The following is a 72,089-nucleotide window of genomic DNA, read 5'->3' on the forward strand; positions in this document are numbered from 1 at the left end:
AAGGAAGTCGTCTGGACTTACTATCAAAAAATCTGCAGAAATAAGAGATGTTTATTCATCAGATGAAATGTAGACACAGATGATGGTATGGACATGGATGAGGATTCTTTTGTTGTTGAGTCTGTTTACTTCCTGCGATGGAAGAACTGTTGGAGTATGGACATCAGTTGCACCATCTTTTCATCGACTTTAAGGCCGCCTATCATAGCCTATCATAGGGGTAGCCGGGGTACGCGGCAATGAGAGAATTCGGTATCCCAACGAAGTTGACCAATGTGCGAGGCCAGATAAAAACATCAGGATGACTCTCGACACCATTTAACATCAATAACGGTCTAAGAGAAAGAAATGCCCTATCATACACCCTTTTTAACCTGGCCCTGTAAAAAGTTCCGTGGTGCTGAGGTAAATGCGAGAAGCACCATCCTCTTTAAGTCCACCCAACTACTGGCTTATGCTGACAATATCGACATCATGGGAAAAACGACCCGATACGTACAAACTGCCTTCAACCAGATTGAGCAGGCGGCCCGAGATCCTGGGTTATACATCAATGAAGAGAAGACGAAATAACAACGTCAACATCAGAAACGAACAAATCAACAACATCAAATCGTACTGGGCAAATGAGGCCAATAAAGATTAGAGCCTTCAACTTTCAAAACGTTCATAATTTCTCCTATCTAGGGTCGAAAATCACAATCGATAACAGCTACGATGATCAAATCCGCGCACGGTTATTGGCAGCCAACATAGCCTATTTAAGCTTATAAAAACTGTTCCACTCGAAACATCTCACCATAAGGTCAAAGCTCTTACTGTACAAGCCAATGACCTCGCTAGTACTCATGTATTCCTCGGAGATTTAGGTTATTAGAAAAGAAAAATTGCGAAACTCTTAGCCGCGTTCGAGAATTCTCCGAAGAATTTTTGGCCCCTCACAAGAGGATGAATGATCCTGTAGCTTATATGAGGAAGAAATCTCTAATCGATAACATGACCCTCTAGTTGTGGATAAAATCCAACTCAATAGGCTCATTTAACCCGTATGGATGAGGATGATTCAACCCGAAAAGTCTATAAGGGCAATATCTATGGTAGAAAATGAAGACGAGACAGACCCTGCTTGAGATGGAGCATTGGCGTAGACTTGGACAGGGTAATCGCAGGCAGCTTTTAGGGATATCGAATTGGTGGACCTAATTGGTGGACTCCCCTATTAAGGCAGGTGTAAACCGGATACCAATTGTAGCGCCGTTGATGATGATCATCATATTGAAAATCCTACTATTATTAACAAAGTTGTAGCAGGTCAAAGTTGCTCTTTTCGCGTCAAAGTTGCTCTTTTCGCGTCAAATTGCTACTCTACAAGTGATAAGATGTCAGGACCACAGCGAATTGAATACATTCAACGTATATACACTGCAAGCTATATAGTGTATGTGGTATCATCGTGTAACCAAATATTCTTACATAAAAAGTCAACAAAAGCTTTCATACATAAAACGCCGAAGTTCCGGTTTCCAACTTGTTGAATAATCACTGGTGAGGAATGCATCTGAGGTCTAGCTCTAAGATTTGAAAACTTATTATTAGTCACTATTCTAAGAAGATTCAATAAAACAAATAAATCGTTAAAAAAAATTAATATCTCCGTGTCGTTACCTGACAATACTTTACCATGCAATTTAATATTTTACGAGTATTGTATCTGCTAGATTCTGCTTTTCCATACGAAACTCATGCGAGCTGGTTATTATCGTGCGCAGATTCTCATTCCGTTTTCAGTAAATCTCTCATTATGAAGCATAACTATGATATAATTTCATCACTTTAGCTGCATTAGCTTAGGTATGATTCGCATGATAGAAAAGTTACACAATCAAGTTTATGTTTTTATCAGACAAGTCGTTTCGCTCAAGAATGATTCTCGTACTCTTCGGTGTAACTAAATAGGGTATGTGTAGGAGAGAGAGTTTATCTGTATTTAGAGGAAGTGAATAACATACTTCCTCATTTAGATGGAATTTGCAACTTATCCAAATACAGTTCTTTCTTGTATTCAGTGCCAATAAGATGAAATACTTAACGCTAGTGGCTGTGTTTTACGTTCATACATTATTAGTGGCTGGAGTTACAGGTAAACAACATTTAAGACCTCATTACAGTATCGTACATACGCTACAAAGTTGTTACAACAACCTAAACATTAAGAAAATAATGTATCTCTAATTATAATCGTTCTATCAGTTTCCGTGAGTTATTTTTGAAAGCACTTATCCATCAGTGGGAGGCGATTTTGCCGTCTGTATTTCTCTCATCATTAAATCCAGTTTTTGTTTCTCTCCAATGACGCATTCATCTAATTTTTGTTTTATTATCTAAGATGTAGCCCACTATTCTTGCTGTTGCGTAATTTTATATTCGGACTAATATTAATCTTAACTGGGCAAATTGGAGACATTAATTTCTCAAAAGTGGGGAACAAGCTCCCGCTTCTAGTAAAAGGTTGATATAAATTTTGGAATCATTTAGGATAACATGAAGAGGTGTGGGGGCTCCAGGTTTGCCCCATCATACCTTTCCTTAGAACTTTTGCAAATCGCACAATTCAGAACGGAATCAGAGACCATTAACCATTGAATTCAATATTAACTGGATTCTACCGTGTTCTTCAGCCTCGACAGAATGAAAAATAGTATGTATGTTCGTATGTTAATCAGCTGGGTCCACCGCCGCACGAATCGGGGAAAAGGAAGATTCCAAATGAATTTACAAACATTTTGTTCATCGAATATTTATTTTTAATTTATCGATATTTATTGATTCAACATCTGATTGATTCCAATGCACTGAACTTCTTCTTTTTCTTTAGCCTTTCTCCCGCTCAAAAGCGGGGTCGGACCTTCTTGATTGATTGCGGCATTTTGCTCTGTCAAGGGCCTGATCTGGATGCAGTCGTGAGGCTTTCAGATCACCATCCACCGTATGAAGCCACCGTTGTTTCGGACGGCCTTTTCGCTGTTATCCGTCGATTTCGATGTTCAGACCAACCATGGCAAGTTAATCCTCCTTAGCGGGAATTACATGACCATCCAAAACGCTTTTCCCGCAATTTTTCCACGATCGGTGTACCCCCATATCGATCGCGGATATCCACATTTCGAATGTGATGAAGACGTGTCACGCCACTAGTCAACGCAACATCTTCGTTTCCATTACCGCAAAATGCCGTTCATTGTCATTTATATCCGGCCAACACTCAGAACTATAGAGAGCGATAGGACAGACGATATTGCGGTAGATTTTAGAGGTGAGACGTTCGCTGATCCAATTTCATAACGCAGTTCTTCGTTGGCTGATAACATTGAAGCTAGATATTTAAACCGATCAGTTCTGGTCAGGTTACTGATATTGACAGTGATGGTGCTTGTTTCACGGTGATCGATCGTCAAAAATTCAGTTTTATTCAAATTCAATCTGAGACCGAGTTGCATGATGCGATCCTTCTATTTTGGGACAAGTTTTTTGAGATTATTTTTGCTATTAGACGCTATGAAAACATCATTATTGTATAGGGCACTGGACGTCGGATGTCCCGTGTGACGGTGTCAATAACAAGAACAAGAGGAGTGGTGAGAGATCACTTCCTTGATGAACATTGACAGAGACACGAAACGGTTTTGATACACTCGCCACACTTCGCACTTTACTTTTCGGATCGCGGTAGACGAATCTAACCAGCGCACGAGTTCTTCTGACACTAAGCGTTGTCGTAAACATGCCAGATGAATTTATATGCCATATGGTCGAAAGCTTTTTCTGAATCCAGAAATACAATGTACCATAAAGTGGGCGGTGCTTTTCAGGATTTTTCTCAGTGAGTAACCGCGCACCGTGTACTGCGTCAGTAGTTTCGCAGTTCTTGACAAACCCGGTTTAATTCATAGTTATTTGAACGATTTCGGAAATACAGTTGTCACGAATGCGTTAAAAATCTTCATGGTATGGGATAAAACAAACCCTTATTAAAATTGATTCAATGTCCGCCTGTTTGTTCGTGTGTCTGTCTGCCTGTCACGCACTTTTCTCAGAAATGGCTACACCGATTGACACGAAATTTGATGAAAAGGTTCAAAATGTGAATGCTCTCACATATAATAAGCTACTTCTCTCTACGTTGAGTTTAAGAGGGGGGGGGGCATATTCATACATGCAAAAAGGGGTGTAAATTTTTTCCTCACCGAATATAGTCATGTTCGGTGTCAAATGGAAGGTCTCAATTAGTACTTCTCCAAGCCAGTCTTAGTTTTGACAGTGCGCAATATCAATTGCTGATTTCTTTAACGGATCCACTCTCAGAATTTATTTAAATCACAAAGTTGCCTCTATACGGCTTCCGGGCCGCAAAATACTCTCTATATCGATATCTACTCAAATTAAATAAAAATAGTATATTACTATATTTTTAGGAAATTGAATACAAACCTCCCTGAAGTTTATCCCTGAGTTGTAAAAATATTCAGTAATATAGAATCCACAAGTTTCATCCAAATCGTACCATTACTGATAAAGTCACAGCAGCTCAAAGTTGTCTACTCAGTGTAAATATACTCCAACACAAAATACTAGATATATAATATCACACTAAATTGAGCAGTTTGATATGCTAAATACTTTACGGGCTACGTACAAATGGAATAGTTCTGCACTAAAATATACTTACATAAGAAACAAACAAAACCTTCCATACTTGAAACGCCAAGCTTTTGGTTTCCGACTTGTTTCCAAATTGCAATTGTGGGGCTTTTTTGCCAGTCAGAAGGCTTTCTACCTGCGTCAATTACTCGATTGAAAAATTCACTGAGATTCTCTTCGCTTTCCAGAACTCAGGACGATATCGCCATTTTCTATTGCTTTCCCCGAATTCATTCGTTTTATTTGTTCCTCGACTCCAATGGCGCTGACAGTTATGTTTCTGTGGCTTCATGCAACTACTTCTCTCGTGGGCCTAATCCCACGGCCTTTTTAAGACATGGATTGATTTTGTGACCACAATCGGAGCCCCGCTGAGACGGGCACAACGGTAGCAGTCTACATTGAACGCATGACTTAGCATTCATACTAGCGGATGTAAGACCTACCTAAATCTCTCCCTAACTAGGGAGTATGGTACCTGTGCTGGTCTCCGTTCGCTTAAACGTAACCATAACCCCCATGAAGGGATTCTCCTGAAACATGTGAATTCAGGAACTATCCCGGTTCCATGGTACCCTCGTAAGATCTTGTGACCTACCGCCACTTTAGATAAATCCCCGTGCAGGCTCGGGACTGATCGCCCTAATTAGGCCTTTGGACCATTCGCTTTCAATAATAGCCAGCAAAGCGTTGTAATAAGAGAGAGAGAGTAGAGGGAAATGGATGCCGCAATAACCGCAGTCGACAGAGGACCTGAAGATGAAGCATCAACAACCCTGACCCTGACCAATGTGCGAGGCCAGATAAAAATAGCAGGATAACTCTCAAGACCATTCGACATCAACGATGGTCTACGACAAGGGGATGCCCTATCATGTGTCCTCTTGAAAAAGAGATCCGTGATGCCGAGGTAAATGCAAGAGGTACGATCCTCTTTAAGTCCAGCCAACTACTGGCCTATGTTCACGATATCGACATCATGGGAAGAACCACCCGAGACGTACAAACTGCCTTCATCCAGATCGAGGAGGTGGCAATAGGTGCGAGATCTTGGGCTGCACATCAATGAAGGCAAGACAAAGTATATGGTGGTAACGTCAGCACCGAAGACGAATCAACCAACAACATCAAACCGCACTGGTCAAATACAAACACGAACAAGAATAAGGATAGGAGAATACAACTTTGAGACCGTTGATAATTTCTCCTAACTAGGGTCGAAAATCACAACGGATAACAACTACGATGGTGAAATCAGCGCACGGTTGTTGTCAGCCAACAGAGCCTATACCAGCTTACAAAAACTGTTCCGCTCGAAACGTCTCACCATAGGGTCAAAGCTCTTACTGTACAAGACAATCATCTTGCCAGTCTTCATGTATTCCTCGGAGACTTGGGTTCTTAGCAAGAAGAATTGTGAACTCTTGGCGGCGTTCGAGAGAAGAATCTTCTGAAGAATTTTTGGCCCCCTACATGAGAATGGACGATTCCGTAGCCCACATAACGACGAAATCTATGAGCGATACCATGACCGTCCGGTTGTGGATAAAATCCGGCTCAATAGGTTACTTAATCCGTATGGATGAGGATGATCCTACCCGGAAAGTCTATAAGGGCAATATCTATGGTAAAAAAAGAAGACGAGGCAGACCCTGCCTGCTCCATCTTAGGCAGGGTCTGACGGTCAGGACGCCAGACAGCTTTTAGGGATATCGAATTGGTGGACCTCGGCGCAAAACCGGGATGTCTAGAGTTCCTTATTAAGGCAGGCCTAGACCGGATACCGGTTGTTGCGCCGTTGATGATGATGAAAGCGTTGTAATATAACGTCTCTCGGCGTCACCACTATGGAGGCTCTCCTCCACCTTTTGGTTTCGGTTTCGTCGACAAGATTGCCCCGTCTTCCTCACCGCCACCCCTGAGCACCTGTGATAGGTGGAATTGCTGCGAATGTCGGCAATGCTTGCGAAAGTGGAGGGTCAACTAATTCTTCAGTTGAAATCTGCTCGAAATATTCTCGCCACCAATCCATCGCGGCTCGTCGATAGGTAAGCAAAGTACCGTTCTTGTCTTGAAAGCAACAGAAGTGTTTAATATCCTATGTGCTTTGTTGTCAGCTTTTGATAAACCAATACATATCTTTCTCACCATCTCAAATGTCCAGTTTAAAGAACTTTGTATGGGACCGCTCGGGCACCAGCGATTGCTTTCTTCGCTACCTTTTCTTCGTAGCCAATTTGCCAACTGGCCAGCGTTTCTCTCCACGGGCTTTGATTTGAATATCGTCATGCCTAGCTTAGTGACCCCAAGGGTTGCAAAGGCCGCTTTGTGGATCGTGTCTTTAATTTCGTTCCACGATTGTTCCACATTCGTAATGGTCGGTAACCGCATAATTGAAATTATTTCTTCTGTCTTCTCACGAAATTGCTACCATTTAATGTGCGGCGAGCTAGTGGTGGTATGATTCACAAGACGCCAATCAACGGCTGATGCTGAGAAGCTATGGTCTCATAGAGAACGACTTTCCAGTCAGTGATGGTGGTAAAATGTCGCTGTATTATGAGAATATAGTCGAATGGCCTTTAACTGTTCCCATTGTAAAATGGAGGATGATGAGCCAATCGTTTGATCCAATCGGTTATCAAGTCGTTCGGAATATTTAGTGGCATCACGGAAACCCTCAGAGATGGCAATGCCAACACCATATTGACTGTGCGGGCTACTAATATAGAGAAGCTTGTAGTCACTATTACCGCGTTCGTGTTCTATGTCTCAGCTTTTGGCACCAGCTTGTCGAATTTCTTGTGGAAAGCAGATATCATTGCACCTTCTCCGGAGGGATGTTGCGAGTTCCTCCGTCTTTCATTTTTTCAATCGGCTGACACTAAGCTGTTATAATATCATAGTCTACTGACTAAGGGGTTGGGATGAGAAGCTAACCTTCTTTTGTACTTCGTCACCTAGAATGAGATCTCTTCTCTCACTATCGCAATTTGTGAGGTTCCTGGGAATGTTTTCGTTTCTCATATAACAAAGGGAACTGGTGATCATCCGTAGTATCCTGGATTGGGCTCTCTGTAGCAACTAAATGTTAGATGTGTACGTTGAACACAACAGCTGAATTCTGTAAGTCCAAATTGGCGTGATGACAGCTTTGTAGAGCAGGCGTAGTCGAGTTCCAGCTTAAATTTTTTGTTTAGAAGCCAATATATATTTTTTAAAAAAATTGCAGGGTCCTAAGTCTGCATCCACTTGATGTCGGACCGGACCAAATGGGGAGCAACTTACTCCCCACCCCTTACCACGAATTATATTCAGGGTAAATCCGCCCATAGTGTAGATGCAGATTTAGGATCCCTCAGCTCTTTAAAAAAAATATGTTCAGTTCTGGCTTTGGTCCAAAATCCAAAAAGACCGTTGAACAATAATTTTTATCCTCCAGTGAATTCCTTATCTCACAAAGGATGCTGTAAACTTGTTCGATAGCACCATGTTTCTCCTGAAAGCCAAAATTGGTGCTGAGGAATTATTTTGTTTACCACAAGATGTTGTGATATTTTTGTAAGTAACAGTTTTTCGAACACTTTTGAGAGGGTAGGTAGCAGACTTAAAGACCTGCATGATGCAAACTGCGTTTGGTCCTTACCACATTTAGGAATCATTGTATCTTCTGAAACCTTCCAAGCCTTGGCAATGTTACTTTCCGTTCATTTCACATTACATTGACCCTGGCCCTGAACTTCAAATTCAAGTTGCTCAGCGAGAACCAAAAGCAATTCAAACTTTTGCATGGCGAAATGCATGCATATCCGTTCTAGCCCAGGTCAACCGTTGCGTCTATGTGCAAAACAAATACAAAATAAATAATAGTAAAAATGTTTTTATTATGAAAAACTGAATTGTTTATCAGCTAAAATAGTGACCCCGATTTTCCAAAGACCCCCGCGGAGTTGCTGACTAGTTTCATCCTAGACCGAGTTATAGGGGCCCGGTCAGCAAGAAGCTGTGCTCCAGCAGAAAAAGCAGCTCTACATCGCAGCGATGCAGCAAGTGATCCAACAGCAGCTACATACATCGACAACAACCTGCTATGCGAGTGCTGCAACCGCACCTTTTTAAGTAAAGAAGAGGGTTGATCATTCCGGCAAGACCACCGAGGAGAACCCCGACATTTGCTCCACTCTCGGACAAGCGACAACTTGTACGCAATTACCTCGTACGGGTGTACCGCTAATGCTCATAGCATTTGGAGTTATATTGACAGGAGGAATCAGTTCTGTGCAGTCTTCTGCATTTTTCGGTGGTCATTCCGTTAGTGTAGTCTTATGTTGGACAATTCATATGCCATCTGCTTTTGCTACTGGCGGATGGCCTGGTATGCAACCGAAACTGAAAACTTCCAACGGAGCTGAGAACCGAGAATTGCGACAAACGATGGCCTCCAGGAATTCCACCGTGTTTGGTCGTATCGACGTTCATGATTGTACTTCAGCAAGAAATAAGACAACCCATCAGCTACATCTCAACTATTGCTGCAACAACCCCACTTTTTATTATACTGAAAATTTTCTACATTTATATATTTAAAGTGTATTTTTAATTAAAGAAAAATTAAACGCAAAGTTACAAGAGTCAATACTGGCTCTTTTTTCACGGTCTAGGTTCTCTTGTCCACTCTTTTTCAGGTTCTTTTAGTGTTTCTCCGCTAGTAATATCACGCGAGAGGAAAGATCTGCCGCCCTAATCATCGTCTTTGTTAAGGAGTATTGGCAGCGAAGTGTAGCACCACCCCGCCTTACAGTATGCGTCATCCTTGTCTAGTAGACACAGGCGTGCAAGTATCGGTCCTCCCCGTCGCCAAACCCAACAAACTATATCCTCAGCAGCTAAAATTATCGGCAGCAAACTCTACGCCCATCGTAACTTATGGCGATTGGCAAGTAGTGGTAAGTCTTGGCTTGCGTACGACCTTTTAGTGGCGCTTCATTTCGGTTCACATCAGTGTCTCTATATTAGGCGCAGACCTACTGAGTCACTGTTGACTGTTGGTAAATATGCAACACCCGTCCCTGATAGATCCCACAATACACTCTCTTCGATCGTCAGGGAAAATTTCAATCTGTTCGAACAACAACACACTTTCTATCATTTTTGAGGACATTGCCGATCCAAGAGTGCACGACCTCCAAAAATATCACAACATTACTACCGAATGGAGTTTCTTTCAGCGGTTAAACAATCTCCAATCTTCACGAAGGTACGTCCTCTTCCACCCCAGAAGCTTGCTGTTGCGCGGAAAGAGTTTGAACAACTACTTAACCAGGCCTTTCAACAGTAATTAGTCATCTCCACTTCATGTGGTTCCAAAAGCCTAACGGCAGATGGCGACCTTGTAGAAATAATAGACGCCTGAAAGTTAAGACGATTCCTGAACGTTACCCCATTCCACTCATCCTAGACTTTGCACATTATTTGGCAAACTGTCGCCACCAAATCGCTGTAACTCCCGAAGAATTCCAAAGACCGTAATTGCACACCTTCCAGACTTTTCGAGTTCACAGGGGATAACTTTTGGCCTCCGGTGCAAACCTTCCAGTGATTCATCCACTGTATACAGTAAAACTTGGACTTCCGTTTCGTGTACTTGGATGACGTTCTAGTCGCTTCTTCCACCGTCTGAGCATCTGGTACAATTCGAGTGCACTTTTCAACACCTCCTTGCAAATGGCTATTTCTCAACGTTGGCAAATGCAAATTTCTCTAACAGTAGGCAAAGTTTCTAGGTTATTTCATCACCCACGACGGCATTCAAACCGGCCCAGACAAGTTGCAAGCGATCGCAAGCTTTCCGCTACCAAAGACAATCAAAGATCATAGAAGGTTCTTGCGCATGGTAAACTTCTACGGTCGTTTCCTACCCAAAGCCACTTACCACCAGGATTTGCGAGTGATTGTGTGGCGAAACCACCAAGCAACAGCTGGTAGACGCTACTCCTTAGACATTCCCTTAACAAGCACCTTTAGCTGTGTCTGTCGACGCCTCAGACAGCGGTAGGCGCTGCTCTTCACCAGAGGGTGAACCAAAGCTGGTAACCGTTGGATTTCTTCTCAAAACAGTTGAATCTCGCTCAACGGAATTACAGGGCCTATGGTACAGAATTACTAGCCGTGTATCTGAGTATTAAGCACTTCCGATATTCCCTTCAAGGCTCACGGACGGTAAGCCTCTGACTTTTGCCTTACGGTAAAAGCCAGACAACTTCGACACTTAGCCTACATCAGCTAGTTCACTTCAACATGTAAAGACAACTTGGTCGCTGACGCTTTGTCCCGGATTTTTGAAATCAGCATCCCAGCCATAGTAAATTTTTCGGCAATCGCTGTGGTCCAGAAGTATGACGAAGTTTTTTAGAGCCTGCAATCGGACTTCAAATACAAGTTCAAGGAGTTCCCTATCTTCGGCTCTCATTCCACTATCTACTGCAAGATCTCTGAAAAGGCACCTAGGCCATATTTTTCGGTCCCTTTTCGTAAAGAAATTTTTCGCTCGGTGTACGATCTGGAGAACCCTGGCATTCGGACAGCCGGTTGGTCTCTAACAAGTATTTCTGGTCGTCCATAAACAAGGACGTGACCTCTTGGGCGAGAGCAACAAGTGTAAAGTCACTAGACATGCTAGAAATGAAGTAGGTGTATTCCCTAGGTTGACAAGGCTTTGCGAGACTCGCGCGGCTGCAAGTGTTCCCTCACAATCATTGATCGGTTTACGCGGTGGCCTGTGGCAATACAGCACAGTCATGTGTGGAGCTCATGGCTGATGGTACCAGGAAAAGGCGAACGGCATACCGTCCATATTGGAAAGCCGCGTACACTACGTATTTATTGCTCCTAGATTTGTGGCTTAAATATTTGTACGTGTAGCTTATGGTGTCATTTCTCCTAGGCCAAAAGAAGAGCGTCATTTTCTACTATTTTTTATTCCAAATTTTTTCTGCAGTATTGGACCAAACTATAAATAATGTCCTAGAACTCCCGGCTGATGAACTCCAGGGCCCCATCGGACGAAAGCGTAACAACTATGCTTGGTTCAGGACCAACTGGACGAAACGTCAAAATGGGCTTGAAGCCAATTGATGACTAACCTGTGGCAAAGGTGTTTATGCGAGTATCCGGAGCGAAGTGGTACGAGATACTCTTCGGGACTTCTTATTGCTATGTACCAAAAGGATCTGAAGTTTTCGGCGCAACACACTAATGAACGAGTATATTTCCCCTTGATCCCTTACCTTTAGTTCAATTCATAGTAGAAGAAAAAACATGCAAAACTTTCACTGCTTATGGACCAGCAGGGACTAAACAATTAAATTAATCTCACAGAAGATGATACCACTCTCTCTATATGTTTCAGCTCATTTCCTACACTCCATGAATTTCCCATCTAGGATATACCAAGGCTTTATTGGTTATTCATAAGTTAACAGATATACTCGTACTACTCGTTGATGGCACAGTTCTTCTACATTGTTCGCACGTCTAAGCCTGCTCACTGAACCTGCTATATAATTCCATTGTTTGCCAAATAATTTAATTTTTTTCAAAACTTCGTTATTTCATAATAAACTACATAATTTTCGTTAAATTATGTTAGATAAGATTTTCTGCTACTATGGATCGTGGGCCTATTACCGCAACATCGGCAAAGTTGCAACCACCGACCTCAATACTACGTTATGCACCCACATAATATACACCTTCATAGGGATTACCAAAAATGCTGAGGTAAAGCTGCTTGACGCTTGGCTAGATGTTACTATGGGTGGAATTAAAAACACAGTCGCACTTAAAGAAAGAAATGCAAATTTAAAAGTCCTTTTTGCAATTGGAGGCTGGAACGAAGGTGCGGGGGCATTTTCCTTAATCGCAGCAGACGCTGATCTTAGAAAATCGTTTGGTCGTAATGCTGTAAACTTTATCAAAGAGCACAATCTGGATGGAATGGATGTTGATTGGAGATATCCAGGAGACAACAAAGGCCGACCAGAAGATAAGGTGGGACAAATTATCCCCTAACGCATGTAGTGATATTATTTTGATTATTTTGATTATTTGCAATTTGTGTGTAGCAAAATTTCGTCTTGCTTCTCGAAGAACTTCGGAATGTATTTGACGAGCACGGATACATTCTGTCTGCGGCATTGAGTGGTACCCGAGAGCAAAGGGAAATATCATACGACGTAACAAATATCAACAGACACCTACATTTCATGAATATTATGATATACGATTTGCATGGAAGTTGGGAAGGAAAAACTGGACCGCACGCGCCATTTACAGCAAGTTCTGATGATATTTCTCATTTAAATGTTGTAAGTATGTAACAATCAGGAGCGAAAAACACTAATCTTCGATACATCAAGAACCAAAGTTCTAATGGATTTTAAAAGATCTATGAATATTTGCATGTAACAACTTTTCGAAGTCTGACGCTCTCTTCCGATAGATTTCCATAATTGACGAATGGATTCAGGCTGGAGCTTCAGCCAGCAAACTACTATTAGGGATTCCTTTCTACGGTAGGTCATTTACGTTAAAGGATGTAAACAACCACGGAATGGATGCACCGACAACAGGGGCAGGTAATGCAGGGGTGGCTACTCGAGAATCCGGGTCGCTTTCATATGCAGAGGTAAGGTTGAGATCCAAATCGTTTCTAAAATTAAATCATTGTCCTATGACTTCCTTATAGATATGTTCCAACATCAAAAACTCAGGATGGAAGGAAGAGTATGATAAGTCACGGCATGCATACTACTCCTACCATGGAAATCAGTGGGTGGGATATGATAATATTCACTCTGTCAGAGAAAAGGTCAGCTATGCCATTACAAAAGGACTAGCAGGAGTTATGGTTCGAACTATAGATCAAGATGATGTTAAAAATGAATGCGGTGGAGGGACGTGGACATTGCTTACAGCAATCAAAAAACGACTTCAATTGGTACAACCACAAATGTATGGTTAAATTCCAAAAATAAATTTATCTGTATCTTACATACTTGAATGATATTTTTTGTTTTTTGAAAATTCTAACTTACCCCTTGTTTGCGTAAATGATTGTAACACGAAGCACTATAGCGCATGTGGACCTTGGTTTGCAGAATAGATCTCAACTGAAGAGGTAGGAAGAGCACTTCACAACGATTGAAAATGACATCTTCCCTTCGTGGATTATATGGCAAGCTTGAGTAACAAATGGATGCAGGCGGATAAGACGTGTACAGAAAGGCAACTTATTCCTAGAGCTTAAAGTTAGTGAAGATGTACGGACAAAAATTTAACTGTCACAAGAAGATGCAGCATCTTCTTGTGACAGTCGGTGGAAATGAGCTGGGTTTCGGTGGTGATCGAATGCAGGTCCCTGGGTGAAGTCACCACGAAGTCCAACATCTGCTGCTTTAAGTGCTCCCAGTTCATCTACATAGCGAAAGCTTGCACTAGCTTGCAAGATAGATTCAATTTGTACCGCAAATATGGAGAACAAGGCCATTTTGCAAAGGCATGTAACGGAGAGCCCAATGCGTGTTCTGCGTGAAAACGAAAAAGAGCGACAGTGCCCTTATTGCAGGAAGTAGTAAATGCCCAGTGTTCTGAAAAGCTTCCATAAATATGGAGATTGAAATGAAAACATCCAGAGGGCGGTTTCACATGTGCCAAGATAGAAGGAATATACATCTATAGTTGTTAGGCAGTACCGAGCTTCACACATCACAATGCTGGAGAAATTATCCTCCGATGCTAGCCATCACCATCGCAAAGTAACAACTGGCAAATTCAACATATGGACAGAAGAATGAGGAAGCAGAAAAACAAACGCAAGGGGACGAATACTGCTGAAGACATTCTCGCGCTTGAATGTGGTTCTTGTCAACCCTAGAGGAGTTAACATATTTGAGAGAGGAAGAATTAAAGTCGGTAGTGAACCACCTTCGCCAATCATATCCTAATCAAGGACTTGCAGTGGCGTATCAGCAAAGACTACACACCCAGCGAGCATCAGACCTCACAAAGGAATATTATCATCATCATCAACGGCGCAACAACTGGTATCCGGTATAGGCTTGCCTTAATAACGAGCTCCTGCTACGCCGGTTTTGCGCCGTGGTGCACCAATTCAAGATATCGTTATATATCGGCGTGTTATATCGGCCACAAAATCGATTCTGCTCTCGAACCTAGTTAAGAGCTTGTAATTTTCCTGACTAAGAAACCGAGTTTCCGAAGAATACATGAGGACTGGGAAGATCATTGCCTTGTGCAGGAAGAGCTTTGACTTTATGGTGAGACGTTTCCAGTGAATTTCATTGTCGTAGCTGTTATCGGCTGTGATTTTCGACTCTAGATAGGAGAAATTATCAACGTTTCAAGTAGTTTTAGTTTCCTATCTTTATTTTTCTCGGTTAACCAGTGCGAGTTGATGCTGTTGCTTCTTTGGTTTTTTGGTGCTGACATTGCACCACGTACTTCGTCTGGCCTTCATTAATGTGCAGCCCAAGATCAGATTGTCTTAGGCCATTGTTGATGTCGAATGGCCTCGAGAGTGGTCCTGCTGTTGTATTTTTCTGGCCTGGCACATTGGTGAGGGTCGCCTAGTTAGACTTATCAATTTCGTTGGGATATCGAATTGTCTCATGGCCGTGTACAGTTTTACCCTGGCTATGCTATCATAAGCTGTCTTGATGTCAATGAAAAAATGGTGCAACTGCCATATTCTAACAGTTTTTCGCGAAAATCTGATTTTTTGCTGATTTGCCTGGAGTGAAGCCTCTTTGGTATGGGCCAATGATGTTCTGGGCGTATCCGGTCTAGTGGGGAATATCTTGTAAATGGTACTCAGCAACGTGAAAGCTCTACAATCGCCGCAATGTGTGATATCCCCCGTTTCATGTATGGAATAGATAATGTCTCTTTGCCAGTTGTTAGGCATTGATTCGCGGTCCCCTACTTTAAGCATCAGTTGATGAACCGCTTCATGAAGTTGGTCGCCTCCATATTTAACGAGTTCGACTACATTTTCATCCGCTTCTGGCGACTCATGGGTTTTAAGTCGATAAGTTTCAGGGACTGTTTCGTCTTTGTGGTGTTGGCATCAGTTGTCCGTCGTCTTCAGTCAACAGGGCCTCCACCTAGCTGATTTTGTGATTGTTGAGCAGTTCATCAAAATATTCCACTTGTCGCTCCAATATGCCCATGCGGTCAGAAATCATCATCTCTCGTTCTCTGGGCAGGATGAACAACGACGTGTGCAAGGTTCTATTCTGCTGACTTGTTGGTCGCATGTCCGTCAGTCTTTCCGATTTTTTGTGACTCTATGTGTAAATATGTTTGTAGCGGTATCAATGATAAGGTTCTTCAGGTAGTTGTGAATATCATCTGTCAATGCTTCATCTCCAGGACCAAAGACGTGCGATTTGAGTGACATTCGAACCTTTATCAAGACTAAAAGGTGGCGGCGTTCAATCAACACGAAGTCAATTTGGTTGAAAGTGGTACCCTGTCGAGAGGTCCTCGTTTATTTGTGGACCGCTCTCCGCGAAAACCGGGTACTACCAACAATGTTTTCTTGCGGTGGGTTATCACTGAATAACCCGTAATCCGTTATTAGTGGTATTGTTACGAAAGCAATGGGAGACAACATATCGCCTGAATACCGACTCCGTTCCTACTTGACTGTTAAAATTCCTAAGTATGATTTTGATATCGTACCTGGAAGAGGTTACGAAGGCTCGTTCCACTGGCTCGTAGAAAGGATTCTTCTCCGGCGCGAGTGCTAATGAGGCTTATATTTCGAAGTTTGCTTAGCAAGAGCAGCGCATCGCCTTTCGCTTACATTTTAAAGCCGATAATAGCAGGTTTTTTTGGGGTTGACTAAGAAATCTACTCTGGTTTTCAATGCAGAGTTGTCAGTCCTATCCAACCTTCAACCTGAAGTAAAATTTGGTACAATTTGTACGGTTTCCAGGCGCGAAAGACCCTAATTCAATTAGCAATTTTTCGTTAAGAGGGAACTTTTTACGATCACCACGTGGAGATGAAGGTAGAGTTTGGTAGTATGCTCAACCGTGGATACCAATCCACGTTTTCACCCTGGTACCTACACTAGTCGAAGAAGTCGAAGACGAAATCCCAATTTCGAAAAACGGTCTATAAGCTGGGAGACCCTCCCAGCGCAGAAGAAACTGACCCAAGTTTGGGAAGCTACACGTGCAATACAAAACGCGGTGAAAAATGCAAGTAGCTATCATGAAGAGCAAACCCGAACATTTCAAGTGGAAGCTGACTGTGATCCACGAAGTGACGCATACAGGTCGGTGATGTCATCAACAAAAGGCAAACGCAAACGCACTGATACCTCCACATAAAGACGGATATGTCTAGTCAAAAACCATTGGAATGAGTAATATATAAAGACCACTTGCTATTGCAGAAAATGAAGGAGACCTTTCGGATAAACAATCCGGATTTCGTAATGGGAGATTAACCGCCAACGCAATCAATATAATAACATTCCTAGCTCAAGCTGCCATACAAGAAGTCAAATGCTGCGTGGTAGTAACCCTAGACGTAAAAAGTGCGTTCACACTGCAAAATGAAAAAAAAATCATCATCAGCTCGATCAAGCCTCGGACTAGATTTGTGCGCATTATTGTCGAATTTATCCTTGGAGGAAGTACTGTACTGCGACTCGGACGATGGACTGAAAATATTCCCGACAATTTGCTGTGTACCACAAGGTTCTGCCCTAGTTCTCTTACTGTGGGTATTTATGTAATGTGGAATATTGACACTACACCTTCCAGACAACAAAGCGCCTAGACGAAATCAAGTTCTACTCAAATGAAACGATGTCAGAGCTCAGTTTCTGGTTGAAAAATTGCTGGCTATCATCTGCTGAACATGAAACAGAAGTAGTTCGAATCACCTAGAGAAGAAAGAGCACAACCGTGAAAATTAAAGTTGGAGAACAAATAGTTTACTCTCAACCGTCACTTAAATATCATACTTGGGCATAATGATCGACAGAAGGTCAATGCAAAAAAAACACATTGAGTTTTCAGGAACTAATGCGCCATTCCTCGCTGTAACGATCTGGAAGATACTACCGAACATTGATGGACCAAGACAAAGCCAACGTCTTTTTATTCCAAGGGTAGTTAGTTCCGTGTTACTCTAGGCAGCTTCAGTTTGGATAACTATTCTGGAAAACAAATGCATTCCGGGTATGCAGGTATGGACCGGACAACATCAGGAGAAGCAGCACATGTTCTAACAGGGACGCTCCCCATAGAGATTGAAGGCCGGTGCCTCTACGACAAAACATATGTATTCGCCGAGGTCCAACAATTCGATATGCCTGAAAGCTGTCTGGCGTCCTGACCTACGCCATCACTACATCTCAGGCGGGGTCTGCCTCGCGTCTTTTTCTACAATAGATATTGCTCTTATAGACTTTTCGAGTGGGATCATCCTCATCCATACGGATTAAGTGAACCGCCAACCGCAACCTGTTGAACCGGATTTTATCCACGACCAGACGGTCGTGGTACCGCTCATAGATTTCGTCGTTATGTAGGCTACGGAATCGTCCATCCTCATCTTGAAGGCCAAACATTCTTTGGAGGATTCTTCTCTCGAGCACGGGCAAGAATTCGCAATTTTTGTTACTAAGAACCCAGGTCTCTGAGGAATACATGAGAACTGGCAAGATCATAGTTTTATACAGTAAGAGCTTTGACCCTATGGTGAGACGTTTTGAGCGGAACAGTTTTTGTAAGCTGAAATAGGCTCTGTTGAAAGCCAACAGCCGTGCGCGAATTTCATCGTAGTCGTAGCTGTTATCGGTTCTGATTTTCGACCCTAAATAGGAAAAATTATCTACGCTCTTAAAGTTGTGGTTTCCTATCTTTATCTTTCCCGCTTGACCAGTGCAGTTTGATGTTGTTGGTTAATTGGTTTTTGGTGTTGACGTTGCCACCATATATATTGTCTTGCCTTCATTGATGTGCAGCCCAAGATCTCGCGCTAATCGCCGCCTACTCGATCTGGATGAAGGCAGTTTGTACGTCTCTTGTATTTTGATGCAAGTTATGGGAGCCAACGTATCGCTTGAATACGGGCTCCGTCCCTACTTGGCTGTTAAAATCGCCAAGTATGATTTTGATATCATATGTGGGACAGGTTTTGAGGGTTCGTTCTACTGCCTCGTAGAAGGTAACTTCCGCCGACTCTGCAGTCTCCTCTGTAAAGACGTGAACGTTTATGGGGCTTATATTTCTAAATTTGCCTTGCAAACGCAAAGTGCATAGCCTTTCTCTTATGTTTTCAAAGCCGATAACAGCAGGTTTCATTTTTTGGCTGATTAAGAAACCTACTCCGAGCACATGGTTTATTGAATGGCCACTATAATATATGGTGTAGCGGCTCTTCTCCAGGAAACCGGTCCCTGTCCAACGCATGTCCTGCAACGCTGTTACATCAGCCTTATATTGGGACAGGGTATCGGCTAGCTCCATCTCTGTACAGGGAGCGCACGTTCCATGAGAAAATGCTCAAATCATTGTCCGTTGTCGTTGCCAGGTTCGTCGATGAGCTATCAGTCCAGTCCGGGGCTCCTGCTGTGGCTTCGTAACAATCTGTTTTCCTTGTAGGGTTATCAGTCCTACCCAACCCCCAACCTGGAGGACCAGTACAATTTTTCCCGTTTTTAGGCACCACGAGAGACTTGCCTTCATTCTTCTTCGTTTTCAGCTTTTCGTTAAGAATGAGCTCCAAGCGGTCACCACGTGGAGGTGGGGATAGGGTTAGGTAGTAAAGCAGTTGGTGTTGGTTCAGCAGGCGTTTCCCGGGTTTTATGCTCCAACGTGGGTACCAATCCACGTTTCGCCCTGGGACTTATACTACCCTTTGACCACCGTATTTCATTGCCCCAGATTTACCGCGCACCGGATAAAATTGAAGGGGTTCGCGGATAGGCTGAACACCACAAAATTTTGTGGAGTTCATACCTGAGTCAACAGAGAAACCAAGTTATAATGGAGCTGAAAAATATTAGTCAATAGCTTAACCAGGAAGAATTGCGACGAAACCGAGAAAGAGAGAAAATGATAACGAGCCGCAGCTAGTAAATGATTTAGGCCCATGATGAAATACTTTGTAGCAGTTCCGTGAGGAAAGTAGAAGGAGAAGAAGGTGGTTTTAGTAATTAGGAGTCTGACATAACTATATCACAGGAGCCAGAAGTAGCTTTTGAACCTTTCCAACGATGAAAACAAAAAAAATAATATTACAGATTTCAAACTACAAAGCGGAGTTCCACAGGGTTGTATTTTATCATCGCCCTTTTCTTCTCGTTGTCGATGCCTTTCTCCATGCCAAGATATATGTTACGGGCACCATTAAACTACCATCTCTCTCTAATGATATACCAATTACTGAAACCCTCAAGGTCCTGCGGTACGTTGCAACCGCATTCGGGATTATCAAAGGGCTTTCGGTAAAAAACAGACATCTCATTATTCTTCTCAAATGGGAATTTTATAAAAATATCAAAAAATCAGGTTGGCAAAGCGACCTTTCCCTGACAGACTTTTGGAACATTACATTAAAGTGGTCCTTGAAAGACAGGTAATTGGGAGGCACTAAAAGTGGATAAAATACCAAATTTCTGCTAAAGCGGAACATGCACAGAATATTAGCAACCAATTTGAATAAGTTAATTGCTGATCAAAACTTATTTCCACGATTCTTCATCAAATGAATAACTTACGTAATTCTAGAAAACAGGGGCGCCTCTAGAACTTCAAAATGTCGATCAATTACTTATCTTCCCATCGTCGACAAGGTTCTTACTTCCATTCTTCAAGAGAATACCTCAAAACATGTTAATGTTACTAAATTGAAAGCTGAGGAGGAAAAAAGTACAAAAGGTTTAAAAGGCTGTAAAGGACAGCTCATAATCAAAATAATAGTTGTGAAGCAAGCTACCCACATTGGTTTCTAGTATGCGAACTCTCTTTCTTGGGCACGTTCAGTTCTAAAGAAGGCCCTTAAAGTGGTGCCGGGCTAGAGAGGCTGGACATTTTTCCCGCAGTAACCTCCTAACCTAGTCATGGATTCCAATTCAAAACCATAAACAAGGAAACTGAAGATAGATGATAAAGAGACAGTAATTTTAGCCGCAACATTGGAGGGCCGCATTCAGCAAAGAGGCAATAGCCATCAAGGGTAGTACTGACAGGTCAGTCGTAGCGTTGCTGTGCTCAAATCATCAACAGAGCCCTCCAAGAACGAGAGCTAGGGGTTTCCAGCTTGGAACTGGGCATGGCGAGTCCAAATAGGGGTCCTTAAAAAACAAGAGCTGCCAAGAATGTCGACCACAAGCGAAGAAGCCGAATTCCATTGGAATCCACCTCAAGAGCCAGTACCAGAAGGCCATACATGTTTTAAGCAAGATTACCAAGAATAATGAGGTCGAGCAAAATAAAAAGCACCTCACTAAATACCAGGCGATTGTGGAAGAATACAATAAGAACCGTCTGGAAACCAATAAAAGCTGTAGCCTGCCACCTTCAAGGGCAATCGATCTCAAAATGTAGTTGAACAACAAAACAAGAAGAGCAGAGTGTGCAAAGGCTAAGACGCCAAGCAACCTCTGCAAACAACCAAATAGTAACGGCCAGACGACGAGACATCAGCGTCGAAATTGTTTAGCGACGTGACCAGGAGCCACTTATGTAGTATACGACGAGATTCCTAGGCACCAGTGATTCCCACTTGGTTGTCGAGGATTCACATGGATTGGTAAAAGCTCGTCCAATTTTCCAGTCTTCAAAACCCACGAGATCTTCGTAGAAGAGTGGGGCAACGGATAAATTAACTTCTGGAGGCACTCGAAAAAGTGTTCCACTCCGAGAAGCGGACGAAGGACTGAAGAACCCCGATGCAAGCAGATCTTGTTGAGGTTTGATTTTAATATTAACACAAACCTATTGGTGTGTAACGAGACAGCACACGAACCGTCCATTACCCCACCTCGGAGACGGCTTTAAAAAATCCTTGATATCATCTACTAACCGACAATGGGATGGTTAGAATGAACAATTGAACAGAGGGACTAGAGATCTTTCTCTGATCATAGTTGGATTTCGCAGAAATCCCAAGAGAATCAACTGGAGGAAGTTTGGCAAGTTATTAAAAACCAATTCTCCGATGCGTAAGTTGAATATATTGGCACAGCAAGCGAAGTAGAATCAAAAACCGAGGTTCTGGAAAAGTCATTAGAAACCATCTTCCAAATCTCGTACCATGCAAAATACAGATATTTCCACGGTGATGGAGTAAAACCTCCCCAAGGAAGCTGACCAGTGAGGTCGTGAAGATTTACTACACACAAAAATACTGGCAGCCCTACAAGGACTGCCTGAAGCAGTTCAAACCGCTTGGGACGCATTCTTGGCTGGACTATTGCAGGAACAATGAAAGAACCAGTGAATCTACGATACTTCTGGGCGAAATTTTCTGGTGATACCCTGAAGCAATATACCTTAATTGTCTTCCTGGCTATGTCTAAAGCGACCAGTCAACAACGATAGAGTCGAAGCCATAAAGGAAGCTCTAACCAGGATACGCAGAAGTGGAGTGAAGGTGGCGGCATATGCTGGCGACTTGGTGATATTGGCAGCAAGAATGTTTCTTTCCGTTATGAATGAAATTAGTGAGGGAGTATTGAGAAAAGCGTGCTTGCGGGGTGCCAGATGCTACTATTCACCACTAAGCCAAGGGTAGTGAAATTTCACTTCCTGAAACTAAATAAGCAAAGATTGGCTCCAATGTAAAGCATGTGGATGTGATCCCGCACACTCAGTTAAATATGAAACTGAACACGGAACTGAAGGTTGAGAAGGTATGCGCATCTGCAGGTGCTACTGAGCTCTGCAGTTCTGGGTGGTAGATGCCCTCAATGTACTCATACACCTCCTTCTTTTGGACCTCCACATTAAATACGGTATATCGTGCAGTGCTGCCAAGCTACGTGAGTCCAGATAGACGAAATACCTCAGGAACTCTGGGCATTCCCAATGGACTAACGCAAGTCGAGGTTCGCGATGAATTTTGTTGTTGACGTTCTAACCGGCGCAAAGTAGAGGGAGCAAAAAGAGCAGATGATGCAACAACAAACGTAATATACCCATTCTGATCGGTAGCCAATCAAAGAGGGAGGAAAAACCATCATGCATTTCCTTTGCGATTAGTCAGATCTAACTAAAGCCAGGCTGCTGACACTAGGCAAACAAGTCCTAGAGAACCTCAAAGAAACCTCTAGTTACTGGGTGGAATAGCCGCTATCCTTCATGAATACTACACGCTGGCTCTGAAGATCTAAGCCGGGTGGACTTTGCTCCCCTGGCTTTTACCATAGCAGTCATGATCTTAGGAGTTTGTGGTATCAATATGGCACATCACAGCGCTAATTTAGCTCCTCGGGGCACAACACACCGACAAAGAAGGATAGGATAGGACAAAGAAGGCCGTAGGGATGCAAAACTGTCCGTTGACAACATAGTCTAGCAAACTATGCCACCCATCTGCCCCTGCAGATTTGAACCACGCCGTCACTGCCTGAAGTGCTTACGACAATCGGGAATGCATGTAGCAGTGCATAGTCATTTTCCATAGTCTCAGTTTACCCATTAGAAAACGTGATTAGAAAACAATTACTCACTCTGATAACATTAATTAAAATATTATTAATCTTTTAACAAGTGCGGAAACATGGTTGCCCCCATTGCCTCCAACATCCTCCTTGAGAAAAATACTACATTCTTATATTTATTTTTTATATTTACGAGTATATGATTCATATCTCAACAGAAGAAGAGGAAATAAATAATACTCGGAATTTTCTATGTGACAAGTGCAAATGCGACTTTAGACAGTAACTACTTGAAAGTGGTATTGATAAGATGAAGTACTTCGCGTTGCTAGCTATACTTTGTGTTAACGCTATATTAGTGGCCGAGACTACAGGTAAAGAAGGGTCATTAAAGTGTTCTAGGTGGATCAGACCACATTAAGCGATTTGTGCTAAAAAAAGTATATGTGTGCTCGTGGAATACAATCCCTACCCTCATAGTGTAGATTTCTTAGTCCTCATGGCGATATAAATATTATATGAATGTTGGAACATTTTGATTATAAAAACTCTTCCAAAGCTGTCGGATTATTTTTCCAAATATTTTTCTGGTGCGGCATCTAGCAGACGTCATTATCATCATCAGCGACGCAATATCCGGAACCGTTCTACGCCTGCCTCAGTAAGGAACTCCAGATAATTTGATATCCCTAAAAGCTGACTGGCATTCTGGTCTAAACCATTGCTCCATCTAAGGCAGGGCCTGCCATGCCTTCTTTTTTTACTATAGATAGAGCCTATACAGACTTTCTAAGCTGAAACATCCTCACCCATACTGATTAAGTGCCCCATCCACCGCAACCTATTGAGCCGGATTTTCTCCACAAACAAACAATCGTGGTATCGCTGATAAATTTTATTTTTATGTAACTCACGGGATCGTCCATTCTCCTGTAAGGGGCCAAAAAACGGGACAAATTGTACCAACGGTTCGGGTTGGGTAGGGCTGACAACCCAATGCATTTTTACAAAGCCACAAGAGGGACCCCGGACTGGATGGATCTTACAACAACGGATCCAAACACAAGACATCATCCCACTATCATATGTTATAAGACGCAAAAGTCAATAAGTTGGTTTCAAAGAAACTTAAGGCCTAATCAATTACGTAGCACACGAAATCTGTTTTCATCTCCAGCCTACCATTTAAAATTGTGAACCAAACTCTGAGAACTCGAATAACAATGGTGAACGGGTTTAGCTCCACACTGGTATTGAGATAACTGAAATTGTTAAGGGCACAAAAACCGAGGTTCGGTTTAAACTTGCGTTATTGAGGGGCTTCAAACATCCCCCCAATTCATTATACAAAGAGCTGTTTGACATCCTGTAATATGGTATTGCTCTGTCTAAGGAAGAGTCCATCGTTTTTTCTAATGTGGATATTGGCTCTTACAGATTACTCGAGATGGATAATTTTTGTCTACTTCGATTAGATGACCCCCTCACCATAGCTTGTTGAGCCAGATTTTATTCAAAGCCATGCTTTGGTCTCCCAAACGGGACAAAGAACTCATAATTTTGCTTGCAAAGATCCCAAACCTACGAAGAATACAAGAAGACTAGCAAGAGCACTATTTCACACAAAAGGAACTCTGTCGAGAAACATTAAAATTGGACAAATTAATATGCAGCAAAGCCTCCTCCTACCTGCTGGCAGCGAGGCTGACAAAGTTGCAGGGCTGTCCTTAAACTTTTTGGTGCAAGAGTCAGTGGTTCGATTTAATAAAATCTGTGGCATTGAATCAGTTAAGAGAGGTAGGATCTTTTACGAAGAGAAATCCGACCGAGAGCTTGTGTCCCAATATCAAAACTGTTTGAGGTAACTATGCTAAGAGTGTTAAGTTGTGTTCTCAGGAACTAGTTACGATCATCTTACAATATCAGATGGCGAGATGAAAAACATCATAGTTGCCCCTCATGACTTACCCTATGATTCTTTGTGCCCTCTACCGAAGCAAAAGCTAAGGGATCTGATAGCGTATGCAGAATCAAGTAGTCTCGAATTCTTAATAATTTGCGATGCGAACGCTCGTCATATTTGTGGTGGAAGTAGGAAATGCAATTAAAGAGGAAAAAGTAATCGACCTAACAATCTCCACTTCAAAGGTGTTAGAATTGATTAGAGACCAGCGGGTGCTAGAAGCAGTCTTAATGTCAGATCTTCGGTACCTAGAATTCAGTGTGGTAATTATAATACTAACACCGAATACAAGGAATACGCGTTGGACAAAATTCAATAAAATTCACGGCAATAGGGTATAGCTTCCTTGGTAACTAAGGACTCCTTCGGAGATAGAAAATATGATGGGAACTCGCGCGCTTTTAGAGTGCTATGATGAGGTCCGTCCTATCTCCCAAGGCAAAAGCGATAAAACGTTCCCCTGCTGGGACTGAAAACTACAAAAACCCGGGAAATCGACCAAACGACTTCAAAATCGTTCTTCTAACAGCAATGGGGTCGAATGCTGACTAAAGTGCCGGAAACCACAGTGCGAGTACAAGAGGCTCGCTGAATATCCATAGCGAGAAACGTTTAGAGCATGCTGCGAGGAAGCGGAAGGCGAAAGTAGGCTTCAAGGCTGTATAGAGTCCTTAAAATGAATAAGTCGGCCAAGTTGGACTCTCTTACTAAACCGGATAATACTTTCATGAACGCCGGACTGGAATAAGTACAGACTGTCATGCAAATACACCATCCAGGAGAACAAGTGAAAAATTGATAGCTGTCATATTGCCCTTTGAACAGTTCAAAGCACCTGGCATGGAGGATATCTATCCAGCGATACTAAAGGAAAGATACTCCTGAAGTTAAATCGACTGCTAGGAAATATTTTTCTAGCAAGTCTTGCTTTAGGCTATGAGCCTACTTCTTGGCAGAACGTAAAGGTAGCCTTCACACATCGTGGTAAGGATTCAAGGTGGCACATACTAAAAGAAAGCCAATATATCTACCAGCGTGGAGAGTCCTGTGAGCCTTTTCATCTTTCTTTGGTTTCAAAAATACAGGATGTAACTCTGAAATATCAGTACGCACAGCGTTAAATGTATTACACAATTTGCAGCTCTTGTATAGATATAGTAAAAGCACAGTACAAACAGAGCATGTATGATGCGTTTATAGACGCATCTGTCATCAGATTTTTGTTGCTGATAAGCTCCAGTTGCAGTGGGTAGCAGTATATCCACTAGCGGAAATCTTGTCTATATGATTGAATCCGGTCTGAGCGCTCAGAGGTTATGCTTCCCGCTGGCCTCAAACCCACACGAAAACATTGTTACTTTAACCTTATGGTGAATTATAATATTTCTAGCGAAACCACTTCTGTAAGTTTTCGAGATAGCTCCGGAAATTTTTTTTCTTTCAATTTGCCAGACGAGCTAGTAAATATTTATCTGATATCATGACATTGAAAGGTGATAGTAATCAATCGTCATGTAATCTTCCAGTACGCTTTTATAGTAATATTTCTTTGGAGTAGAAGTCTCCTCCAACCAGGATTCTCCTTTCCTTATTTTAGAACTCATTATCTCTCGAAGAATATGCATAGGTTCGCTCGAGATACAGTAAACGCACCGAGCTAAACTCACCTCGGCAGCCATTGCCTGCACGGGTATCTCAACTTCAACTAGTAGCGATTTCAGATTTGTCCAAATAGAGTGATGTAATGCCCTATCTCTATATGGCTCGCAGAAGATCAACATATCAGTTCTTCTCTCTCTGTCCCATATGTTCGTTAACAGGTTCACCGATATATGCATTTTGCTTGCAGAATGTGAATTTTGAACCATGCTTTCTTCCTATATACCGTGTTTCTTCCAGAGAGCGAGAGAAATTCTTCCGACGAACAACTCTTGGCTTTATGTCTACGCTCTTCACATTTGTACCTCAAAATGATCTGTCCTTCTTTCCGCATGCCTATATCACCGACTTTCCAGATGACTCTTTTACCCACAACACACTACGGAAATTGGGGTAAGTTTCGCCGATTACCACCATGTCTATATTCGACTCTCGAATGGTTTGTGGGAACAAGTCTTGAGCTTCCCCGCAATGGTTGAGGTTGGTTTGTATCAACATCATTTATCCCTACCACTCAGTTCTATATGCCACATGTAACCCGTGGGTCGTTCACTCCCTGTTTCCCTTCCACAATACACATCGTGGATCTCCAGTACTGTCTTTGGTGAAATAGCCTAATTCTCCATACTTCCTGCACCTCGCCTGCTCCCTAAGTAGGGACACGACCTAGCTTATTCTTACCTTGTCCGAGGTGATCAGCATAACCGCTGAATCCACCGGTAAACTGACGATAGTGGTCTCTGTACCCCATACATCTTCGTTACCCGCTTTATCGCACTTTCTAAGTTTGAATTTCCTTCTTCCGTCTTCTAGGTCTTTCCACCTCATTTCCGTTTCTTGCTTTCGAGCTTTCGCTTCCACTTCTTCACCTAGCGCCTTTTCTAGCTGGCCGCGAAAACTATCCACTCTCTACTCGCCGGATTTGTTTAACTCCAACTTCAGAACTCCTTTCTGCGTACGAATGATAACGCTCCACTACTGCCCAAGTCTATAAATTCCAGATCGGCTTTGACTTTCCGAAGAATATCTTATAAATTCTTAGAAATAACGACTATTTATGAGCCAATCTAATTTTTCTCCTTTTGTCCCTTTTTTCTGTCCATTGTTTGAGTTTACGAACTGATTCTTCCTGGTTTATCAATGTTGACGCCGCAATCGAAAAACTACCAAATTTTCGAGAATTTTCGCAGGCTCAGCTTTCTTCGGTGAAAAGGCTTTTTTTTCTTGACCGGAAGGGGTTCCGTCCCTACCCCGTTTTTCCGTGTTCTCGCCTACCTTATGTTGCGTGTTACCTACGTTTCTCGGGTGACTGTCCTACATGACGCTTGGACGCTTTAGTATAGCATAATCCAATGTCCCGCATTAGTGCCCTAATATTTTGGTAGATGTTCCGCCTCTCCGTAATGAACTCACAGACTTGAATTATGCATTTTCCCAGTGAAATAAATGCTTTCCAGTTTGTTGCCAACCACGTTCTTGAACAGCAGCAGCATTCATATTATTTCGCAGATTATCCGTATTCATTTCCAAGTCCAACGACGAATTTTGAATAGCGAGGGATACTAGATACATTCATTGTATCTAGTATATACGCCCTATGTGCCTCCCTCTTTCACCTATAAAGAATTGCGAGTTTGTTGGAACCCTTTACCTACTTTCCTTCTTCTGCGGTCGTTTTGCTGACGTTGCCGTGAAACGAGTTTTTTCCCACATCCGTTATTCTCGTAAACCTATCCAATCTTTTCCTTCTTCAATTAATTTTGCTGACCTCACTGAACTCCCCACAACAATCCTATGACCCTTACGCTTCTTCTAAGTGCACTCTGCTCCAAATTTCCCACCATTCCTTTTCTTACCCCTTCCTTAGTTGAATTCATCATTGGTAATTTTGACTCCAATGTTGCACCTAGTCCGCTAACTTATTCCTTAATTGTAAAAAATAGATTTCCCTCCCTTTGCGTATAATCTTCTCCAAAAGCCCCGAAGAATGCCACTTTATTCATCTTTGAAAAGAGGCCCTTATTATTCCTATTCTCCTTAAATTATCTGACTCTGTTTCATCTTCGCTGGACTATGCTCTGTTGCAGTCCACCTTAGATACTTTGGTCCATTGGTGCTTTGTTAACAAGCTGGCCTTGCATGTCAGCTAAAGCTAGTGGATGTGCTATTTGCTTATCTTTTTCCGACTCTCTTAATGGACAGCCCGTTTCACTACTGACTTCCTTTCAAAGCCTGGGCGTAATCTTCGATGCGTACTTCATTTCAATTTCGACCTTGTTAACATTATCAATCAAACTTTCAAAATATCTATTTTTACTCTACGTTCTTCCTCCGACGCCCGCTACAACTACAGCTCGGGTCCTTTGGATTTGTCCCTAGTTTGATGCGTAAGTTAAGCCACTTACTTGCTCCTCCTTCAGAGGACCGTATATGATTATATATATATCGTCAAATAAATAAATAAATAATTTCCACTTCACTATTATCTCTTATAGCATTAGATGCCAAAGTAGCCAAGTTTCCCACTACGGAGACACTGCGGTATCTGGATATTGACGGCCGGGAGGCCGTTTGCCCATTTCCAAAAAACTCTGTGCTGCGTTCCCGAAGTTTTACATCTTAAAAGACCCCTTCCTAGTCTTCCACATTTGTTTTGATTTCTGAGAATGCTTCCCATCGCCAATTTTTATTCACAGGTAGGCGTTTAATCCCAGCTACTCGTCCTGCACATAAACATTCCCATGCGCGCATATCTTCTGTTTCGTACACGTCCATAACTTATCTGCCGAACATTCCCTTATCCACAAGAAGGCACGCGCGTAATGAGAGATTTGGCAGCTCCACACAACTCTGAGGCGCGTAGGAATTAAATGGTCATTCAAATTATAACAGCTCTTAGACCCACCCACCAGGATGGATTTGGGACCGTCTCTATTGACGTTAAGTCAAATATTGTCCTTGCTCCCCTAACGGTTCGCTTCAAGATAACCCTGCTGCATACATAGCTCATATTAATATCATTCCTTTCCAAATTAACAACATATTCATTTTTTAGATAAAATTATCTGCTATTATGCTTCATGGGCCCATTACTACCCAGGCATCGGAAAATTAGCTGCTGCTGACCTGAACGCCACACTATGCACCCACATAGTTTACTCCTTCATGGGAATCACCAAAGATGGAGAAGTGAAAATTATAGATCCTTCTTTAGATATTGATTCGGAAGCTATAAAAAACACTGTGGCTTTGAAGAAAGTCAATCCAAACTTAAAAGTTCTGGTTGCTGTCGGAGGATGGAATCGAGGCGCTGGAGCATTTTCCCAGATTGCCGAAAATCCTGACCTTCGCAGAAGGTTTATTCAAAACAGTATAGACTTTGTACAAGAACACAAACTGGATGGAATGGACATCGATTGGAGGTACCCAGCTGGGAAGGAAGGGCTACCAAAGGATAAAGTAAGGATTGTTCTTACACATTTGATAGATTTCAAAGGAAAATCTAATGGTAATTCCATATTTTCTATCTTCAGGAAAATTTTGTGATTCTTCTCCAAGAATTTCGAAGCGAATTTGATAAGAAAGGATACATTTTGATAGCTTCAGTAAGTGGTACTCGAGACCAAAGGCAAACATCATATGACGTACCCGGTTTGAACAAGCATCTGCACTATATAAATGTGATGGCATATGATCTGCATGGTAGTTGGGAAGAGAAAACTGGAGCTCACGCACCTTTCGCCGGCACTTCTGGATACATCCCCGGTTTGAGTGTTGTGAGTATCAAGGACATTTAATACGAATCAATATAAAATATTTGAAATTTAACTTCAAAACAAAAGATAATTTTTTCAAATATTAATTTCGTAATTTACTATTTGTTCTACTCGAACAATAATTAGACGTCTATTATCGAACAATGGATACAAGCAGGCGCCTCACCCGGTAAACTAATATTGGGAGTTCCGTTTTATGGAAGGACCTTTACACTGACAGAAACAAGCAACAGTGAACAAGGTGCACCGTCAATAGGACCTGGACGTCCAGGACCACTTACACGTGAAGCCGGAGTACTTTCATATGCGGAGGTAGATAAAAAGTATTTAAACACTGAGACCGTCTTCTTAGTTATTATAATTTCTCTTAGATTTGCAATAATATAAAAAATTCTGGATGGGTGGAAAAATACGACGATGTAGACGAAATGCCCTACTCCTTTCACGAAGACCAATGGGTAGGATATGATAACGTGCGTTCCTTGGGAAAAAAGATAGACTATGCAATATCAACAGGCCTAGGAGGAATTGCTGTTCGGACTATTGATCAAGATGACGTTAAAAATGTGTGCGGGGGAGGACCGTGGACCCTATTAACATCAATAAATAAACGACTTGAATCAGTAAATTCTCAACTAAATATAGATCCTAGGTCTGGTATATAAATTGGTGTTAAAACCGCCATTCAGCAATAAATTATCTTTTGGACCAATTAAACAACTTTTTTCGAAAATGCGTCCTCGCCCTAAAAAATTTTGATTGCTCTTCTTTAGGGGAGCTATTATGATCTCGTCTTTTAACAGGGTGGTCTAGTTTCCGCAAAGCAGGCGTTGGTGACACCATTGACGGCATTTCCACTTTGAGTCGCCGTGTTTATGACTAAAGGGAATGCCTGCACAAATTCAGGGCTTTACAAAGACACCAATGCATAAGCTAGATTAGAACCATAGAAATCCAGCTGCTAGCAGCGCCGACCAATCAAACTGCATGGATTGGGAACCGGAGAAACATTGTAATTGTTGATAGCTAGAACGACTTCGCGACGAGTTTTCTTCGTTAGAACTTTCTTTCGAAACGAAAACAGGATCCTTGATTCTGCCTTTGCGCTGTATTTCTTGACAAACGGCCGAGTAATCTGTTCCAAAAAATGACTTTTATTCTTGGCTGAAACGCTTCCAAAGAGGATACCGAATTACCAACAATTCATGACGTTAATTAAGGAGACAAAAATTAAATAGGCGTCGGAGGAATATTGAATCAAAAGATTTTAGCTTTCTTTTCGTAATCTTCCCTGGATATTCATTTTAGTTTGTTTGCTCTCTGTTTCTTAATCAGTTCTATTTTCTCCGTACTTTTTAACTGATAACTTCTGTGCCAGATGCAAAACGCTTTCAAAAATTAGAATCCTGCAGTGAAGTACAGACAGTCTAAATTCAATAACCGTAGAACTTATATTTTACATTTGTTAAAGTTTTTAGATGTTTAACTTTCTTTACTTCGTGTCACCGTATGCTCGTTAGAGGCAGAAGTTAGACTCGCTTCATGTGTTTCTCTTCTGCCCCTAACTCATGGCACACTTTTCTCGCCGGTCCTCCACTCCCGTGGCGAGCTCCGCAAAGTGGATAGATCCGCGCCATCTATTCGTTCGTATTCACAACATTCGAAATAAATTTCAAATGCTGCGAATCCTGCCGCGCCACATCACTCCGCCCCCAGATGAAACCTAGGGGTTTCGGCGACTGATCCCGGAACTTCGTTCGCCGTCAATCCACAAAACGGACACGACGCTGCTTCGGGGCGGACACGGGTTTCAGCCTGGACAGAGAGACCGCCCTCCTGCGTCCACCGATCTCGAGCTGGAAGAAATGTTCTCCCCGCTCGAGAACGCGGTACGGGCCCTCATATGGAGGCTGCAGCGGCTTCCGGACGGCATCCGTCCTGATCAGCACGTGCGTGCATGTGTCCAGTTCCTTGGGCGAACAAGCAGGTATGGACGAGTGTCGAGTGGGTGGTGGCGCTTTGATGCGTCGGAGATTGTTCCTCAGCAGACGCACCAACCCCGACTCCGTGAGACCCGATCTCTTGTCGAAGACCGGATCGCTTGGGAGTCTTGGGTTCTCCCCGTATACCAGCTCTGCGGGGCTGGCAGCAAATTCCTCTCGTCGGGTTGTACGCAGGCCGAGTAGGACGAGAGGCAAGACTTGGGACCAGGACGGATCGTCACGTGCCATAATGGCGGCTTTCAGCGTCCGGTGCCAACGTTCTAGCATCCCATTGGATTGCGGGTGGTATGCAGTAGTCCGCTGGCGTTTAAAACCAAGGAGTTTGCCTAACTCAGAGAAAAGGGTGGACTCAAATTGCATTCCCTGGTCAGTGATGACCACTGCAGGGACGCCAAAGCGAGGTATCCACTCTCGACAGAGGGCTTCGGCACATGATTGCGCCGTAATGTCTTTCAGAGGTATTGCCTCAGGCCACCGCGTAAACCTGTCGATGATTGTGAGACAATACCTATAACCGTGCGAGTCTCGCAAAGGCCCTACTATGTCGAGGTGTATCGTGTGGAAACGCTTGGTAGTGCGGGGGAATGAGCCCACTTCTTTCCTTACATGCCTGGAGACTTTACACTTTTGGCATGCGATGCACTCTCTGGCCCAGGAATTGATATCCTTGTTCATGGAGGGCCAGAAGTATTTTCCGGTGACTAACCGGTTTGTTGTCCTGATGCCGGGATGCGCCAAGTCGTGAACTGCGTGGAACACTTCCTTGCGAAATGTGGCCGGAATGTATGGCCGAGGTCCCTTTTCCGAGTCTTCGCAGCAGAGAGAGAGGTTTGAGCCGAAGATGGGCAACTCCCGAAATTTGTATTTGGGGTTGGATTTGAGACTCTGAAATGCTGCGTCATCCTCCTGCGCCTTGGCAATAGCCGAGAAATCGAGTGAGGCGGGGATGTTAACCTCGGAGACACGAGACAAAGCGTCAGCAACTATGTTGTGCTTGCCGGACACGTTCTGGATGTCTGACGTAAACTGGCTTATAAAGCTCAGATGACGAAGCTGACGAGGGGACGCTTTGTCGGGCTTCTGTTTCAAAGCATACGTGAGAGGCTTATGGTCCGTGAACACTGTGAACGGCCTGCCTTCTAGGGAGAAACGGAAGTATTTGATGCTCAAATACGCGGCGAGCAGTTCGCGATCGTAGGTACTTTAGTTCCGTTGAGCGGAATTCAACTGCTTCGAGAAGAAGCTCAACGGCTGCCAAACTTGATCCACCTTTTGGTGAAGGGCAGCACCTACTGCGATGTCAGAGGCATCAACAAAAACGGCTAGGGGTGCATCTTGCAGAGGGAATGCCAAGAGTGTAGCGTCAGCAAGTTGTTGACGGGATTTGTCAAACGCGCAGATAGCCTCTTCAGACCACACGATCTCTCGTGTGTCCTTAGTTTTGGGGCCAGACAAGTACGCGTTGAAAATGGACTGGAGATGGGCGGCCTTGGGCAGGAAACGACGGTAGAAGTTCAGCATGCCCAAGAACCTCCTCAACTCCCTCACTGTCTTTGGACGCGGGAAGCTTGTTATCGCTTGCACCTTGTCTGGGTCGGGCTGTATTCCTTCAGGGGAAATGAAATGGCCGAGGAATCTCACCTGTTGTTGAAGGAATTTGCATTTCTCAACGTTTAGGACTAAACCGGCCTCAAGGAGACGTTGAAAAATGCACTCGAGATGGGCTAAGTGCTCAGACTCAGTGGAAGAAGCGACCAAAACATCATCCAAATATACGAAACAGAACTCGAGGTTTCGCAGGACTGAGTGAATGAACCTTTGAAAGGTTTGCGCCGCATTGCACAATCCGAAAGTCATCCGGGTGAACTCGAAGAGTCCAAAGGGTGTGCATATTGCCGTCTTTGGAATGTCTTCAGGAGCTACTGGGATTTGGTGATAAGCCTTGGTTAAGTCCAAGGTCGAAAAGATGCGGCAATTCGCGAGGTGATGCGCAAAGTCGTGGATGAGTGGAATTGGATATCGGTCAGGAACAGTCTGTGCATCTAGCCTTCTGTAATCCCCACATGGGCGCCATTCGCCGTTTGGCTTAGGGACCATATGCAGTGGGGAAGACCAACAGCTGTTTGAGGGCCTGCAGATACCCTGTTGAACGAGTTGTTCAAACTCTTTCCGTGCAATTGCCAGTTTCTGAGATGGTAGAGGACGCACCTTCGAGAAGATCGGGGAACCAGTAGTGATAATGTGGTGCTGCACATTGTGCTTCACTGGTTTGGAGAGACTACACTTGGTAGTAATCTGGCTGAACTTTTGGAGAAGTGCCCGAACACGAGAGTCGGTAATGTCTTCTAAAAGAACGGAAAGATTATTGCCTGGGTGAGATACCATATGTCCCGACGAATTAAGGTTGGTCGTGGAATCTATAAGAGACTTGTTTTGCAAGTCCACCATCAATCCATAGTGACACAGGAAGTCTGCGCCTAGTATGGGGAAGCTGACATCCGCCAGGATGAAACGCCACGAAAACGTCCTACGCAAGCCAAGACTCACGTCCACTTGCCTATACCCGTACGTGTTTATGCGGGAGGAATTTGCTGCCGCAAGTTTGAGCGGTTGAGGGAAAAGTTGATGTTGCCGAGGTACGGGAAGAACCGAAACCTCCGCACCAGTATCGATGAGGTAGCTGCGCCCGCTGAGGGGGTCGAAAATAGTTAGGCGACGTGGCGCTGCGTTCTGGGTGGCCGTCGCCAAGACCCCCCGCGGACCTAGTTTTTTGCGGTAGGAGAGAATCTACACGGTAGCGTACATCTTGTCGCTTTATCCCCGAATCTGCGGTGGTACCAGCAAATCCCTTGGTCCGCGGACTGTCCTGACGACCTGCTACCTGATCGCCCTTTTCGGGTGGCAGACCGCGAGCGTGCTCGCGATCTGGCGCCCGAACGCTGAGCGTCCAACGTCGCCCGCATCTCGGCCACACTGGCTGTTAAAGCGGCTATCTCGCGCCTCAAGTCACCCACCTCATCCGACGGTGGATGAACGGCCGCCAAGGTTGGGCGTACGTACACCTCCTGCACCTGGTCGGCCGTCGCTGCCAGTTCCTCCAAGGAACCGGAGACGCAAGCGAGGATCGCCCGGGTGCCCTCCGGGAGCCGTCGCAGCCAGAGCGACCTGATCAGGTCATCGCCAATCTTGCTTCCACCCAATTGCCTCATTTCGCGAAGCAATTGGCTGGGAGTTCGATCACCCAACGTTAAACCCGCCAGCAAGTGGTCTAATTTTGCCGACTCGCTTGCCGACAGGCGCCTGATCAACTCGCTCTTGAGCTGTATGTACGATGCCGACTTCACAACGTCGGACACCAGAAGAATAGACTCCTCGTCCAGGCCGACCACCGCGTAGTTGAAGCGGGTCGCGTCCGATGTGATGCCGGACATTTGGAACTGCGCTTCCAAATGCACGAACCACAGCTCCGGGTTCCGCCGCCAAAACGGAGGAACGCGTACGGCGAGGGCGGTCACTTGCGGGTCCGATGGGCCTGCCGCGTCTTTACTGTCAAACGACATCTTGTTTCACGAAAAGTACGAGTTGTAATGCAGGCGCGGTGAATTTAAAACGAAACGCGGTGAATTTTACACTGACACGGCAGGCCGCACCCACAAATGCACGCACGAACAGAGAAATGACGACCGAAGCGGACGCTCTCCAGCGCAGACCAAAAACACCAACAAGGAAACGGAGAACCCGCGATGTGAAACACCTAACGCCGTCTCTTGCAGCGATTTTCGATTATTATTATCACAATTTTTTACATTTTAATACTATAATAAACAATCAGTGCACAAATTCAAAACTAAACCTGCGAGTTGATTGAAGCGAACTGCTGATTTTGTGGTGGCTGTTGTTGCTGCTGTTGATATTGTTGCTGTTGTGCTGGCGGTTGATTTTGATGTTGTTGAACTTGAGGCTGATATTGTTGTACCTCGATGGGATTTTGAATGCTTCCGCCGTTGCTGCGTTGTCGATGTTGAAAGGTGGTCGCGCTCGTTGAATTGATGGTGGCTGCGGCAGTGATGCTAACGTCTAGCGCTGCGGTGCTGGCTCTGCTGGTGGTGTTGCTGCGACTGTTGCGGCTGCTGCTGTTATTGTTGGGGGATCACTTTCGCTACCTTGATTGTGCCGGTAATCACATTTGGAGTTTGCGACGAAATAGCCAGTGGAACGACAGTTGCGGAGGAGGCAATGTTCAAGTTTTGTGCGATGGTCTGCCCGCTTGATTGGTTCACGCTGACGATTGGCGTTATAGACTGCGGAGCGGGGCTGGACACGCTGGCTCCTTGCTGCAATGTTCGCTCCGGGGTCACCAATTTAGCTTTCTTTTCGTAATCTTCCCTGGATATTCATTTTAGTTTGTTTGCTCTCTGTTTCTTAATCAGTTCTATTTTCTCCGTACTTTTTAACTGATAACTTCTGTGCCAGATGCAAAACGCTTTCAAAAATTAGAATCCTGCAGTGAAGTACAGACAGTCTAAATTCAATAACCGTAGAACTTATATTTTACATTTGTTAAAGTTTTTAGATGTTTAACTTTCTTTACTTCGTGTCACCGTATGCTCGTTAGAGGCAGAAGTTAGACTCGCTTCATGTGTTTCTCTTCTGCCCCTAACTCATGGCACACTTTTCTCGCCGGTCCTCCACTCCCGTGGCGAGCTCCGCAAAGTGGATAGATCCGCGCCATCTATTCGTTCGTATTCATAACATTCGAAATAAATTTCAAATGCTGCGAATCCTGCCGCGCCACAAGATCACAGATGGAAATAAGTTCCAACTTAAAAAGAAGATTCTACGCGGCAAATGAGTGGTAAAATAACTACAGCAGGCCGAACAATGCTCCTGATCATCGTGACGCCTAGATGTCGAACCGCCCCACGGCTAACGGTTTCGACGCCGTCCAGTACGAGAGCCCGACCGAGCCACTAAGTCGCCGGATATTCATACCGGACCTTAAAATTCTTCTTTCCCTCATATTTGGTAGTGCATTTTATACCTAAATACCAGGTGTGGTGATGGCTTCCTGAGTGAGTAATCTGGAAGACTGGAAGTTTCCTGCACTTTCCTCATCAACATTAGTTATTATATCGTAGGGTACAGTTAGTTCTCTAGTTGGGCCTCCTTTTCTCTGTCAGCGTTCGTAACCGCGTAACAGCTTTTGTAACCGCGTCTTCCTGACTGCAGTTTATCTTAGATTGCTGCGATCATAGAGTTGATCGCATCCCAGTCCTGCCGGCAAGCTACCATTCTACGGACAAAATTTTAAGGTGATAGCAATTCACTTAGAGTTTCTTCAAAATTCCTCTTTTCTTCTACGAACCTCGGATGTTGACACTGAGACCTCTGGGAGCACATCGGGGTTTGGACGGTCAGATAGGGCGCCTAATTTAAATCGTCTCTGGTGACTACCGAAAACGGCGTCATATTCAGGGGCCCCTGGAAGATACCGCTCTAGCTGAGGAAATAATCCCCGGATGATTTTCAACAAGAGAGTAGGGCGCGTGATCTGTAGAGATGAATGGCTTCTGAAGCGTCCAGCCATGATTTTATAAGCGCTACCCCCTAAGTTTATGTCCGCCTCCGAGCAGAGTTCCTTTAAACTATCCCCCTTGCTCCACTGGAAGGGGAACATGTGGTTCTTGTGGACTTCCTTGTGGACATACTCTTCTTGCCTGTAGTTGATCCTACCTATTGCCCTATTGTCGGTCGAAGGCTGCCCAATTCACTATTCCACCAGTAATTGGGTCTTCTAGTGGGGAATGATCTTCTCCTAGGCATTGATGTGTCACATGCTTTAGCGATGCACTGTGTTGTATGGAGAGCTCTATTCGTAGAGGTGCCTGCCATGCTAGGCTGGTCTAACTACACCTTCATAAATGTTTGTTCATCTATTACTTTTTTAGATTTTTCCGGCGTGCGGATCTTCTGCCCTGTGGCTCCGTTCCTACTTAAAAGGATTTGTCTTCCTACATTTTATAGTGGAAACAGTAAAACGCAATCGCAATTCTCATAAGACGCCGACATTTTACCACTGTCACTGATTGCAAAGCCGTTCCCTATGAGACCATCCCACCTCAACATCGGTCGTTGATTGCCGTCCTGCAAATTCAGCCACCGATAAAACAGCCGGAGGAACGCACTGGCCCGCGACGCATTAAATGGTGGCGATTTGGTGAGAAGAAAGGAGAAACGATCTCACTCACATGATTATCGACCATTACGAATGTGGAAGAATCGTGGGACCAAATAAAAGACAGGATCCAAAAAGCGGCCTCCGCAACCTTCGGGGTTACCAAGCCGGGTAAGCGGTACATCAACCAAGATACTTGGCTTTGGAGTGACGATGTTGAAATGAAGGTCCGTGGAAACAAACGCCTCTGCCACAAATTTCTCGACGATAAAACCCCTGCTAATTGGCAAATTTATAAGAATACCAACCGTGAAGCAAAAAAGCAGTCGCTGTCACCCGAACGAACAATTACAAAAATGTTTACGATAAACTGGACACTCGGGATGGCTAGAGAGATCTGTATCGATTTGCTAAAAGCCGTAACGAACGTACACGACGAAATCGCATCTGAGCTCTGGAAACCGAAGAGCTGGGACCCAACACTATAGCTCAGTGAATTCAATTCACCTGAATTATTCAGGAAGGAAAAACACCATCTGACTGGCAAGAAAGTACCACTGTTCCAATATGGAAAAAGAAAGGTAGTCCAGCAGAATGTCCAAATTACTGTCCGATCCGGCTACTTTTCCATACCATGAAGATTTTTGAACGCATATTTTACAACCGTTTTTGCGAAATCGTTGAAATAACCGTAAATCAAGCCGGATTTGTCAAAAACAGGAGAATACGTGAGAAGCATCGCCCTGTTTACATTGCATTTCTGGATATAGAGAAAGTGTTTGATCGTGTGCCACACGAACTCATCTGATATGCTCTTATGCTCTACGACAACACTCAGTGCCAGAAGAACTCATGCGCTGGGTTCAATTGCTCTACCACGATCCGAAAGGTAAAGTTCGAAGTATGGCGGGTGTATTCAAACCGCTTCGTGTCTCTGTTGGTATTCATCAAGGAAGCGCCCTCTCACCACTCCTCCTTGTTCTTGTTACGGACACCGTCACATCGGATATCCAACGTCCAGCACCCTACACACTGCTTTATGTAGATCATATTTTCCTAGCATCTGACAGCAAAAATGATCCCGAGTAACTTGTCCAAAAATTATCGCCCCGTACAACACGGTCTCAGACTGAATCCAAACAAAACTCAATTTTTGACGACCGATCCCCATGAAACAGACACAATCACTGTCAGCGGCAGTGATCTGCCCAGAACTGAGCGATTTCAATACCTCGGGTCAACGCTATCAGCCAATGGAAAACTGCGTTATGAAATTTCTTCACGCATTAACGCAACGTGGATGAAGAGGTGTTCCACAACTGGTGTTCTTTGTGATCGACATATCAACGAACGTGTTAGATTTAAAATTTACCGCAATGCCATCCGTCCAGTCGCTCTATATGGTTCTGAGTGTTGGCCAATTATAAAAGACAATGAACGGCGTCTTGCAGTAATGAAGACGAAGATGTTGCGTTGGACTAATGGCGTCACACGTTTTGAACACATCAGAAATGAGAATATCCGCGATCGTCATGGGGTTGCACCGATCGTGGAAAAATTGCGAGAGAGACGTCTTCGATGATATGGTCACGCAATTCGCGCTAACGTGAATCCACTTGCCAAGATTGGCCTGAACATCGAAGTCAATAGTAAACGACCAAAAGGCAGGCCGAAACAACGGTGGCTTGATACTCTGGATGGGGATTTAAAAGCCGCGAGACTGCACCCAGATCAGGCATTCGATAAAGCCAAATGGCGAAACCGATCACGACGAGCCAACCCCTTTCAAGTTTACCTGTGGTCATAAAAATTTGCAGTGATATAGAATATAGTATGAAGCATAATATCCCCAAGTTCCCCGAGTTGATCAAAATAAAATAATAATACTGATAAAGTTACAATAGCTCAAAGTTGCCTTTGCAGTATAAATTTACAAGCAAGTAGAGTAGTCTGATACTACCTAGAATTAGGACAGTTCTACACTCAAATCTACTTACACAAATAGTAAACAAAACGTTTCGTACCTGAAGCGTCGAGCTCAGGTTTTGGATTTGTCATAATTTGAATATAGGCTACCTAGTTTAAAATGCTTCCCAGCAATATAATATCTTGAACACCAGAACTTGTTATTGCTCCCCCGAACCCTAACGTATGGGGAATTGCAGCACTCTGTACACGCCGCGGTCGCGCCATGAGTCTCGAATCTGAACTAATTGGACTTATTTAGGACAAAGTTGCTTGATGAAAACGATCCTTGTTATTTCCGAACCAAGTCGACTCACACCTCTCAGTTAGTAGCCCCGGATAGCCACTAGTCAACCTGGTGGTGAACTAACGTAAGCGGCGACAACAACGCTGACCTGGCATGGCATGGCTTTCAGGTTACTATTACAACTGCCTCCGTCCCGATAATAACCTTGACAATGCTGCAAGTACGTTTAAAGCTAAGTTGGCAGTGAAGGCTCAGTTGGGATGGATTTCTGACTAGCCCCTGATCCCGGTTCTGAACACAAACTCCCAGAAGGAATTGCGTGAGCCCACGCGTGACCTCTTTGCTAGACAATCACGGGGATCATTTAAGGCGACTGCAGTTTCTAGCGAGGACAGCGGCTTGCAGCTGGAATCCAAATTAAAATGACAACAACAAGAAATACGACAACACAGCAGGTAATAGCCGAAATTTTAAGAAGGAGCTGCAATACACCACGCTCACCGCTTCTGTCAGCTAAAATGGCGATTCCACTATAAATCCCGTTATGTTACGACGATCACCTACTGGAAAAATAAAAAGTCCCACTTCCCTAACGGTGAAGACGGCCGGAAGTGAAAAAGGGATTGACACCGTAGAGACTGAGAGTCCTGGCGACTGTAAAGGAGTGATATCACCGAATTGGAGTTCGGAAAAGAAACCACGAGAAAAAATGGCACCAGGACTGGACGGTATTTCCAGTGAAATGTTGAAACTCGTATTTTGGACCCAACGTGCTGCGGAAAATACTCACCAACACAGTATGATTTTAGAGCGAGACGATCCACAATTGATGCCATTGAGGAGGTGGTCTAAGCCGCCACTGTCGTCGAGTTGTGCTCCTTGTGACCCTAGACACAACAAACGCCTTCAATTCTGTGAAGGGGCGCTACATACTTGACGTACTGAAAAATCCTTTCCATACTTCAGGACTATTTAAAGGACCCTGTCTCCTCTAGGACACCCGGGAAGGATACCGCAGAATGAAGGTAACATCGAGGGCGGCTCAGAGGTCTATCCTAGATCCGGAACTTTTGAACGTCTATAGTCTTCTACGACTCGAGATGCCCGATGAATCACATCTGGTCGGATATGCGGATGTTGTTGCGGCACTGGTTACCGCACGCATGGTTGAACAAGCTCAGCGCACACTGGGAATGGTGATGCGCTGAGTAAGCAGATGGAATGCCGAAGATGGATTCTCCCTAGCTCAGGGGAAAACCGAAGTCTTTGGGCTGACCAAGGAGATTGTTCCCATAGTCCACCTTATTCAAGTTGGTAAAACCATGGTTTTGTCAAAGCCGCTGATAAAATACATCGGCATCATGATAGACACGAAGATGAGCTTCTTCGAACAGATTCGCAACACGGCGACTGTGGCTAGAATATTGGCGATTTGCCGGTTGATATTTAATATCGAAGGTCCCTTAACCAGCAAGCGTCGCTTCCTGATGAGCACGGTTCAGTCTGTCCTCCTTTATGGTTCTGAAGTATAGGATGAGTAAGGGAATGTACCGCAAGCGTCTAGCGCAAGTACATCGTCCCGTCTCAGAGGCAGCTGTAATAATGATAGCGGGAGTTATTCCAATCCGTCCGACTGAACTTATTGCAAGGACGTGATGCCCACCATACCTTTTACTTCTTCAGAAGGTTGAAGCGCCATCGCCAGCACCTTCTGATGATTGGTTGTCTTTTCATCGCTCCATCTGAAGCAGGGTCTGCCACGTCTTCTTTTTCTATAGTAGACTTTCTGCCCTTGTAGACTTTCCGGGCTGGATCATCCGCATCCATACACCGCAACTTTTTGAGCCGGATTTTGTCCACAACCCAACGGTCAATCTATCGCTCATAGATTTCGTCGACATATAGGCGACAGGATCGACATATTTTAGGGGGCCATAATTCTTCGGAGGATTCTTCTCTCGAACGCGCCGAAGAGTTCGCAATTTTTCTTGCCAACAACCCAATCCCCCGAGAAATACAATACATGAGGACTGGCAAGATAGTTACCTTGTACAGTAAGAGCTTTGACCCTATGGTAAGACGTTTCGAGCGGAACAGTTATTGCAAGCTGGAATAGGCTCTGGCTGCCAACAGCCGGATTTAATCATCCGCTGACCATTTTCCCCCCTTGCACCAATTAACTCGATCGAAGCTAACTTTCGCTTTAAAAATCGATTTTTTCGAAGCTGGTCGGGGATTCAAACTATGTTTCCTTAACCGCCATTTTATAGCTGAATTGCTTGATTCTACATGATGAGTATCCTGTAGTACCGCAGGAATTTCTGAAGAAGTTTTACAAAGACTGTACGGAAATATTCGCACTGAACTCCACACGCTCATTCATCTTTTTTGAATGTCCAAACTCTTCGTATTCGAATAATTCGCCCAAATTTTCTTACATGATGATTCATTGCATTGAATCTATTGGATAAGGCAGCATTTGTCCTTCCTATAAGGTTATAACTGATCCCCTTTTATAAGTAAATCTGTCAATTTTTGCGTATCTGTCAAAACTTCCAACACTTATCTCAACAATTGATCTGTTTCTGTTAATTCTGGTCAAATTAATGCAAATTTTTCACTTTAACGCCAACAAACACAAAACAAATTAAAGGGCCCAGTAGATAACACAAACACCGACAAACACCTCAAAAGTACATAGGTATATTCAAGCAAAATTACCCCCGGCTTTTCTTGAGCGCAAGTGTACGTAGGATGCTAATTCTCGTCGGAAGAGCTTATAATAAAGGTTTACCAAACGGAGCCGACTCTGTGAAATCCATTACCAAACGCAACACCCCAAGCACGTAAAATAATGCACAGTTATGTATAAAGTAGAAGTGGGTAGATTTCTCAAGCTGCGCGATGTTTGAGCCAATTCTGATGAATCTATCTTTGCATCCAGAGTATTGAACACAGGTAAACTGACATAATTAAACATTTGCCTGAAAAACTGAACCCAACATGATACATACACAGCGCGTGCATTGCTAGAATTTCTGCGAGTGAGGAAGTGACAACGCACACACGAATTTATTCCACACTCAACGCACACTCCCGCTTCCAGACCAGTTTTCTACTAATCATCACAGGATTTGCGCCGCATAAAGTCTCGCAATGACGAGGTTTCTATCCAACGAAAATTGTGTGCCTACATTCAGTACATAAGCGACGCTCGACTTGAGCGAAAACATACTTCTGTGTAGGAATATTTCTAATTTTGCGCCGAAAAGTTTTACGACGTAAATTTTTATAGATGTGTAGTTGTCGAAGGGGGCTTATCTCCTATATTCGTGTTTAGTAATGGAATTAGACAAGGAATCTTTAATTTTCCTAATACAGAAGTATAAAGACCATAAATTATTGTGGGATCGTGACCATAAGTGGTATTTTAATAAAACTAAGAAAAACAATGCGTGGAAAGCCATAGCAGACTCGATCGGAATCACCGCTGAGGATGCAAAAAAGAAAATATCAAGCCTTCTGGGATCTTTCAGGCGAGAAAAATCAAAGGGCTTCAAATCAATTGGAACAGGTGGAGGTAGGTAAAACAATCGTGTATTGTTATTTATCAGCTTGTTAAACAATACGATCTGAGAATGGAATTTAAGATTTTACTTTATGTGATTTTAGGAGCTTCGAAAGTATACAAATCAGACTGGTTTGCATTCAAGAGTTTTGATTTCCTTTTAAACAACGACAATGTGTTGGAAACACCCAAATCAGAACGGATAAAGGTAACTTACCGATTCATTATTTTAATAAAATAAACGCAAAGCATATTCGGATTCCATGATATGGTATCTTTTATCTGTAATGTTTTTCTTCAATGAGCATTTCGTACCTGATTTAATTTTGGATTGGTTTCTCGATTGGAGCGGGTTTTATGTTAGTGCTCACAATTTCGCAGGGCCGTACCAACCATGCTAGCCGGTACACACTTGAACTGCACTTTTTTGCTCTCACATGTAGGACAGGTCGGTACGGTGATTCTGCGTTCGATTGTTTCATAAGGGCTTTTCAAAGAGTCAGCTTATTACTGGTATATAGGCCTACACTCTTGAAAAGAATAGAGTAAATGCTCCTAACTAAGCCGTGTGTTTTCCTAATAGTGACCTCAATGTCTGAGATATAAACCTCAGCAATTTATGAAATTTAATCCATAAGTGCTTTATTGATCGTAAATTACTCACGGTTCTACCCCCAGCGTTACGTTTCAGATGTTTAGCTCTTTTGCAGTTAAATCTAGACTGTTTCCAGAAAACAAAGTTTTGCAGTTTGACCTCATTGATTTTTATATCTCTGTACTATGGTAGTATTTGCCAAGAAAATTGATGTAAAAGCTCAGAAAGAAGATATGTGTGTTGTCTGCGAATTGGATCAGATTTGTACTACTCTCAAGAATCGGAGCGTCAGCCATGAAAATGTGCGCTACTATCGGATTAACCTGCAAGAAATCCCCGAAAAAGCTTCTAACAAGTCTAATCATCACGATAGAGGATTCATGATTATCATCATCATCATCAACGGCGCAACAACCGGTATCCCGTCTAGGCCTGCCTTAATAAGGAACTCGAGACACCCCGGTTTTGCGCCGACGTCCAACAATTCGATATCCCTAAAAGCTGTCTGGCGTCCTGACCTACGCCATCGCTCCATCTCAGGCAAAGTCTGCCTCGTCTTCTTTTTCTACCATAGATAGAGTTATAAAGTTTCCGGGCTGGATCATCCTCATCCACACGGATTAAGAGACCTGCCCACCGTAACCTATTGAGCCGGATTTTGTCCACAACCAGACGGTCGTCGCTCACAGGTTTTGTCCTTATATAGGCTATGGAATCGACCATTCTCATGTAGGGGCCAAAAATTCTTCGGAGGATTCTTCTCTCGATCGCGGCGAAGAGTTCGCAGTTCTTTTTGTTAAGAACCCAAGTCTCCCTGGAATACATAAGGGCTGGCAAGATCATAGTCTTGTACAATAAGAGCTTTGACACTATGGCGAGACATTTCGAGCTGAGCCACTGTTGACAACAACCGTGCGCGGATTTCATCGTCATAGCTGTTATCGGTTGTGATTTTCGACCCTAAATAGGAGAAGGTTTCAAGGGTCTCAAAGTTGTAACCTTCAATATTCATCATTTTCATTTGACCAGTGCGATTCGATGTTGTTCGTTCTTTTCGTTTTGGTGCTGACGTTACCGTCATGTACTTCGTCTTGCCTTCATTGATGTGCAGCCCGAGATCTCGCGCCGCCTGCTCGATCTGGATGAAGGTAGACTGTATATCTCGGGTTGTTCTTCCCATGATGTGGATATCATTAGCATAGGCCAGTAGTTGGGTGGACTTAAAGAGGATCGTACCTCTTGCATTTACATCAGATACGGATCACTTTCTCGAGGGCCAGGTTAGAGAGGACGCATGATAGGGCATCGCTTTATAGTAGACCGTCGTTGATGTCGAATGGTCTTGAGAGTGATCCTGCTGCTTTTATCTGGCCTCGCACATTGGTCAGGGTCAGCCTAGTCAGTCTTATTAATTTCGTCGGGATACCGAATTCTCTCATGGCCGTGTACAGTTTTACCCTGGCTATGCTATCATAGGCGGTTTTAAAGTCGATGAAAAGATGGTGCAACTGATGTCCATATTCCAACAGTTTTTCTATCGCTTGCCGCAGAGAGAAAATCTAATCTATTGCTGATTTGGCTGTAGTGAAGCCTCTTTGGTATGGGCCATTGGTGTTCTGGGCGTATGGCGCTATCCGGCCTAGCAAGATAGAGGAGAATATCTTATAGATGGTACTCAGCAACGTGATACCTCTATACTTGCTGCACTGCGTGATATTCCCTTTTTGTGAATGAGACAGATAACGCCTCTTTGCCAGTCTACAGCTTCGCTGTCCTATACTTTGAGCATCAGTTCAGTCAGATAAACCACTTGGTGTAATTGGGACCATCCATCCATCCAATCCATATTTAACCAATTCGGCTATAATTCCATCGGCTCCTGGCGACTTATGGTTTTTAAGCCGATGAATTGGATGGACTGTTTCTTCTATGCTTGGTGGTTGCAGCATTCATCCATCGTCTTCAGTTGGCGGACCTCCAACTCGTCGATATTTTGGTTGTTGAGCAGTTCATCAAAATACTCAACCCATCGCTCCAATATGCCCATTCTGGCGGAAATCAGTTCAGGTGTATAAGGCTTCATCCTACTGACTTGTTGGTACAACTTCCGCACCTGGTGCATTTGTTCCCTGAACTTTTCTAGTTCACAGACTTGTTAGTCCAATTAATTTATATATGAGCACCTTTACTTACGGAACCAGAGACCTTTTCTAAATCTGGTCCACATACTACCGCAAGTTGGACATTGATATTTATGACTTTGTGAGTAATACCGAGTGAAAATAGCGCAGTGCGTGTTGCGTTCCGTGTTTATGCCGGAATCCAAACTGTTGCCGAAGAATAATGCTTTTGAGATCGGAATATTGGATCAACCCTACGCTCTCTCGAAAAGCTTACCCAAGTTTGTGGCTCGTGGAAATTGGCTTTTCCCCTTGTGACAACTATTTTTTCTTTCAGAAACTAGCAAAGTAGCCATTGTTAATGCAGTTATAAGGACTGGAGAAGGAGACTTCGTTGAAGTTTAGAATAGGTTTTTAATGATGAAACTAACTTTTGATAATTTGCCTGAGTTGACATAAGCTCAGCAAGCTTGCTATGTCAGACGGTCTGTTGGGCGGGTTCGAAGTAGAGAAACATTTTCAGAAACCAAGGCTTTGGTTGTCAACAATTGACGAGAGAACCGGTTCGTTGGGGGGCAGAGGACTGTTGAATTGAGACTGGAAATGTTCCGCGATTACTTGCCCCTTTCATGCATCATTGAAGACAGGATTCCTAGCCTTAGCAAAAACGAAGTTGCGGGATTTTTTTCCATCAGTCTATTATAGCGACGGAACATATTTAGCCCTGGCTTAACATCTACTAACTTTTAAGGTTAATGCTTTGATTTTATTTCCACGTTTATTGAAGTTTCACTTAAGATTTCTGCGCCTTTTATGAATGTTCTACTTTCGTGCGACAATTTGTCGAGCTGAATTTCATCGATTTTTATCAGCCTAGAGTTAGCAGTGCTGGTGGTATCAGTAGCCAAATTGATTGCCTCGCCAACTTTTCTGGTTGTAAGGTTGTGGATAGCGTCAAGTTTCTCTGGTTTAACTTTGGAACCAAATTTGACTTGAATTTATTCCAGTTAGTATGGACGAAGGATCCTATTGTTTTGAGTGCTCATCCTCAAGGTCCGACATGTGTGGCATTCTTCACATAATTATATCTGCGAAAAATGTCTGCTTTCTTCAACCACTGACTAGCGAGTCCTGTGGGTGGATCGGGTAAGACCATCTCACGTCAATTTAGTGGCTGCTGGTTACGGATCCATTTGAACAGGGTTACCCAATTTTGATTATTTACCCTATCGCCTAAAGTTAAAGCTGCCATCGCAAATAAGGTACTTTAGCCCGACGTTTAAGTCGGGTCCAAGTTGCTCAGTCGAGGATTTCCATTTGTTGTAGACAGAAGCTATCCATATATTTCACTTATTAGTAGCCTTAACTATTTCCTCATATTCTTAATCTTATTCACTAACTTGTATCCGGGGAAAATTATATGATACTATACGAGAAAGTTCGTTCGTTTTACTACTTTTGTAGTTTCTTTGCATAAACTGAGCATCCGCGACAATTAGCTGAATGTCCGGTTGGTTGAATATCAGTTGGATTTCCCGCTTTGTCATTCCTAGTCACAAAATGTATAACCGAAAGTAAATTTACTTACGTGTGCTTTGTGGTTAGTTCAAAGAAGTTTAGAGCTGAAGGAGGTTCGAATAATGTCGTTAAACCCTTGTCTCTAATGAGCGGAAATATTTTTGCGTAACTATTAATTGACTCCGGGAAGATGAGAATCATATCTACTCTAAGGGCGCTTTAAGATCTTTTTTCTAGAGGGTTTTGCACACATTAATATTGGTATTTTATATTTTCACATTTTTGGGCTGGTTTGAAGTTCATTCTACTGCCTGTGGGGCACTCCCATTTTTGTACAAACCTTATTCTTCCTGGGTTTCCGACGTTGAGTGAAGTTCTTCCTTTTCGTTCATAATAATTTCCACATGCTCTTCGATCGTATTGTCGATCAGTGCTAATAATCAGACGTTATCGTAGGTGCCGTTGATCTGATTTTGATCAATTGCGTTGCAACTACTTGGTTACATAGTGTTGACCTCCTTATTCTAAATTTTGATTCCCACCATTTGTCGGTTTTCGTCAACAATTGGATTCGGACTCTACATCAGGCGGCTATTTTTTTTTAACTCTATGATCTGCTGGATGAACAAGGCAGGTTTTAAAAATTTTGAGGATGGGAAGGAGTTTATTGACACAAATGCTACCTAACTCCATTTTTTCCCCTTTATTTTATAACTACGATCAAAGATGACCTCGTTGGTCGACTGCCTCGAGCTGACTAATTTCGCATCTGTTGAAGTCCGCATGTACTATTCCTTTGTAAAATACGCTAACTTAAGACTTGCGGTTTCGTCTAGGGCAGAGGCAACTCATCAGACGCTAACTGCTTTCTAACATCAATCTGTTCACCACTGAGTCCAAAGCTTCTGGACAAATGTATTATATGTATATTTAAGGTTTTGTGTAAGAAAGTCGCTGGCCTGGACACGTCAGTGTGTAGATTTTTACCCACTAAAACCACCTCCGGCTCCCCCCTACCTAGAATATTACATCACTGGACGGAGTTATTATATTTTAGTTTCGATCGACCGCGATCGTAACCGCACCTTCCGAACCTCTTCTACTTTTAGCAGTTTAGTTTGTATCGTTGCGATCATGGAGTTGATCCTACCCAATCCAAAATTTTCCGGTGATAGCGTTTTACCTGGAGTTTCCTGTAAGTTCTTCCTTTCTTCCACGAACTTCTGGCATTGAAGGAATACGTGCACTGAATCCTTTTTGACCCCATCGCATTTGGGACAATCGAGTAAGATGGCCCAACCGTTTGCCCCTTTTGGCTAAAGATTTCTCCCTTTCAACTTTTCCACTTCCAATAAAGGAAAGATAGATTTGTTGTTACATCTGCCTGCCTGTCTGTCTGCCTAGATGTCAATCGGCATCATTCTCGAGATGATGAACGACACATCATCTAGGATGATCCAGAAAGCAGAACACATCCTTACGGCTGTTCATCCGTAGACCACACTTAGTTTATAAGCGGTACATAAAATATGCAACGATGTTGCCCAAACTGGGACAGCATACAGCAAGATGGAGCTCATGACCCTGATTATGAGCAGCCTGCAAGTATACCGCGGACCTCTACATCGGGCACTATTTTTGCCGCAGCCGTACTGGCGGCAGGCGATTTTTCAGAAGTATATGTCAAATGTTGCTTAAAATTGAGCTTGGCATCAATCCCTACTTCCACTTGATGACTAGCGTGCGTAACTCAGCACCATGGACTCCATCAGAACCGTAAGGGTAATTACATCGTTGTACATGATGTTCCACAGGCCCTTGTGGAACACCCGCGGAGACCATGTACTCCTTTGTAGCATCGTCGGCGTCATATCACAGCGCCCGTCCGCAAGTAGCTATCCACAGTAGCAAGGAGATAAATATTAATCCTAATCGTCGGCAGATACTTCTGTATGCGGCTCCAATTGGCCAAAGTGAACGCACTTTTCACGTCCAGGGTTACTACCACGCAATATTTCTGATACTACCATTTCCGCGAATTGTAGCTTCAGACAAGCTAGTGACCAATTTGATGGCATTAATGGTTGACCTGGCTTTACGGAACCAATACTGCCGATCTGAAAGGCCTCCTGGCTGTCGACGACCGGGAGTAATCTATTATTGATTAACCGCTCCAACATTTTTCCATAGTGCCTAGAAGACATATGGATATATAGAAAGATAACTCACCCGGGAGTTAACAAGCCTTAAACAATAATACCAACCTCCGCTGCTTCCGTGCTTTGGGGAATATCCCCAGGACATACACCCATCGGACAACTCAGTGGACATATCTGGTCTCGATTTCATGGCGAGAATGAGATCCCTATTTGGTATTCCATACAGACCCGGAGCTTTGTCATCGCCTATGTTGCTGCAGATTTCCAACAGCTCGTCTGTGGTTGCTGCCGGAATTGCCGCCTGAAAAATTTCCTTCTCTTACCGGGGAAACAATTCCAGAATGACTTTCAACTAGAGAGTAAGGCATGTAATCTGTGGAGATCATCGGCCTCTGAATCGGTAGTATGTTGGTCTTGACCCATTTCTAAGAAGGCTTACTCATCCAGTCTCTTTGTAGCCTGATATCCTTCTCAGCTTTGAGTACGCAGTTTCCCTACAATGTGGCTGTCTCCATAATTCGAAAATAATTACCTGATGATCGCTGTGGATATAGTCCACACTAACGTACCAGGACATTATACGCGTCCAGGGTTAGCAAAGGTTAGTTCTACTATTGAAGCAGATGCTCCTTACCGAATTGTACTTATGTGCATTACCTTCTTTGGCCAGAACTGTATTTAACTGCGTCGAATGCTTCTCCATAGGAGGGCCCAGGTATTAACATTACCGGCAATCACCTTCGGACTTCGTCCCCTTACGTCGTGAACAAAATTGTTTCACATGTCTTCAACCTCAGATAATGCAATTATGTACACGAACACGCCGAATATCTTTGCCCACACAAAGCGACTCATGGTGCATTGTATAGGTTGCCTACCGCAAACCCATATCCACGCCCCACTAGTCAAATCAGTGACCCATACGCCCCTGAGAAAGTTCCTGTAGGTATGGTGATGCCAACGTCCATATCAGACTCGTGGGTGGTCTGCTTGAGTGAATACTGAGTTTCTCGTTGCTGTCAACGCTTCCCTGAATTCCGAGCATTTACTACTTCCCGCAATATGCCCGCCTTCTCTTTTTTTTTGCAGAATAGGCATTTGGGGTCCCTATTGCATTCCTTGGTGATATGACCTTTCACCAAATATAGTCATGTGGGGTACCAAATGAAAGGTCCCGATTCGTATTTTCGAAGAATTGGCTTTGGTTTCAAAGGAGAGAAATGCGAAGGCTCGAAATACTTCAAGGACTTATTCTCAAAAACTGCTCAATTGGAAGATCCGAAAAAAACTAAAGTATTCCAGGCACATAGTATGTAGGGCTCAAAATTCCTTCAATGAGTTGATGGTATATTACTATATTTATTATTACTATATTTTTCAGAAATTGACTGTAAAAATCTTAGAATCATCAAGTTTTGTGGTACAATAGGCTATAATATCGAGCATGATTCTACCAAGTTTGGTGAAAATCACACTATTGCTAACAAGGTTGTAGTAAGTCTAATTTGTCGCTTTCGTACGAATCTCCTGCGTCCTAAAACTTTGAATGTTAGCATCACACTTAAGTGAAAAGTCTGGAATATGCATAAACATTACGTGCGACGTACAAATGGGACAATTGTCCACTCAAATATTCTTACTTAAGAAATTCACAAAACCTGTCATACCTGAAGCGTCCAACTTCCAGTTTCCCGACTTGTTGTATATCTTCCTTCGCTTTAAGTATATGCAAGTATATAAAGCTTCATCAGGTGCCTGAAAACATTTTCAAATGTATTTTCCATCATTCGTCGCACTCCAGTCAATATATTACACTTTTATCCCTAGAGATACATTGTTGCAGAGGATTTCTTAATATCTTTGTCATCATCAATGGCGTAACAACCAGCATCCGGTCTAGGCCTGCCTTGATAAGAAACTCCAGACATTCCGGTTTTGCATCCAGGTCAACCAACTCAATATCCCTAAAAGCTGTCTGGCGTCCTGGCCTACGCCATCGTTCCATTTCAGGCAGGGTCTACCTTGTCTTCTTAATCTCTCGTCTCCCCCAAAAATACTTAATAAGTTCGGTTCCCATAGCGATAAGGAATTTTATTTTTGAAAATTTAACGGTCTGTAAACTGTTTCTATACTTTTTGGGCCGGCACTGGCAAAAATAATCATATCATATGGGCACTGGATGTATTAAGTACTATCTTTTCGGGTTTGAGGAAAGGGTTTTGAAATCTGATTTGGTATTTAGTGATGAAGCTGCTTTCCAGGCAGTAGCATATGATAAAATTGCACCTGCGTTTCCATGGAAGTTAAAATATTCGCTATGACTGTTAAAAGCTTCTAAGAGCGCTTTATATACTATTACGGACCTAACCTATATATGGACCCAACCTCGCCACACACTGCACGTCAATAATAATAAATTCACTAACATTATTTAAATGTCTTACTTTTTAATCAATTTATATTTTTTTAATTTTAGGAACGTGTCACTAAAGCTCAAATTGCCGACGTCGATACTGAAATCAGCATTGCACACGAACAGAGTGCAGAAAAGACATGCGCAAGTTCTTCTAGTTTCGAGGAAATTGAAAGGACTTTTGCAAAACCTCAACCACCCAGGAAAAAATTAAAAAGGACCCACAAGATTGATAATCAGGGAGATCCGCTAGTCGAAATGGCTTATACAGTTTTACAGCAGTCCTTGGAACCAGAAGATGCAACAAAGAAATATACAGATTATCTTGCTGCAAAGCTAAATCAATTCGATTCAATGACAAAATCCATTTTAATACACAAAATTAATAATTTAATATTTGAGGCGGAAATGAGGAAGTATTCAGGTTCAACATCTTCATCAGGATTTAGTCCTTCATCTACACCTACCCTTAACCCATCTCCCTCTATTTCTCTTCTGGCCAATGATACACAACAGACAGGTTTGAACAAATTGTAAGGACATGTACATATATATATCTCACAAATTAATAAATTTGCTTCTTATATATAATAGTATTTATTATATGCATTTATATTAAAAATAATAAATGATTAATGTTGTAAAACTATTCCTATCCTGATCCTTGAGTGTTAGGTTCGCTTTGTAAGCGATTGGGAGGTTAACAGACGTACTTTGTTATTGTTAACATTTTGATAGCGGCTTGCCTCTAAAGAGAGCCGCAATCAAAGCCCATGCGAAAATTTCGACGGTAGAACAGAGCATCAAAAGCGTCGATCAATTGATATATCTAGGAAGCGTCGTTTCTGCCGACGGTGGCACCGAACTCGATGTTGCCCGACGCCTTAACCACGCTAGATCTGTTTCGTTGCCCAGTCTAGAATCTGGAAATGTAATTATTTCAACAATAAGGCCAAGGCGAGACTGTTCTGTGCTAGTATTCTTTCTGTGTTGCTATATGGAAGTAGCCCACCGAAAGTGAATTTCACTGTTACCCAAAAGCTTTAACCCTTCGCCAACACCTGTGTGCGTACTATGATCGGAATATGCTGGTCTGACACTATCTCAAACAAAGAACTCGGTCGGCACACAGGCCTAGCACTCATACGACCTGTGATCGGAAGGCGGAAGTGGAAACGAAGAGGTCACATATTAAAGAGGGGAAGCAATTGCATTGCGGGCTACGCCACGCAGTAGAATCCACTCTTCCAAGATGGTTGACAAGTGGATGGAGGAGGAGTGCGAGCATGTCGGGAAGTCGTGGGGGAAGCTGAAGGGCATATATCATTGTTAACTTTATTTATACAGATATCGGAATGGAACGTATCTTGGCCTGTTGTAGCATTGTGATTTATTTTCAGATTTTTAACTTTTCGAGGCAAGCATTTTGAGCCCTCACTCCCCTAAATTTCACCAAGTATCAGAAAGAAATAAAATCAGTTTCGAAAAGTACTAATCGAGCCTTCTATTGGCCCCCCATATGGCCATATTCTGAACCATGAAAGAACTCGATATTGATACCAATTTCATAACACCGTGTAATGACAAAAGGGAATTGCCGAAGGCGACCAAGAGGGAAAAGCTAACCCAAAAACCTAAAAAGAAATTGCGAAATTGATCGTGAAGATCCGCCCGTAAACATTGAAGTTCCATCGAAGTGCTCCGTGGATACATGCTTGCACGCCTCTGTGCTAGCCAGGCTTGGGAATGTAGGCGGGTCCTTGAGCACTTCGATCCCTCATGTATCATTTCACAAAAATTCGCGGGCACCTATCGAAATTAACAACACACGAGCTAAATCTGGAAATGAAATACAAAACAAGTCGGGAAACCAGGAGCTGGAAAAGTATGAAAAGTTTTGTGTATTTCTTTTATAAAAATATTTGAGTGGACATTTCTCCCATTAGTACCATATATTATGTGAGAATTTCCACTTTCATTTGATACTGACATTCCAAGTCTTGAATTTGTACAGAAGCGACAATTTTAACCTATTTGTTAATAATAGCATGATTTCCATCAAACTTGGTAAGATCCGCTCTATGCAATAGCTGACATTGCTTTCGTGATTCTAGGATGAACCAAAAGGGGGTTTCGCAGTCAATTATTAAAAATTATAGTAATATGTATATTATTATTAACTTTATTTGAACAGGTATCGCTATGGAGGGTATTTTGGAGCCTCCTGATTTTTTTCAGATTTTTCGGTTGGGCAATTTCTGAGAATGGTTCCATGAAAAAAATGACCACTTTCGACCCCCCGCACTACCCACCTTTCCAAGAAATGTCAAAATTAAGACCGGCTTCAGAAAGTACTAATCGAGATCTTTCTTTTGATGTGACTATGTTAAATGAACAACCCAATTTTGCATGTATGGGGACGCCCCTCCCTTAAATTCGACATAGAATTATGTAACTCCCTACATACGCGAGCACTCACAGTTCCCACCTATCCAACAAATTTGGTGCCAATCGCTATAACTGTTTCCGAGAAAAACGCATGTAACAGACAGACAGTAAATCGATTTTAATAAGGTTTTGTTTTACATAAAGATAGCTCAACCGCTCGCGCGGAGCCTTAAAAGGAGGATCCACGACCGAGTACAGCCTCGATCAATGTTTTCCCTGTGTCAGATGTATTGTGAGGCGCGGCCTCTGAGATTTCTGCTCTGCCTTGACATCCACAGGCCATGGTATTGGAGGATGTCCCTGATGTAAGAAGAGTTTTGTGGGGCTAAGGAGGAGGAGGGAAGCAAAGTTGAGACTTAGGAACACTTGCTTTTGGGGAAAAAGGCGTGAAACCTAAAACTTGAAAGATGAAATCAAGTGCACGTGGAGCCTAGCCGGAACATCATTGAGAATCTATTGATTCTCCAATCTATTGATTCAGCACAACAAAACGAAGCTATGAGCCAGAATAGACTATCTTCCGTTGATTCAAGGAACCGCAAATTAGGAAATGTCTTAGGAATATTGGGCCCCACGTTAGACGCCATTTGTAATGACAAAAGCACATTTTAGCTCACAGCTTCGTTTTGCTGTGTAGGATAGAGAAACAATAGATTCTCAACAATGTTCATGGCTAGTTCCACGTGCATTTGACTTCATGTTTCACGTTTTAGGTTTCACGCCTTTTTCCCGAGTGTTCCTAAGTCTCAATTTTGCTTCCCCCTTCCTCCTTAGCCCGGCAAACCTCTCCTTACGAAATTTGAAATGCTCACTACAGCCGTATGCCATCCACGATGCGGCAGGCCTGTCAGGCACACCTGAACCGTCCATATTCTACCGACCACCTGTTGAACTGAAAACACCATCTGCGTACCGGAAAGCCGGGCGACGCCAACTGTTCAACTCTAGCTATCATAGGCGTGATGCAAATTCAAAATATTTTTGTGTTTGAACATTCATCAAAAATGCTTTCCGATGATAAAGATGGGCATTAAACTATCGTACATTGCGCACTTTAGCGCACACACGTACCAATTTGCCTTATCTATTTTCAATCGATCACTGGCCGCCTGAACAATCTAAATTGGCCCCCGGTCAACTGCAGACTATTCAGGTGTAACTGACAGGCTGGCGTGGATGGAGACCTTTTGGCTGACACCGAGCGATGTAGAAGGCGAGATAAAAGCACAAGAATATCCAGCTACTGGTCTGTGTTGAGACTGTTGAACATTTCTTCGATTTAAAAAATGAACGTATCAAACTTTCATTACAACAGAAGGTGTCCATATTCGATTTATTCGAGTGAAAAAGAAATTTAATCGATGTTTTCCAAAAACCAGTTAACCGTCATCATCAACGACGCAACAACAGGTATCCGGTCTTGGCCTGCCTTAGTAAGGATACCTCGGTTTTGTCCCGAGGTCCAACAATTTGATATCCCTAAATAGAGTGTGGCGTCCTGACCTACTCTATCGCTTCAACTCAGGCAGGTGGGCCCCATCTTCTTTTTCTAAGGTAGATATTGCCCTTATAGACTTTCCGGGTGGGATCATCCTCATCCATACGGATTAAGTGACCCGCCCACCGTAACCTATTGACCCGGATTTTATCCACAACCTGACGGTCATGATATCGCTCATAGATTTCGTCGTTATGTAGACTACGGAGTCGTCCGCCTTCACGTAGTGGGCCAAAAATTTCTCGGAGGATTCTTCTCTCGAACGCGGCTTAGAGTTCGCATGTTTTTTTTTTTTTTTGCTTGCTAAGAACTCAAGTCTCCGAAGAATAAACAAGGACCAGCAAACTCATAGTCCTGTACAGTACAAGCCTAATCCTATGGTGAGACGGAACAGTTTCTGTAAACTGAAATAGGCTCTCTTAGCAGTCGATAACCGTGCGCAGATTTCATCGTCATAGCTGTTATCGGTTGTGATTTTCGACCTTAGATAGGAGAAACGGTCTCAAAGTTGTAGTCTTCTATTTTTATTGTTTTCGTTTGACCAGTGGGATTCCACGTGGCATTAATGTGCAGCTCGAGATCTCGCACCGCCTGCTCGATCTGGATGAAAATTGACTGTACATCTCGGGTTGATCTTCTCATAATGCCAATATTGGCAGCGTAGACCAGTAGTTTGGTGGACTTGAAGAGAACGGTGCCTCTTAAATTGACATCGCGAATCACTTTCTCCCCTTGTCTTAAACCGTTATTGATGTTGAATGGTTTCGAGAGTAATCCTGCTGCTTTTATCTGGCCTCGCACATTGGCCAGGGTCAGCCTAGTCAAATTTTGTAAATTTTGTCGGGATACCGAATTCCTTTTACCCTGTCTATACTATCATAGGCGGCTTTAAAGTCGATGAAACGATGGTGTAACAGATATCCATATTCCAACAGTTTCTCCATGGCTTGCCACAGAGAGAAAATCTGATGTGCTGCTGATTTTCCTGGAGTGAGGCCTCTTTGGTATGTGCCAATGATGTTCTGAGCGTATCAGGCTATCCGAGCTAGCATGATAGCACAGAATATCTTATAAATGGTATTCAGCATCATGATACTTCTGTAATTGCTGCACTGCATGATATCCCCTTTTTATGTATGAGACAGATAATGCCTCGTTGCCAGTCGTCAGATATTGATTCGCTGTCCCACATCTTGAGCATCATTTAATGGACCCCTTGGTGTAGTTTATCAGCTCCATATTCAACCAATTCGACTGTAATTCCATCGGCTCTTGGCCACTTATGGTTTTTAAGTCGATGGGTTGCACGCACTGTTTCTTCTACACTTGGTGGTTGCAGCATTTGTCCATCGTCTTCAGTTGGCGGGACCTTCAACTCGCCGGTAATTTAGTTGTTGAGCAGTTCATCAAAATACTCAACCCATCGCTCGAATATGCCTATGTCGGGAATCAGGTTTCCCTCTTTGTCGCGGCAGTATGAGCATCAAGGTATATATGGCTGGTTGGTAAAACTTGCGCACCTGGTGCGGTTGCTTCTTGCACTTTTCGAGTTCACAAACTTTTTGATTCTCCCAGGCTTCCTTCTTTGAAGTCGCTTCTCTGCTCGACGGAGTTCGTGATAAGTCTCTCTGCGTGCCCGCGTTCTTTGAGAATGCAACATCACTCGGTTTGCATCATTTTGCGTTCCGTTTCTCGCTTACATTCATGGCCGAACCAGCCGCTTCTACTTTTCTTGCGGCTGGAGCTAAGTATGTTTGTGGCCGTATTAATGCTAACGCCCTTCAGGTGGTTGTGAAGATCATTTGTTGATGCTTCATCTCCAGAAGATCTGTTAGCTGCAGTTATTACGACATCCATTTTCCCCTTATAGGTGTTACGAAGGGCTGTGTTGTGAAAGGGTTCAGTATTCGCTATCACCTGATTGTCAGAGGACTTTGGAGGCACTGTTGTAATTAGAGTCCGGAGTACTATCCCAACGAGATAGTGATCCGAGTCTATATTGGCCCCCTATATGTTCTGACATTCATCAAGGCTGAGAAGTGACGGCGTTCGAGTAGCACGTGGTCAATTTGGTTGAAAGTGATCCCGTCTGGAGAGGCCCATGTATATCTTTGAACCATTTTCCGCGCAAACCAAGTACTTCCAACAACCAGTTCGTGCGATACTGCTACCTGAATAATCCGCAGTTCGTTGTCATTGGTATCTTTATGCAAACTATGGGAGCCGACGTATCGCCTGAATACGGGCTCCGTCCTTACTTGACTGTTGAAATCTCCAAGTATGATTTGGATATCATACTTGGGACATGCTCCTATGGTTCGTCTAACTGAGAGAGTAGAAGGTATCCTTCTCCAACTCTGCAGTCTCCTCTGTAGGGCCGGGAACGTTAATGAGGCTTATCTTTCTAAATTTGCCTCGCAAACGCAGAGTGCATAGTCTTTGGCTTATATTTTCAAAGCCGATAAAAGCAGGCTTTATTTTTTGGCTGACTAGGAAACATACTCCGAGCACATGGTTTACTAGATGGCCAGCGTAATTATGGTGTAGTGGCTCTTCTCCAGGAAACTAGTCATCGTCCAGCGCATCTCTTGCAACACTGTTAGCTTATCCCTATATTCGGAAAGGGAACTGTTGCTGACCCTTGTTGTTCCCTTGCTTTCTTTGGGGTCAAGTCTGTCAGACGGTGCCTTGGAATGGCTGGTGGTTTGAAACCTCTCCATGAAACTGATAGACAAATGTATTTCCAGATGAACCTAGTGGACGTTTCTAGAGTGCTGCGCTGCCTGCAATATTTTCAACAAACTTCATTATGTACCGATATGAAGCAAGACCAACAAAACAAATTATATTCTCCGTTGCCTATTTCAGATATCAAATTGCTTTCCAATATATCAGTTGAAATAATTGAAAGCATCATTAACTGTCGCCTAAATCTACATCGTATGCTCATATTTATTAATAATTACCAACTCACTAAACAGGTAACCACATTTTCAGATACACCAATATTCAAGTTTATGTCAGGAGATAAAAGCGTTTCCTATTATAAACTAGTATGAATTATTGGAACATATGTTACCTCAAATTTATCTTCATGGCGCTATTAAGGCTTATTGTATTATCTGCATCGATATCAACAAAATATAAAGGTATCTGTGTAAACTCATTTGAATAAACCGTAATGGAACGAAAATTCACAAAAAACGCTGATAAATTTTTATCATCATTTACACTTATCGTAAATCTGAAGGAAAATCAATTGATGAATTATTAATTGCAGGTCGTTAGAGCAACAGGCCCTGCTAATTAATATGATCACACTTAATCGAGTCCCCGTTAAAGAAGCTAATTATGCATGGAGGCAATATTTTAGGCCGCACTACGTCCGACATGGCCCATATGATGTTCTCTCTTTATCTCTTGCGTCGGTTGTTCACAGAAAATTTAAGATCCGATGATTTTCGCTTAAATATGGAATTTCCGTGAAAGACACCCCATATGTATCTAAACACCTATATTGAGAAAAGCATCACTTTCCTCATCTTTTTATTTATTAAAAAATTTAAAAAAATTACGGCTATTTTATCGAAAATATGACCTGGCCAAAAATATTTGCCAGAACATAGATTGCGATGGGAATAGCTGGCGATTTGCCAGTGTAATATATGGAATTATGGAAAAAAATTATATTCATCCACATCTAATCACCTCCCTTACAGCACGGGAATTTAGATCTAGAGAGCAGAATTTCGCAATTCATTCCCACATTGTAGAATTTTTGCTCTGAAATTTGTCATAACCTCGGAAAGGATATTTGTTGATATTTCCTTAATTTTTGCTTTCCATTGCAATTTTTGGTTCAACCTAAGAACGTGGTTTATGTTCAATTTCGACATCAAATAATACGCTGGAGTACCGACTCACTTTCTTACATATCAGCGGCTACCCCTGGACTCGCTCATTTGTTACCAGAGAAACACTTCTCTTCCTGCAGCATGCCTTAAATGTCAAATTACTCTTCCCTCTACTCTATCTAATCTCTCATCTATAGTTTTTAAGGTTTTGTGTGATGCAATCGATTTGGAGAGAGGTAGAAAGCATCGGAAGCCGCAGTGTGACACTTTAACCACTAAATCTACCTCTTCTCACTCGCCACACGGGACTATCTAGAGAGATTACATGGTAGGGCAGGTTAAAGCACTATCGGCCTACGTTGAGGATTGTTCCCTCCCTGCCGCTTTTTTGTAAGCACTCTAACGAAGCTCGAAGCTCCTCCTAAATAAAGCTGATGGGGCCACTCACTGCATTCCACACTTCCTGGAATTCGAGCATTTGCGGAATGATCGTTCCACTTGAAAGGGTCTTCTCAAGAATAGTTCAAGCTATTCCTTCTCGCTAGCAAATTTCGGACACATGAAGAGTATGTATTCCAGGTCCTACATATTCGCTTAGATATACAGGACTGAAGGGAGAATCACCATGCCTAAAACTATGAAAATACTTGCGGCATCCCCTATGTCCAATCAGAAACTGGGTCAAGTAATAGTGGACATCTCCATGGCTAGCATAATCCAAAGCTGGATATTTGCTCGGAATGCACTAGCAACAATTAACGCGCTCAGACTGTATACTGAATATCATTTTCTCCTATACCCCTGAACGTTAAGGGCCTTTATCCAAACTAGTGCTGCGTACAGCAAAATGGATGAGCATACGCAGGCTGGCAACTGCATCATTCCAGTTAACGCAGTTACAACTTTCTTTGCTTTATCGCCCCTGTAGGTCAAGCTCAGCAGCGCATGGTCGTACATCACATTTCAGAATAATAAGTCAAGCATCGATCCTTGACGCACTTTACCGTTATCAAATATTCAACTGGGTCTATGTCATCAGTGTCATAGATAAATTAGTCCCTGATGATTAGCTAAATAGACGCGGACATTTTTAGTTGGCTTAACGATCTGCTATGCTGCCATTGCGCTGAGTTGAAAGCATTTCATATTTTTGACACCGCCCACCCACCCTACCACTGCAATTGCTTCCTCCGTCAGATTGGCCACTGCATTGATAGCGTCCATAGTTGATGGGCCAGCGCGAAAATCGCCTCCTGCTTCCTCTACAATTGGGAGCAGCCTATGCATATAATACAGTCCAAAAGCTCTCCGATAACACATGGGACAATACAACGATGCCCACCAGGTAGTTTGCCACTTTTACTTTTTGCAGCAGGAACTGAATTGAGAAAAAACCTTCTTCCAGACACGTATGAAAACTGGAAATAAACCATTTTGGTCTTGCTTTTATCGCCGCTTTCAAAGCCGCGCACTGTATTTCGTACAGCCTGGATGCTTTCTTAGCCCCCACCTTTCCACAAGAGATCTGGAGGAACCTCGCTTTCGCGCACAATGGTGCATTTGCTCTGCTGTAGAAATAGAGTGGTCACTATTCCCCGGTTTCGGTAATGTGAAGGCGTGGCGTGGACCCTAGCGTAGAGCCATCACAGACTACGATCACGTCCCTGACAATTTGCTAAAATTTTTCACTTGCTGTACCTGTTGATGTGGAACTATCCTTAAATATCTCAGCCAACATTGAAGCGTGGAATATCTTTGAACCCCACTGCTTCGTCCAGCATGGCTTCATGTCTGTCTCCTTTTCTCCAATACGCTAAACAAAATAGCTTAATGGTCGCTATGCATGTAGTGTTCACTAACTTTCCAGATAATGTCCCTCATCAATGCTTACGAAGGTTATATCTACCACTGAACCTATCCTCAATTTACGGAAGATATAGTTACTTCTGACGTTAGCAAGCACAATGTCCAACGAAGAAAAGGCTTCCAGCACCACCAGACCCGTGTTATTAAAAAACTTGTTTCCCCACTCGGTAGACCATCCGCAGAAGTCTCTCGCGATGACATGAACACCGCTAATTTTAGCTATTACAAAACTAATTACTAGCTGATGCGGTTATTTCTTTGAATGTGTGTCGTCCTGCCGTACAAATTGTGTACGTTCCACTTCTGCCAGTGGTCCATACCGCAGTATCTTTTCCTTTCTATGGTTCCCTAATAATCGCCACGACCATATCGTGCTCCTGGACTTATTGAATCAACTGATCGTGTACGGCCTCACAGTGGTTAAGATTTATCTGAATACTAGGTGTATAAATACGGAACCATCTTTCGTCTCTAGGCGGCGTACGTAACCGCGCTTTTCTAGTCTCCTCTACCTTTCGCAGTTTGCTATGGATAGATGCGATCATGAAATTGATCTCATCCCAATCTTTTTGACATACTAGCATTCTTCGATCGAGATGCAGACATTCCGGTTTTACGCCGAGGTCCAACAATTTGATATCCCTATGCTTAGCGTCCCGATCTACGCCATTGTTTCATCTCAGACAGGGTCTGCCTCGTCTTCTTTTTCTATCATAGATATTGCTCTCATAGACTTTTCGGGCAGGATCATCCTCATCCATACTGGTTAAGTGACCCGCCGACCCCAACCTGTTGAGCCGGATTTTATCCATAACCGGACGGCATGGTATCGCTCATAGATTTCGCCGTTATGTAAGCTACGGAATCGTCCATCCTCATGTAGGGGGCCAGAAATTCTTCGGAGGATTCTTCTCTCGAACGCGGCCAAGAGTTTGCAATTTTTCTTCATAAGAAACCAAGTCTCCGAGAATACATGAGGACTCGCAAGATTATTGTCTTGTACAAGAAGAGTTTTGACCCTATAAGCTGTAAGCTGAAATAGGCTCTGTTGGCTGCAAACAACCGTGCGCGGATTTAATCGCCGTAGCTCTATCGGTTGTAAATTTCGACCTCAGATAGGGGAAATTAGCAACGGCCTCAAAGTTGTAGTCTGCTATCTCTATTCTTCCCGTTTGACCAGTGCGGTTCGATTTTGGTGCTGACGTTGCCACCATATATTTTGTATTGCCTTCATTGATGAGCAGCCCAAGATGTCGCGCCGCCTGCTCGATCTGGATGAAGGCAGTTTGTACGTCTCGGATCGTTTTTCCCATGACGTCAATATCGTCAGCATAGACCAGTAGTTGGGTGAACTTAAAGAGGATCGTCCCCTCGCACTTAACTCAGTATCACGGATCACTTTTTCCAGGGCCAAGAGAACGTATGATAAGGCATACCCTTGTCTTAGGATGAAAAGATGGTGCAACTGATGGCCTTATTCCTTCAGTTTTTCCATCACTTGCCGCAGAGAAAAAATCGGACCTGTTGCTGATTTGCATAGGTTTCATCCTGTTGACTTGTTGGTAAAACTTCCGCCCTTGGTACAACTGCTCCCTGTACTTTTTGAGTTCACAGGCCTGTTGTTTCTCGCAGGGTTCGTTTTTCCGTCTGTGAAGTCGCTTCTCCGCTCGGCAGAGTTCGTGATAAGTCTTTGCGCGCGCCCGCGTCTATTGTGAATGCAACATTACACGGTATGCAGCATTCTTCTTTTCTATTGCTAGCTTACATTCATTGTCGAACCAACCGTTCCGATTCTTTTTTCAGCTGGTACCAAGTATGTTTGTGGCCGTATTTATGATAATATTCTTCGGGTGATTGTGAAGATCATTTTTTGATGCTACATCTCCAGGACATACATTAGCTGCGGTTATTGTGGCGTCCATTTCCCTCTTACAGGTATTGCGGAAAGCTGCGTTGAGGATGGCTTCAGAGTTAACTCTCACCTGATTGTCAGAGAGGATTCTGGGCGGCGTTTTTATGCGAGCTCGGAGCACCAGGCCAACGACATAGTGATCCGAATTTATATAGGCCCCCTCATATGTTCTGACATTCGTCAAGGCTGAGAGGGGGCGGCGTTCGATCAACGCGTGGTCAATTTGGTTGAAAGTGGTCCTGTCTGGGGAGGCCCATGTATGTTTGTGGACCGCTTTACGCGCAAACCAGGTACTTTCATCAACCATTTTGTGTGACACTGCTAATTAAATAAACCGCAGTCCGTGGTCATGTGTATTTTTATGTAAGCTATGGGAGCCAGCATATCGCCTGAATACGTCCCTACTTGGCTGCTAAAATCCCCAAGTATGATTTTGATGTCATATCTGGGACAGACTTGGAGGGTTCGGCCAACTGCCTCGTAGAAGGTATCCTTCTCCGACTCTGCAGTCTCCGCTGTAGGGGCGTGAATGTTAATCGGGTTTACATTTCTGAATTTGCCTCACAAGCAGCATAGTCGTTCGCTTATGTTTTCAAAGCCGATAACAGCGGGTTTCATTTTTTGGCTGAGTAAGAAACATACTCCGAGCACATGGTTTACTGGATGGCCACCATAATATATGGTGTAGTGACTCTCCTCCAGGAAACCGGTCCCTGTCCACCGCAGTGGGGTAGGGTATCGGCTAGCTGCTTAGCAGCTTCATCTCTGTACAGGGAGCGCACATTCCATGAGCTTCCAGCGGTCACCACGTGAAGGTGGAGATAGGGTTTGGCAGTAGAGGGGTTGGTGTTGTTTCCCGCGTTTCCCGGGTTTTATACTACATCAATCCACGTTTCACCCTGGGACCTATAAGACCCTTTGACCACCAATGAATAAAAATTATTAGTCAGCTGGGAGTTCCGAACCTTTATTTTCGATTTGTCTTGTGAAGCTACAAGACGGTCCCAAATTCACGCCGGAACAAAAATAAGTATGTTAACTTTGCTGAAGAGTACTTGGAAGAGATTCCTATGTACTTCCTTCTCAAAATCACATATAAACTTGAATGAGAATTTTACTGCAAACAATAGGAACAATAGTTCAAAACTTCTTTAGAAACTCTAACAAGCGAATAATTAACTCAAGGCATGAGCTGTAGCGTGTTATCCAGAATTGAATTAGAAATTTCCTCTAACAACGCCAAAAATGCAGCAGTCACACGATCTTCCGCTGCAGAACAAGAGAGTAATCCATAAATCTTTTCCCACGTCGCCTTTGTGATACATAATTCATGGGTTAGCTCCACAATTACCTTGGCTCATATTTGGCCTGCTTCATCTCGACTTCACACTTTTCACCCAATTAATATTGATGAGTATCGAAATGCGATACTCCTCACATGGGAAGGAAGGTTAATTATTTAAAACCTAGAAAGCAATAAAGGTGTGTCTTGAATAGATGCAGTGCAATGGAGCGCTCCCAAGAAGTTTCAAGAACAGCCCTCCAGGTAAAATGTATAATGCATTTTACACAGACAAAGTGCAAGTGAAGGTTCTTGTGTCCCATGTGAATTTCTTTTTACCCAACGCCGCTTGACGAAGGCTCTTCAAAGCTTTCAAGGAAAGTAGATGGAAAATTACTGGCACAGGTTGTCAAAAGGGTAATGATTACTTTATCATTAAATTATTCTGTGTTCTGTAGATAAAGTTGAAAAGAACAGAAGACTATTAACTTCTCCCGTCTTGATTGAAACCTTCTAAATATATGAATAATAGACTGGATATATGTATGTAAAAGAGAAGTGAATAGATATAGGAAACCAAAAAAATGCAAATCAAAGCAGGTGCTCATAATTTGCTTGCCTTCGAATGTTCCTTGTAAGCGACGTAAACGACATTATTCTTCAGTGGAACTTTCCAAGCAGTGCACTATCAATTCAATAAGGCCCACCCTTGCGAAATTTGCCTTTTTTCGTCCCGGCAGAATCCATAATTCACAGGCACTCTACATTCTATCCGCCTACAAACTGAAAAACGTGGTGCTATTCGCATTAGCCGTTCTGAATTTTCTATAAGCCCAAATTCAGTTTAAGTGTCAACAGCAAAACAAGCTCCATTACACTATTGAACCCTCGAAATAGGGCTAGACTCTATTTTATTCAACGGAATCCAACGTGGATAGGAGGATATTAGGCGGCAACAAACACGAGACACTCAGCACGGGAACGGATGGCCCCCTTAAATATACAAACATTTATGGATTCGAATTCCATGTTGGGATTATCCTGTAACTACACTATGAATATGATTATGTAAATTAGATGAAATAGATTTGAAAAGAAAACAACAACATGTCATCGAGGGAATTCTAGGGAGCCAATAACCAGAGCCCACCTATCACGTTGATTTATGCAAATTATGATCATGTCCCATATTGATTTTTATGAGCATCTGATGACACTATCTTATGTATTGATGGAACAGTATCGACTGCATCTTCAAATGTGCCGAAGAAATTAGTTGTTTGTAGGTTTGATGCAGTTGGGGTTCATTAATGTTCGATTGACATCACATAGTAGCGACTACCCAAAATAATTGCTATAACAAATTAGCAAGGAAGAGAACTATTTGCTCGTAGGTAAAAAGGCCATTCACTATGGGAGCCAACTAAAGTTTATCTATCATGATCCCAACTAAAATAAAGCTTTGCATTTCACTGTTTTACCTCTCCGCGGTGAGCTACTCACCGCTGCACATACAGTTTCTGCAAATTTGTTATTTTCCCTATGTAGACATCCTCGAAATCCGAGACTTCACCCAGAGAGTGCAAGAAGAGAAAAATCGCTTAGATTTCGAAAATGGCGTCCGTATGGAGTTGGAAAATTGGATGGAAATGTGCGTGCTCCCTGCTGTCGCAAATATATGGTTCCTATTCACACTTAGGTGAGCCATAGCACATCAACATTACCGAGAATCATACACCCCACCTCTACATCTCTCTTGAGAATACACTCCAAGTCTACCCCGCTTGTGAAAAGGCGACTACTCGTAAAAGGAATGGACATTTTTGGGCTAGTAACCTGCAAATTTTGAAACTTTACTGCGATGTCAACAACGCCTCGCAAAGGTAATAATCAAAACAATCTCGGAACGCATCAAGAAATACCACTGACGCTTCAGCGACAGAGACCAGGCTGGTTCCCACTCTCCCCCGTCCAGCATTGACCACATCAACACAATGAGATCATTTTGGAACAGTACACAAACTTTAGACCTCCGATTCAACTGCTCTTTATCGAATTCAAGAAGGCTTTTGACAATTTGTTATTGTCATCGGTGACGTTTTTCATACTGCATTGTCCAAGGGACGTGGAGGAGTTCAATGGACTTTGACATCTTTCCTAAAACACCTCGACTACGCTAATGACATCTGTTTGCTCTCTCACCGGATCAGGGACCTTGATCAAAGTGCCCTGAATTTGGAAAAACAACCAGTAGAGTAGGGCTGAAGATAAACATCGACAAAATCAAGTTTCTCAATATGACGGGTCTCTCTGTCTGCATTAATGGGCAGAGCATCGAAGGCGTCGATCAAATTATACGTCTAGGAAGCGTAGTTTCTGCCGGCCATCGCACTGAACTGTATGTTTTTTGTATGGGGGTACAGCAGGTGAATAGATTTACGCACAGGGTGTTGGACTCTGGCAACAGCACGCCATCGGGTAACTAACAGAATACCTCCCCATCTTCAGAGAGCTAGCCTGAAACCGTTTGCCACATTACTTCCGGCTTGTCTCCGAGCTATCCCGCCTTGCAGAGCCTTCAAATCCGGGAATTCCTTTCATCAAACGGGAGAGGAGAGGAGGGAGGAAACTGTTAGTTCAAGGCCCGGCCCCTCCACCGGCGAAGCTCTATCTTCTTTGCAGCGAGAAGCATCCGAACGTAATGCGCAACACGACTCCGCCTGTCTGCGCTCCTCAGCATCTTCTCGACTCTGTTGTATGGGGAGGCATTTACTGTGTTTAAATAAGTTTGCTTTGCGCCTGTTCGACAGTACGTATGTTACTCCCAATATGACATCCCACCTCCTCTGACACTCTAGCGTCCCATAGAGCAGGCAGCGCTTCTTCAGACAAGACCTCAACATCCGTAAGAGATAGTTTGCCACGTGGAAAGTATTGTACAGTGCGCTTAGAATGTCTTTCTCTCTTACGGAATTAAAAGCATTTTGGACGTCAAGCGTAATGAGGAGCACCACCCAGCGGCTGTATGCTTTCGCTCGACAAACGGCATCCACGGCCTGCATGACAGCATCAATTGTAGATTTCCCTCCTCTAAAGCCGAACTGTCGTGGAGATAAGGCTCCGGGAGCACGTATCGCTTCAGTGAGTTTGCTTCTGATGAGCTTTTCCAGCAGTGTCAAGCATACATAGTAGGCGGTATGAAGACGGCAACACAGGGAATAGTGTCCATATAATGCGGTTCATCTGTTCGGCCTTAAGTGGCCAGGGTTTCTGCAAGACCCCGATTTTTCGGGTTACCAATTTGTAACTGAATGTCCACGGGTCCCCATTCATCTCGTTGACCAAGCCCTGCCAGTAGCGAGCTTTGCTCCTGTTTACTGTGCTGCGGTACTATTAGCTGATCTGTACTTCGTGATTATGGTGCAGGCCTCCTCCCGCGCGGCGGAGTTCGCGACATTCCTTCCGGAGCTCTGCAATTTCCGCCGCCTACCAATACATAGAAGGCTTACCATATCTCGATGCCCTGCTAGACATAGAAGCTTCGCAAGCCGTCATTAACAAATTCATAACTGAATTTGCGACAGTGTCAGCTGCAGTGCCACCACCTCCATGAGCACCTTCCAGCGGAGCCACACCTGTTTCAAGAGTTTCGACAAACCTCCCGAGGTTCACCTTCATGACATTCCACACATAAGAAGAGCGCCGGGGCGACATACACCGAGAGATTGTGTCAACCACTTCGAAGGCAATATATTGATGGTCGCTTGCCAAAAAGCCTTCCAGAACTCGCAACCGGTTCACCAGCAACACCAGTGATTCCCAAGTTACGTCGGGGATGCTTCTCTCGTAGCCTGGGTGCCGGATGCGGCGCTTAAAGTTGCAAGTGCTGCTCTCATTGCCTTTTCGAGAATCCGTTTCCTTCTGGGGTCTAGGTCATCCCCCCTTCAAGTGCTTTGGCAATAAAGTCACCCCCGGCCAGGGCCCTCTGTTCAAGACAGCATCAGCTAAAACATCAAACCTGCGTCGAAAGTCTGGCATCGTCTCAGTCGATGTTCGATAGACACTGAAAAACGTTACCTACAATTACCAATAATAATAATAATAATCGTTGGCGCAACAATCCATGTTGGATCAGGGCCTTGAAGTGTGTTAGAGCACTTCATTCAAGACCGTAACGGTACACTAGGAGGCAATGTGGTCAGCATTGCGCTCGCCCGAGATTATTACCCTGATTTCACTCAGGTACTCATTCGCAGCTGAGTCGACTGGTGTCCGACGTCAAATAACGATACAAATTCCACTGCCACCAGTGAGATTTGAACCCCGACCTTCCGTACGACAGCCTTGTGCTCTAACCACTCAGCTATCCGGACCACTACAATTACCAAACCCGAAGAAAACCGTTCCGTCGGCCCTAGGCAAGAACCTTAAGGTCGGTACCGTTATACAATGAAGCTGGGACCCCGTTTCGGTACTGTTCACTGATGAGCACTAGATCAGTTTTGGTCTCCGCAGCTTACTGTACCAGCAACTCGTGAGCGGTTGCACTCCTGTACATATTTATCTGTAGGGTCTGGATCATGTTAATCGTGTCCGATCTCTTTCCAGTTCTGCTCTGAAGATTGGACACCATCTCGAACCCGCAGACCCTGCATATAACGCAACGCCTCATGGCTTGCCTGACCTTGCTGCCCTCGTGTCAGCTCCCCGGCAGGTTCCACAAGTGTGCCCATAATCTAAACATGTATAACATTTGGTTGGGGCGGGCTGGATTCGTATCCTGCATATTACCCAACCAATTCCGATTTTCCCGCTTTTAAGAAGCTTCTTCGCGTATTGCTCCGCAAATTCCACCATAGCCAGTTTTTGATCACGGGAGTTCGCAGAGGTGATACCAATTCTTATATTGGTAACCTTCGGACATTCTGCTTGATGGCCTCTTCTACTTCGTTCGTTTCTGTCAGGTAGTCAAGCTGTTGGATTTCTAGAGAGCACGTGGTTTCTAGGTTAGAAAAAAAGCTTTCTCTTTCAGTAACCCCTTGACCGCTGGAGAGAACGTACCTGTAACTGTTGTCCTCGGGCCTAATTCGGCAAGGACTCCAGCACCAGCCCACCTCCCCCCTCCCCCTTCGTTTCCCGAATGGGAGACACTTCCGCTCCGACATCTTCAAGCTTGATCCTACAGCGGATTTCGCTGAGGACTTCTACAAAGGACTTGCTTTCCGTCGCCTTAATAAGCAGAGCTGGCGGCCTACTCTTCCTTCGTCTCACGCCTTTCCTTTTGGTGCTCCATTCTTCGTGTCCGCCTTAATTTTAGATTGAGGGTTTTCTGATGGCGCGGCGTGTTGTTGCCTCTTGTTCATCTTCGCCTCTTTCTTTTGTGTCGTCTAGAGTACCTGAATGAAACCTCCTTCCAATGCCTTTTCTTTTTTTCGCAATTCGCTCTGCAAGGGACTATCTGCGATCCATTTGGTGTCTTCTCCACTCCCACTGTCTCCTCATTTATATTCAAGATCAAGTTGAGACTGTGATAATGTTCTTTCTGTGTTGCTATATGGAAGTAGAACAAAGAAAGTGACCAGCACTTTCAATTAGAACCTCCAAGCCTCCGTTAACACTTGCCTGCAACGTGTCACACATCACATCCCGTGAAAGTGGCAA

The 72,089-nt window shown here is 43.5% G+C and overlaps 3 protein-coding genes across 3 annotated transcripts; all 3 read left to right on the top strand.

Moving 5' to 3' along the window:
* The first annotated feature begins 1,958 nt into the window (after positions 1-1,958).
* Positions 1,959-13,756, top strand: LOC119652442 (probable chitinase 2). The gene is made up of 5 exons (XM_038056588.1): positions 1,959-2,140; positions 12,347-12,747; positions 12,822-13,064; positions 13,199-13,384; positions 13,445-13,756. The coding sequence occupies exons 1-5, from the start codon at positions 2,077-2,079 to the stop codon at positions 13,718-13,720; spliced, it is 1,170 nt and encodes a 389-aa protein (XP_037912516.1). The 5' UTR covers positions 1,959-2,076; the 3' UTR covers positions 13,721-13,756.
* A 9,873-nt stretch (positions 13,757-23,629) lies between these two features.
* On the top strand, positions 23,630-31,522 carry LOC119658258 (chitotriosidase-1-like). The gene is made up of 5 exons (XM_038065551.1): positions 23,630-23,781; positions 30,085-30,488; positions 30,563-30,805; positions 30,932-31,117; positions 31,177-31,522. The coding sequence occupies exons 1-5, from the start codon at positions 23,718-23,720 to the stop codon at positions 31,468-31,470; spliced, it is 1,191 nt and encodes a 396-aa protein (XP_037921479.1). The 5' UTR covers positions 23,630-23,717; the 3' UTR covers positions 31,471-31,522.
* Positions 31,523-44,409: 12,887 nt separating this feature from the next.
* LOC119661788 lies at positions 44,410-54,154 on the top strand. The gene is made up of 3 exons (XM_038071272.1): positions 44,410-44,775; positions 44,868-44,971; positions 53,632-54,154. The coding sequence occupies exons 1-3, from the start codon at positions 44,538-44,540 to the stop codon at positions 54,103-54,105; spliced, it is 816 nt and encodes a 271-aa protein (XP_037927200.1). The 5' UTR covers positions 44,410-44,537; the 3' UTR covers positions 54,106-54,154.
* The last annotated feature ends 17,935 nt before the right edge of the window (positions 54,155-72,089 follow it).

Source organism: Hermetia illucens, chromosome 1 (genome assembly GCF_905115235.1).
Source record: "Hermetia illucens chromosome 1, iHerIll2.2.curated.20191125, whole genome shotgun sequence".
Taxonomy (NCBI): Eukaryota; Metazoa; Arthropoda; class Insecta; order Diptera; family Stratiomyidae; genus Hermetia; species Hermetia illucens.

Bases quoted from the DNA above. Each gene is read 5' to 3' on its own strand.
- LOC119658258 (XM_038065551.1), top strand. From the start codon at position 23,718: ATGAAGTACTTCGCGTTGCTAGCTATACTTTGTGTTAACGCTATATTA. The intron at 30,489-30,562 runs GTAAGGATTGTT...TTCTATCTTCAG, and splicing joins AAGGGCTACCAAAGGATAAA to GAAAATTTTGTGATTCTTCT. The intron at 30,806-30,931 runs GTGAGTATCAAG...AACAATAATTAG, and splicing joins ACATCCCCGGTTTGAGTGTT to ACGTCTATTATCGAACAATG.
- LOC119661788 (XM_038071272.1), top strand. From the start codon at position 44,538: ATGGAATTAGACAAGGAATCTTTAATTTTCCTAATACAGAAGTATAAA. The intron at 44,776-44,867 runs GTAGGTAAAACA...ATGTGATTTTAG, and splicing joins ATCAATTGGAACAGGTGGAG to GAGCTTCGAAAGTATACAAA. The intron at 44,972-53,631 runs GTAACTTACCGA...TTTTAATTTTAG, and splicing joins CCAAATCAGAACGGATAAAG to GAACGTGTCACTAAAGCTCA.
- LOC119652442 (XM_038056588.1), top strand. From the start codon at position 2,077: ATGAAATACTTAACGCTAGTGGCTGTGTTTTACGTTCATACATTATTA. The intron at 2,141-12,346 runs GTAAACAACATT...AAATTATGTTAG, and splicing joins ATTAGTGGCTGGAGTTACAG to ATAAGATTTTCTGCTACTAT. The intron at 13,385-13,444 runs GTAAGGTTGAGA...ACTTCCTTATAG, and splicing joins GGTCGCTTTCATATGCAGAG to ATATGTTCCAACATCAAAAA.